This window comes from Ochotona curzoniae, unplaced genomic scaffold, assembly GCF_017591425.1.
Source record: "Ochotona curzoniae isolate NIBS_2020 unplaced genomic scaffold, NIBS_Ocur_1.0 contig_430, whole genome shotgun sequence".
Classification (NCBI taxonomy): domain Eukaryota; kingdom Metazoa; phylum Chordata; class Mammalia; order Lagomorpha; family Ochotonidae; genus Ochotona; species Ochotona curzoniae.
The window spans coordinates 21,484,811-21,556,899 of NW_024466219.1; positions in this window are offsets into that span (position 1 = coordinate 21,484,811).

Below are 72,089 nucleotides of genomic sequence, written 5' to 3' on the forward strand. Positions count from 1 at the left end.
GTGCCCTTAAAACAGATTTTATAAATATTTCAGGCAGGATTTTCTATTAGAGTCCATCTTGTAGAAACTTCTGCTGCTATCTGGGTAGCCAGTTTTTCAAGGATATCCTTCCTTTTAGTTGAAATCACAATCTCAGAAGTACCTCTACCTCACAAGTGCCTTCTAGACAGCGTGGTTGACCCAGGAGCCCACATTAAATCACTCTGTGTTCTAATGATGGAAGTGATCCTGGGAACAAAATGGCCCTAGGGAAATCAAGTTTTCTTCCCTGAATGTGCTTGGTTAGGGGTGGAGGGGTGGGGGTAGAGCAGCTGAAACCATACACAGGAAGGAACATTTTTGTGGTTGTTTCTTCAACCATGTGAGGCTGTGAGTTTATCAGACCTTATTGGCAGGATCTTCCTGGAACAGCAAGGACTGACCTTCTGGCTGGAGAGCTTTCCTGAAGGGGCAGGAAGACTGAAGGACAAGTGACACAGACGAAGACTATACACGTGTAAGAGACTGCTTTCACTTTCTCCAGGTTTGAGTTTGCCCCGAAGTTCGCATCCGAGGGGCACAGCAGGACATCCAGCTACGGCACCAAGGCAAATGAGAACAAAACAAAAAGTGATATCAAGGCTGGGTTATGAGAGCTGTGTGATGACAACTTTCTAACTTTCCTGCTCTCTTGCCCTCCTCCAATCACTCCCATTGGTCAGAAAGGACTTCTAGAGTGTCACCTGGCTGCATCTTTATCGCCCCCACACTCTATTTTTGACACTTCAGCTTCTCTTCTGACTCACACCTGTTCTCCCTTCATACCTCAACTCAAGGTGCATTAAGGGAGAAGCCTTGATTGACAATTCCCTCACCCCCAGCCCTGGTCTTTTGCTTATTAGTGTAGGCAGTATTCCATCTTGCTCCCTACTTTGAACTCCAGGCTCCTAGAAAATGGGGGCTTTGTTTTACTGAGGATGTATTTCTAGCATTTAACACCCAGAATGCAGTGGTTGATAAGGAACAGAGCAGATGCAATCAAATCTCCATTACAGAAAAAGGGAAAACTTGGAGAGGTTCCTAGGAATCCTGCTGCTGATCCTGCGCTGGCTGAGGGAGGCACTGAGCACCGTCTGGCAGCCCTGGTCCTGCTCTTTGGCGAATCACTATTATTTTCTCATCTTCAAAGTCAGATCATAGAAGGATACCTTTATAGAATCTTAACTTAGCAGCCTGCTTCCTGTTGGCAATGAGCAAGGGGCTTGGGTAGTGCCTTTTGTGTTCAACAGTCAAGAATATGTTTCTTTTAAAAACCAGGTTGACTTCAAATCTGTGTGTGCTGAGTCAATTCCATGGGCAAAGATCTTATCTAGACAGAGTCCTTGAGCCTGAGAATTCCCCCATCTGGCCTCTGTGTTCTGTCCCTGGCTCCAGCCCTCTGTTCAATGGCCTCTGCCTTGAGGCAATTTAAAACAATGGCTTGGCTGGGAGATCCCACCCATAATCTGATTTTTCCCAGCCAGCATCTTCACAATAAGCAGAGTGTCTCCTTTGTCTAAGGAAGAATGCTTAACAGGCGGTAGTGAGAGAGGCTGGGGATCAGGATGGGAGTTTGCCTCAGTCTTATCTCCTGCTCCATCTCCTGCCTCTGCTTTTATCTGGGAGGAGAGAATTCTGCTTTTTCAACCCTGAAAGGCTTCAAGTCATTGGACTCTCTGTCAATCGCTTCAGATCTCAGAGTGTAGACGGACAAACAGAAAGCATCTCCCTTAGCAAAGCTGCTATTTCTTCCCCTGTTTGCAGATAGGCCACTTACAGTCTCAGCTGCTCTCATTCATCTATCACCTGATTGAATGCTGCAAGAAGCAAAGGCAAGTCAATATTCCGATGTTCCCCTAGCGTTTAGCTTAATGTTGCATCTCTGGAAGCACAGGCTGATGTATCAGGATGTGACACAGGACAAGAATCAGCTGCTTCCCTAGGTGGATCCTGGATTCTCCCTGCCCTCACCCACCCTTTTCCAGCAGCCCGTCTGAGGAAAATCTGCTTTCTGTAACATCTCAATCCTGATATAAATTCTGTACCATTGGATAATGGTGCTTAGGACAACCCAAAGACATGTGGGAAAGGACAGAGGCCTTAAGCAATCCCACTCTGTTTAAAGTTAGATAGTTGGGTGGATGGAGAAACAGAATGAATACTAGCTAGGTAACCAGTAGCATTCTGCACCATTTTATTCAGTTTGTGTGCTCAAGGAGCAGTTACTGAGCATTTGTTTTAGGAAACACAGAACAGGTTCCTCCTTTTGAAAACTCAACTGGGAAGTCCCAGAAGAGGTAACTCTTCCTCCTCAATGAATGTACATTCTGTGAGGCCAAGGTTTTGGCTAGTTACTTCTCTGATCCCAGGGTGTGCCACATGGAAGCAATTCAAGAAATTTTTGTTGAATGAATGCAAGAGCCACTTGAGACGGATCTTTAAAGATGAGTAAGAATCCTCGCAGTGAAGAAGGCTAGTAGCACACAGCAGGCACAGGGCACAATGATGGCTTGGAAGTTTCACAGGAATGGTATGGCACATCTATCATTCCATCATGATGCCAGCAGGTCAGTGGGTAAAGTGCCAAAGAGTAAAATGTAACGATAAGGAGCTGAGCGTTAGTCAAGTTTCTAAGGTTGTCTTAGCTGAGGTATTTTGGAATCCTTTTGCCTCCTATCACTAAATTCATTCAGAAAGTTAATACTTAGAAGCACAGCTTTCGGGAGCTGCTACATTGTTAGCTATGTCAGGTTTATGTTTTAAAGAGCCCTGAGTTTAGTTCCAATATTTCATAAATCCTGGGTTTTCCCTTTCACATTCTCATTCCTAAATATACCTTCACATACATATTTTTAAAGGAGTGACATGTGACAGACACATTTTGAAAGCCCTAAGTGTTTGAACCTAATTTTATTCAGCTATATTTAGTTGTTACAGTCAAGTCCAGGGCTAGAGTATTATTCTTTGCTGTGTAACCCATCACAACAATCTAAGCAACTTAAACACCACACAAATGGTCTCAAAGCTTCTATAGGTCCTTAACTGGATCCTCTGTCCCCAAGATTCCTCACAGGGCAACCTACGAGGGGTCAGCAAGCTTTTGTGTCGTTTCAAGACTGGATAGGAGGAGGATCTGCTTCCAAGCTCACCTAGAGGTCACAACCCGTTACTGGCCTTGGGAAGCTTTCCAGTAAGGCTATTTGCTTTACCAAAACACACAAGGTGAGAAGACAGTAGTAGAGAGATTCAGCCCACAGGAGGAAAGTTAACGATTGTAAGTAATATCATCATGTAAGTGTCATCCTATCATTTTTGCTGTGTTCTGTTGGTTCAAATCATCGTTCATACGCAAGCTCAAAGGGAGGGGATCACACAGGGAACCCCAGGAGATGGATACCGTCGAGAGCCATGGTAAGCTGTATCTAACACAGCAGGTCTGCATCTTTTTTTTTTCTTTACAGATGACCTGATTTTTCTCTTTGGTAATCTGTTATAACTATTTTTGATCTGTGGTGTTCAGATATTCCAAAAGGAACTGTCTAGCTGTGTGTTTTTTTCATGATCATGACTGCCCTAGTTGCATCCTTATTCTAATTGAGCTCTAAAATTTTCTTCTATGACTTCTTTTGTTTTGAATCCCTTTTTAAGAAGAGACAGGGATTGGTCATGATGGATGGGTACATCCTTCCCATCACTCACTCATGTAATTAGCTATTGTTTCCCACCTGGTCTGTCAAGGGTTGTTCTACAATTATGATTTTCTTTTATATTCTGGATTTCTTTTTTTATTAATCATCTTATTACATAGTTTCTGCATTATTTGTTTCTCCCTTCAGAATTCTGAATTGCCACTTTTCATTTAATTATTTTTCATCTGAGTTCCACATTTTCTGAATATCAGCTGTCTTTATTTTCATTTGCTGAATATGTTTGCACAAAGTTGGATTTTGCTTTATATTCCTGCCTGAAAATTTTTTTTAGATCAATAAGTTAAACACACTTATGTCTAGTATGGCAAATGTATTTAATTTTTGTTTCAACACAGAATTCAATTTTTGCTTCTTAATTTATTTTAAATATTTCTGTTGTGTAACTTATTTGCTTTTTGCACATTATTCTGATAATATTTGATAAAGTTTGTATTTTACTGTAAAGGTTGCCTCTATAGTTTTCAACTTCAGGACTATCTTTAATCTTCTATTCAGTAATCCAGTATGAGCAATTACACAATACATTTCTTCTTCTCTATCACCTTTCCCCTCTCTGGCCTGCTGATTATTAATATTTATCTTTGTGCTATTAAATACTTTTGACTTCTCACTATTACAGAAATGTTATAGCTGGCTATTTCCATCAATGAAGCTAATTTGTCTTTCTTATTCTTGTGAGTTGAGTCATTTCAACATCAGCTGACCAATAAGGTTTGAGTTCTGATCTGCCATTGTGGTTCTTATTGCTGATGTCATCTTGGTTACAGATATGCTTGGTGTGCAAAGCGTGTCATATCACCATGGTTTCCTCACTGATCATTTGCTGGTTTGAACTTTTCTAATAGTTTCACCCAGAAGTGCTCATTGAAATAACACTCCCTGAATTCTTATAAACTGTCCCTGTAACTAAACACATGCAGCGTAATGGATTTAAAACTTCCGACTTACGCTTTCCCTTCTCAGACACCTTGTGAAGTATAACTTCCTTATCTTCCAATAGCACTAAGTATTGTTAAGGAGAAACAGGACATTATCCTTGCTGGTTTCCATTTAGCAATTTTGCTGACCATGGTCATCTCAATTTCATAGAAATCCACAACTTTCATAGAATAACTCAGTGTTGCCTGCCCTTGGTCAGTTTTCTCTGGCAATCATTTGTGTCCTTCAATATATGGAATTGAATTTTCTTTATTTCAGGAAGTTGCAACATTTTATCATTAAATATCTGTTATTGTCTTTGTTTTTGGATTTCTTTGGGGGGATATTGGATTTTTTAAAAATTTCTTCTGAATAGATCATATTTCCTTATGTTTTATTTTTATTTAAAAATTATTTCTTTTTATTTGACAGGCAGATTTACAGAGGCAGAGACCCAGAGATAGATTTTCCATCCACTGGTTCACTCCCCAAATGGGCACAGTGGGTGGAGCTGGGCCAGCCCAAGGCTAGGAGCCTGGAGCTTATTGCAAGTCTCCCACTTGCTAGGGTCCAACGATGAGATCTGGGCCATCTTTCACTGCTTTCCCAGGCACATTAGCAGGAAGTCCTTATCAGAAATGGAACATCTAGTACTTCAACTGGCACCTTTGCAGAATACTAATATTGCAGGCAGAGGCTTAACCTACTATGTTACAGTGCCAGCAACTTCTTAGCTCTTCAATACTTTAAAAAGATAGATTTATTTATTTACTTACTTATTTACTTATATTGGAAAGACAGATCTACAAAGAGAAGGAGAGACAGAAAGAAAGAACTTCCATCTGTTGATTCACTCCCTAAATCATTGCAACAACTGAAGATGAACTGATCTGAAGCCAGGAGCCAGGAGTTTCATCTAGGCCTCTCCTACAGGTGCAGGACCCCAAGGCTTTGGACCATCCTCTTCTGCTTTCCCAGGCTGGAAGCAGGGAGCTGGATGGGAAGTGGAGCAGCTGGGATATGAACAGGTACTCATATGGGATGTGGTGCTTGCAAGGTGAGGATTTAGTCACTGAGCAGTTGTGCCATACCTTGATTTTATCTGTTTTATACATGATCTTTTATTAAGTATTGTCCATTGTTTACCAAGATTTGCTGCTTTCATTCTTGGATATCTTTGTTTTGTGTGTTTTGTCAATTTCTGTTTCATGATTATGTTTTAATAGGTTGCCTGTTCCGAGGCCAGTAGCCGGTCTCAGTGGGTAGGGCAGGGAGTATGTGTGAATGCAAGTTACCTGGAGTAGTGGTTTTTCACAAACTACAGCTGACTCTGCTGCACAGAGAGACAGGTTACTTTCTGAGAATATGCTTTGTGTGTAAGGGCTTTCTCTAGTTCAATACCCTCTGCATCTCTGAACAATCAAATGTCCGTCTTCTACCACCAGAACTCTGTACCTGAAGCCATTACTTATGATCGAAAAGTAAGTATATTGATGAGTCACAGCATGCACACCTGAACTTCCACAAGTATGCTCTGACTGGTGTTTTCTGAGATCTACTGAGACTTTACTTCATTCTCTGTGTTTTGCTTTTTAGCTTCTGCCTCCCACCTGGCTTAAACTGCATCAAATAGACTGTACACACACTTCAAGATATATATGTTCTATATCTGTCCTGGAAACCAATAACACTGCATAGTGGCTAAAATCATATATTTTAAAGTCAAACTACTCTAATTTTAAATCTAATTCTCAATTTGTTAATAGATCATTTAATTTGTTGTGTCACCATAAGAAAAATACCTGTAATAGTTGTATCTACTACATAGTAAAAGGTCAAATGAGTTAGAAGGTGCAAATTTCTAAAAACAGTATTTGTAACATAGTAAGTGTTGTGGAGATGTGAGCAAGCAGTGTTGTTATTCTGGGCCAAAAGTAATTTGTTGAACTTCAAAATGTTTTCCTTGTAGCTTTTGGATAATTCTGGAAGAATATGTTAATCAATACAAGCTGTCTTCACACCAGTTGATTATCTATTCTTTGGATACTGTTAGTTTTCCTTGACCTCTATTGATCCCTGATTGAATGAAGGATCCAATTGATTAATGCAGATGGCTCCTGTGGATTTCCTCTGCCATTTCTGGCCTCTCTCTGTCCCATGACTCATATTGTGGGCTCCCCTTCAGAGTGTATTGTGAACTGTGGAAGTCTACGCTTTAACCATTTCTCTCAGAAATTGAATCCATTCTCTGACCAATGTCAAAACAAGGAGGGCCCTATTCTCGGGCATCAACTTCCACCCTGGGAACTCTCGGCCCTTCCAGGCAGATTGGCTTGATTTCTTTGGAGAGGATTTCCTGTACTCCAGCATTCAACCTGGAGATAAACGTTGAGCCGCTGCTGGGGGGTGGAGAAGGCCAACAGTGCAGCCATTCACAGGCTGTTTGCCAATCAGGCTCCTAAGTGAGGCTAGCGGCAGCTCTGTGTCGGGACTGGGTTGGGGAAGGAGGGCATCAGTCTGCGGGCTTCCCTGTGAGGAGTAGTAGAAGGACGATGTGGTTCATAGAGGAGTCAGTCAAATTAGGAAATGTGTTTCACATCATAGGCAAGGAAGGAAGAAAAGGACCGAGGCTGGGATGCTGAGATGAGGGGCAAGCTGAGAGGCAGGGCTGAGAAAGAGAAGACTTGAGGTCAAAACACGAACAACTGAGAAGCTGAAAGCAGTGTGTGTGACGGTTGGCAAAGTGGCTATAATTGTTACAAAAGTATCAAGTTATTTTTTCATTTTTATGAAGAAATAACTATGTCAGATGTGGGAAGGGATCAGAGGCAGGTCTGGTAAGTTTAGGCAGCCAGTAGACTGTGCAGCTGCATATCTACAAATGCTCCTGAGAGTCAAGATCATCTTTCTATTTGAGTGGCGTTTCAGGGTCTTTGCTGGTGCTCTCCACAGCCTGTTAAATGGGAAGATGGTTAAGGTCTAAGATATCCTTTGCTGATGGAGCCAAAAGCACAGTACCTTCCACTGCAGCGTTTGGTTCAGGCTTCCAGGTAAATGAGAAGCCAGGCAAAGGAGATAAGGCCTGGGTCTCTAGAGAATTCTAGTGGACACAGTTCAGACCCTGGCCATTTGAAAACGCACAGGAGCCTTTTAACAAAACAAGATGCCTTCGTCTAAGAGGCAAAGACAGGGTAATGTGTGGTTTTTCTTGAATTGTTCAAAACCAGCCTGGATACCAGTAAGGCAGTTGGATCAGAAAGATTAGTTCATCATCTGTTTTCATCATTGTTGGCATTTGTAAGAAGGAAAAACGCAATAAAGCAAGGAAGCATATTTGAGACTTGGAAATTCATTATTCATTCTCCCTGTGCATCCTCTGTTTTCTCTTTCCTATGAATCAATAAGGTACAGGGGGAGTCCCAGTGTGTGCAAATACTCCCCTTAAGTAATTAAATGCTCATAAATATGCAAACTTGTGTGAAAACCAAAAAGCTTTAATTCCTACCTCTCTCCAGTATTTCCTAGTATATCACGTATAGTACAAATTCTATGGAATACTTTGGAAAATCATCAATTCTGTAGTCTAACATGTTTGGGAAATGCTGTTATATATGTTTTCCTTGTCCAAATTTTGAAAACATATCAGTATGTTAAAAAAAATCTGAGAAACTCTGCAATATTGAAATCTGATAATTTCTTCAAGGAGAATTTTTCCCAAAGAGGATTTTTTTTCTATAAATACAGTCATATGCCATAAAACAGCATTTTCGGTAACAGTTGTATTAGTGGTGGACAGCATATCTAACGGCAATCCCATCTGATGATGTTGTCACAATTTGTGTCATAAACACATTCTATGATGTTAGTACAACAATGGCATCTCTTGGCAATGCATTTATCAGAATATAGTCCTATTATTAAGCAATGCAGGATGGTATGGGGCATTTCAAAAAGTTAATAGAAAATAGAATTAAAGGATGTTTATTGTGGTGCAAAAGTTAGAGTTCCATAGTTGTTTCAGAACACATATTTTCCATGAATTTTTAAGTCCCTGCAAATGCATGTAACTGAACATCCCATTGACTGCGCATCGGGAAGCTGTTTTACTCTAGAGCCCCCATTTGGATGACGCTGAGGCCACAGCTAGCATCTATGGACTTGTGGACTCATTAAGAAAACCTTTTCTGATGCCCTTGAATACAGCTTGCTCTAAATATTTGATCTCCGGCAAGCTCAGCCCTATGGCTGTTTACCATCGATATACGTGCCCTCAACTCTCCCTCTCCCCCTTAATTTTCTTTAAGAAGTAGGAGATCTCAACATAACCAGCCTCCTGTAATGAAGCAGAATCTCATCATAGAACACTTTACCATCATTTGACAGTTTTGAAAACCTGGCTTTCTGAACAACAGCAAAGAATGTAAACAACATTTATACATAATCCCCTTCTTCACACTTCTCCAACTCATAACTCCTATTTCTCTTTCAGCACTTAACACCTTCTATATTTTATTGTAACCATTAGGGTATACTTTTTCCTCTGTCAGTTGGTAAATTACTTAAGAGTAGAAACTCATATCTTTTTCATAGTTTTTTTCCTTGTAATAAAATTATACACTGGTTTTACATGATAGATTTTCAATAGAAGTATATACATATATTTTACTGATATTTAAAACATCTTTATAAACAGCCTTGAGAAATTTTTTAATTTTTTTAAAATGGGACTGGTGTTGTGATGTAGTGAGTTAAGCTGCCACCTGTGACGCTAGCATTTCATATGAGTGACATTTGGATCCTGGAAGCTCCACTTTCAATCTTGCTCCCTGTTAAGCCTCCCGGGAAGGCAACAGAAGATAATTCAAGGGCTTGGGACCCTGTCATCCACATGGGAGACCTGCACAAAGCTCCTGACCCCTGACTTTAGCCTGGTCCAGCCCTAGCTGTGATAGCCATGTGGGGAAGTGAACCAATGGATGGAAGATCTTTCTTTCCATCCCTCCCTCTCTTTCTAACTCTGCTTTTCAAACAAATACATATATCTTTGAAACAAAACTAATGGGCCCAGTGTTGTGGTATAGTGAGATAAGCATTGCCACCAGTTGAAGTCTCAGCTGTTGCACTTGTAATCCAACTGCCTGTTAACAGCCTAGGAAAAGCAATGGAAGATTGGACCTGTTCTGCACATCAGAAATACAGATAAAATTCTTGGTTCCTGACTTCAGCCTGGTCTAGCCCTGGCTGTCTCAGCCATCTGTGAACCAGCAGATGTACATATGGCAAGAAAGAAAGAAGAAAGAAAGAGGAAGAAAGAAGGAAAGAAAGAAGAAAGAGAGAGAGAGAAAGAAAGAAAGAGAGAAAGAAAAAAGAAAGAAAGAAACCGTAATTTTGAAACTGTAATTATTTTAGAGATAGAGGAAGAGATAGAGACAGAGAGAGTGCTCTCCTTGGCTGATTATTTCCCCAAAAGCCACAGTGCCCCAGACTGGACCAAGCTAAAGCCAGGAGCCAGAACACATTCCAGGTCTCCCATGAAGATGGCAGGATCCAAGTACTTGAGCCACCAACACTGCTTCCCGGGATCTGCCTTAGCACCTACTTGGATTCAGGAGCCAGATCTGGAAATCAAACCCAGGTATTCCATTATGGAATGCAGGCATCTTAGCTGGAATCTTAACCACTGGGTTAAAGCTTACTCCAAGGAAGGTTCTTTATGAAGATTTAAGTTATGGTGAACCTGAGGTAAACTATAAAATTGAGTCATTATTCTAAGACAAATTAATTCCAGCACGTATGATATAAGCCAAAGTTAAAGGAATCAGAGGGTTAGGAAAAAACTTTAAGAAATAACATTCTAAATACGTGAAATCTAGTATCTTCACATTCATAAAAATAAAAATCAGAAGTAACTTCTCGGTGCTAAACCCTCTTACTTGTGCTTGAGATTTGAGGAAGCCCAGCTAATCAAGGTCAAGTGTGGCATTTGAGATGGGCTAGTCAACGGCAACACAGCACTGGACTCAGAAGTTTGAGTTCTGAGTTCTAGCTCTTCCCTTGATGCAATTGCTAGAGACAAAGACAGGAAGGAGCTCACAGTGCAATGGTGGTCATTGCAAGGAAGCAGAAACGAAGGATTATGGGACTGTGGCTAAATGGGGAGAGAGGCTCATTGCTACTGGCCACCAAGGAACTGAATAGATGAGGCAATTTCTGAGATGGGTTTTGTGGGGTGAATAGGAGTTGTTGACAAGGGAAATGCAAGAGAAAAGTCATGTTTCAGGCAGAGGGAAGAGCCCGTGTGATGTTAAATTAGATTGAAATATATATACCAAGCTAATGAATTTGAGAAGTTCTTCAGTTGAGCAAAATGCTGACTTTGTATAAAAGAGATGGCAGAGGTGGTGTTGGCCAGAGAAGAAACTGGAAAAGTAGGTGAGGGCTGAAGTTTGAATGGTTCAGAAAAGAATTCAGGTGTCATCTTCTAGGTCATAGGTGCCACCAAGTGCTCTAAGAAAGGGATAGACACCATCAAATGTGGCCCTTGAAGGCGTTCAAAGTGATTTCTTTTGAGTTGTATTTTCTGATTGGCCACTTATTGCAAAAAGTAGGGTTCAGTAAATTACTATTGAATATTCAAGTGTGTTTTAAGATTTTTTTTTTAATTAGAAAGATTGATTGACTCCCCAAGTGGATGCCACGGCTGGAGCTGAGCCGATCTAAAGCCAGGACCCCAAAGTCTCCTCCAGGTCTCCTATGTGGGTGCAGGGTCCCAAGGCTTTGGGCTGTCCTCTATTGCTTTCCCAGGCCACAAGCAGGGAGCTAGATGGAAAGTGGGGTTGCTAGGATTAGAACCAATGCCCATATGAGATCCTAGCGAGTGCAAGGACAGGACTTTGGCCCTCAAGTATGTTTTAGAGAGAGATGTTTTCTCTGGGCTGGTATTTACATCTGGAACAATCATCTGTAAACCAGATTCTGTCTATATTTGAGCGTCTACCACAGAACATCCAACCTCCTTCCCCCAGGTTAGTGGTGATGGGGAGCAGCTTCCCAGGGACCCCACATTGCACCACTGTTTGCTCCATGCCCATTCCTCCCCACAGCCACCAGCCCCTCTGCAAGACCTGCGCAAAGCAGGGAGTGAGAGGCCCCAGCAGGAGTCGTCTGTCTATTCTGAGTCCAGCTCCTTCTGCTTTGCCTGTGTGCTCCCCAGGCAGCCCAGAGCCGCCGACCTTCAACAAGCTGAACAAATTATTTTCTGCTAATGAGCTTAATTACCTAGTTCTCTATTTAAGATGCACTTCAACATTTTGTAAAGGCCTCTGGAAACTCTTTGTTGTGCTAGCAGGTACTGATGGCAGAAGAAAAAAAAAAGTGATACTGCTGTGGCCCTCCGCGAGCCAGCAGCTGCTATGCCCAGAGAAGGAGGCTGAGCATCTGCCTCCTCACACTGTGGCCTTTATTTGGTGTCTGTAACAGGGGACAAAATAAAGATGATTACCTGCCCCTCCTACGGCAATCATGAGGCCAAGTCATTCCGTCTCTTTCAGTCTTAGTCCGGATCCCTTTTGGTTACTTAAGGTCCTGCTTGACCACATTCATCCTTCAAGGGCCTTTCCAAATCTATATTCCCAGCATTGTAAGAGGCTGACAGAGTGGAAGAGGCCTTAGTCACTGGGAAGCAATGACTAGCTCTCTATTTCTCCAGTGGAAAGCCAAAGGCCTGAAGAAGCTGCTGGTCTCCAAAGCCCCAGGGAAACTGAGGCTCCAGGGGTAACCCCATGCTCCTATCCTCCTGTATCTACTATTAGCTGGTAACCCTCTTTTCCAATCTCAAAACCTGCTCAATCAGTCTCTACTTTTTCGATACCTTGTCTTCCCCCATCATGGGCTGGGCTTCGGAGACATGCTTACAAGTCACCTGGAGAGCCTGCTAAAATGCAGCCTGTCAATCCCGCAGTTCTGGGTGGGGCCTGAGATCCTGTTTTATGACATATGGCAGATGTCAGGAGTGGAGTTCCCTAGAAGAGGGCCATTGTAGACCTCAGTATGTGCACATCAGTGTTGGGTCAGGACCGCAGGACTTCGCTAGTTGGAACCGCAGTGGCAGGTGACTGATCAGCCCACAGACAGCCTGCTCCTTTATGAAGCCAACCCTGACCACACATGCATCCTTCAAAGGGTCAGCCCACCCCGGGTGATGCTGAGGCCCAGGACTCAGCGGGTTCTAATTCAAGGCCACTTTCATGAGCACGTTCCTGGGGCTCACACCTTGCCTTCAGCTCGGTGAATGCTAAGCATTACTGTTTGCTCACTGAGGTGGGAGGAGGGCTACAGAAGCCGATCATCCCAGGAGGCCGGAATAAAGTGTCCTCATCCTGTCTCTGATGTGACAGAGGAGCGGGAGGAGGGCAGTTGAGGAAACTGTGAGCTGCAGGGCTGGTGAAATGAGGGCATTAAGTTTAGAGCCAATTTCCCTAGAAGGAGTATTGGGGGAGACTGGTCTACATCCTAGGCTTCATTTTCATTCTCTCTTCTTGATTTTGTGTTTTTAGTTTCTCTCATAATATCTTACTTTTCCCATAATTGCACTTCAGCTACTTACATTTCTTCCCTCAAACCTTTTGTCTGGTGAGTCATGAATCCATAGAAGAGCTGAGAAATGCTATTGAGTGAGAAGTGGCACACTGCAGGGAGAAACCTAAACTGAAGTATCGGTGAAATAGTGATGTGAGTGTCCGACATTCCATAGTACATAGAGAATGAAGATGGTGGGAGTTCTGATTTCTTAATATGTTGCTCAGGCTGGTGCGATGTGGGCAGTAAGGAGAATGTGTTGGTTAAAGTCACATGAAATTATCTCCTCCTTCCATTGTAAATGTATGATCTACATGGCCACAGGCCACCAAGGAGCTGATTCTAGGAACCCGGCCAAAGCCAGTCAATTAAGCCAAGTGGGGAGTGTTTAGGAACTAGAGACGCCATCTATCATGAGAATTGAAGCATTCAACAGAGAACAGTCTGGAGCCAGCTCATCACAAATTTTTCTTGACGTTGGGAAAATTGGCTTAGAGAGTGTAAAAGGAAAAAAAAAATTCCAAAGGTTCTTGATTGGAATGCTAGCACCTATCTTACAACTTGATTACAGCAAGAAAGAAGAAAGTAACTCAAATAAATTCATGTTTTCAGCTGTCTAGCACAGCAATAAAGTACAAAAGTGTCAGAGAACTTGTTACAGGTACACAGAATTCAGAGATGGGTTCATAGTTACCGTAACGCTCTTGGGTTTTGTGCTGCTAAAACAAAATACCTGAGACTAGATAATTTATAAAGGACAGAAATTTATTTATTACATTTCTGGAAGCTGGGGAGTCCAAAATGGGGGAGTGACATCTTATAAGGGCTTTCTTGCTGTATCACATCATTGTGGAAAACAAAAGAGCAAGAGAGAATTTGGGGAGGGATAGAGTTACATGACCTAATCAACTCTTAAAGGGCCTACCCTCCAGAACCATTGCATAGGAGTTTTATTTTCCAATATATAAGACACTTTGAGAAACACATTTAAATCACTTCCCTGACACATAGAAAGGCTTAACCTGAAATGGCAGAAGTCTTTTATGCCTTTTTTTATGTCTATAGTTGCACCTCCTTATATCAGAACCCTTTTACGAAAGAAAACTTCGGAAACCACTACTTGAATGTAAGTTGTGTGAATTAATGCCGTGTGACATTGCTGACTAATGCTATGCAGGTGACCTGACTTCTCTGCTCCTCTGTTGCCACCACTAAGAAAGAATATTTCCCGTCAAAGAACATGAACCTCCAGTACAGCTCCAAAGCATTGACATCAATGAATTAAGTTAACACTTGGGTTTCAGGAGAGAAATTCTAGGATGCTTTTGAGCAAGCAGCAAAAGTGGCAATGGCATTTTACCCATGGTAGCAGGGCAAACAAGAATAGGGATGATGATTATACATGGACTGAAAAAGCAAACTCTATCTCAGTTCCTTCCTGCTCTGCTGGATCTGTGCATAAGCAGGAAGCAGAGGAATGGAGGGGAAGCATGGTCACAGCTTTGGGAGGCAGACATTAAAACCCAACTTGGTCTCCTGTGCCTCCTTTTCCTTTTCATCTCATCTCTCAAATGACTCATCTACCCCAAGTCCAGCCTCATCCACATTGCCATCTGCCAGGGCATCTCAGTGTCTGCCTGTTCCCTCTCCTTCCACCGCACTTCAACCAGGGTTCTGATAAGGCTGAAAGAGGTCCAAATTTAATATCAGTAAAGCTTCTAAATCTATGAATCCAGGGTTATTTCTAAGAGTTCATTCCCATTGTCTCTGGCCCATGACTTCACTCTCTAATGAGAGAAGATTCTTTACTATGCCCGTTTCCTCTCTTTTGACTTTTCTGTGCATATTGTCATCTTAAGAGTCAGGACCAAATATAGTGCTTGTCTGGGAGACTGGGGTTTGCATGTAACCTGAGCAGAAAGAGCTGGTTCTATATGGTCTGCCCTAATGCTCACCAGGAAACTACATGAAGGCTTGCATAGAAGGCCTAAAGGCAAGAAAGCCTTTCCACTTCCTCAGGGAATCTGGCATGGACATGGCTGACTGGTCTTGCTACATTTCAGATCTTTTCACCAAGGCATGACAATCCCAATCTCTGTTTCAAACCTCCTGGAGACATTGGTTTCTCCTGTTTGGGAAGATTGGCATGTTTCACCCTGCATCTCACTCTACTCTGAGTTTCAGAATGGCTTGCCGCAATATAATGTTCAAGTCCAACGTTATAATGCCAGGAGACTGGGCTGACTGGATCACTTTTCCCTTTCACTGCAGCCCCTAGAGTCTTCTCTCTTCCCTCGACTACTGCACTATCTCTTGACCTACAGTTCAGCATGGGAGTTATTTCTTGCCTTCAGTGTGTTTGTGTTTCTGTTGATTTCAAGTTTGTAAATTTTGTTACTCTTACTAGACCGTAGGTTTTCCTAGGGAACCAAGCCCACATGGGGACCCAAAACAGCAGCAGTAAGGCAGTGGGATGTGTCTGTCCTACTTGCTGGCAGTAGACCTTCAGAAGTCAAGCCATGTGATACTTCTGCACTCTTGGCTATTTCCAGTAAGGAAGGGGGAAAACTGTGTCCTTTAAAAACTCTCCACAGTTCTTGAGCCCTGTAAGGATTTGCTAAGCTGTTTGAGTGTGTGTTGGTGGAAAGTACTCTGTTTCCAGAGGGCAGACAACTCAGAGCTAGTGCTTTAAGCTAATGAAATTCAGACCTCAGTTCAGTAGCAAAGAACTTGCTCATGGCTGTATGAGCTTACCAGGGCTTTTCTAGCAGAGGACGCAGGATGCATGGAGTGAACAATGGAAACATGTTTGTTCACAGTTCTAAAGGATGGAAATACAGATTACAGTGTCAGTAGGGTCATTTCTTTTCTTTCTTTCTTTTTAAGATTTATTTATTTTTATTGGAAAGACAGATCACATTTCAGGATAGAAGGAAAAACAGGGATAAAGATCTTCCATCCACTGGTTCATTCCCCAAATAGCTGCAATGGCTGGAGTTGAGCTGATCTAAAGCCAAGAGCCAGGAGATTCTTTGAAGTCTCCTATTTGGGTGCAGCATAGCAAGGCTTTGGGCCATCCTCCTCTGCTTTACTAGGCCATAATCTGGGAGCTGGACTGGAAGTGGAGCAGTCAGAAGATGAACTGGTGTCCATGTGGGACCCTGGCACTTGCCAGGTGAGGATTAGCAGCTGAGCCATTGTGCTGGACTCAGTAGGATTTTTTTTAGCCCTTTTTCTTTGGTTTGTGCATGACTGACTTCTTTTTGTCTTCTGGTTTTATAAGGGTACCTGTCTCGGGGGTCTTTTGTCCAACAAGCCCCGAGACCACCAAGGGATGAGGTAACAGTGCTCTGAAACACTGCAAGAGAAACACTGGAGATGAACTGGTGGTGAAGAATGTCCGTTTATTTGAGAGAAGTCACAAGCTTATATAGGAGAATTGGGCAGGCAGAAGGGCAGCCCTGACAGTACTTCCAGTCAACAACATTATGACTGGCTAACAGATATGTCTATCTCTCTGGACCTTCCAATGAAGTTAAAAGTCAGGAAGCACAGTAAGCACAGGAAATTGTATCTCGGGGTCAACTCCTTACCTCATGAAAAACAGGATGAATGTAACATTTCACTTCGTAGAGTTGTTTATAAAGGAAGTCTTAATAGAGTAGGAAAGAGAGACTGGGGTGCAGCCCATCACTCTTGTTGCATCTTCAGTGAACAGGCCATGTTGGAGTCTATTAGCCAAGGGCACAGTGTGCCATGTGCCTATGGTCTCCCATATGGGGTAGGCAGAAGGATATCCAAGGGTGATTTCCAACATACCTAACCTTGTCAAATGAAGTCTCATTCTATACCTCTTTAGACACTGTCTCCAAATGTAGTCATGCTCTGAGGAACTTGGATGCAGCTTATGATTTGGGGGGAATGCAATTAAGCCCCAAATCTTTGTACAAGACCTGAATTTGCTCAATTAAATTTGACTCGGTTTTAAGTGTCTATGTTATCCGGATGCTGGAGACACAGCAGTAAACACATACACACAAACCTAAATTTCTGTGGAGTCTAGCTTTTGGTGTGCAGTGAGACAGTGAATGGAGCCAAGAGGAAAAATATACGGCAATATTAATGAATAATATGTATGAATAATCATAAAGGCCTTTGAGGAAATTAAAGCAGAATCAGGGACAAAGAAAATCCTCTTAAGCCATCCCTTGGCTCCAGGCAGGACTAAGTGAAAATCACCTGTGGAGGAACAGCAGCAGGCATCAGGGGACCTATGAGACTCTGCTTTGACTACAGTCACACGTATGACCTTCCCCTCCGGACCCACGTCACTTGTTTCATCAGTGCAAGCTGAAGCTGCAAGGAGCTCTGTGAGTAAGGCTCACATCAAGTGAGGACCAGTGGTGTGGACAGTGCAAAGCATCCTTCCACCTGTGGCCTGGGGGATGGAACATAGTCATCTCCTAGCTGCAAACCCCAGGATTCTTACCAAGTGCTTATGCTGACTGACAGCTGATTGTATGCCAGGTGTTGTCCTTTTCTGATTTTATTCATCCTCCCAGTGGTCACATTATTCAGAGAAGGAAATCAAGGCTCAGACACTTTGTGCGGCTTCCCGAAATTCATCTGATGGATCTGAGTCCTAGCATCTCTGCACTGTGCTAAGCGGTCCAGGGAAGGGCAGGCCACTCTTAGAGTGGGAACTGGGGCAGAGAGAGGGATGGGGAGGGAACAAAAGGAGAAGGAAGAATCCCTATACCTACAAAACTGTATTATGAAAAAAATAATAATAACAATAGAAAAGGAAAGTTAGTGTCCGACTTTCTAACATTTTGGTCCTCAATTAAAGCTGCCAGTTTTACACCTTAGCAAAGGAGTAATAAATCTTGTTTCCATAAGTGGCTGCCAGCATTAAAACATGTAAACTTTTTTAACATAAAGTTTCCCAACAATTGTAACTCATTATTTCAATCCAAGGCATGAACTACTGCAGTCTGTCCACAGTGAGGGGAGCACAAACCCAGCATCAGATTCTTTGACAGTGATATGAAATATTTGATAACAGTTTCCAGGACTTGTTAACTGGCTGTTCTAATTACATTGAAGTATTCCTGAATGCACTTGTTGCAGGTGCAATCTTAGCACCTGCAACATCCTGGCATCTCCAAGGCCACTCAACAAACACTGAAAACTTAATCCCTAATGTATGCAGCATGTTGAACTGATGGTCAGTGTCTAGGTCATATATTATTTCATTCTTTATAATCATAACGAACTACCTGAGGATAAGTAATGTATACAGAAAAGGTTTAGCTAGGGCCTGGCATGATAGCTCATTGGCCAAATTTTCACCTTACAAGTGCCAGGATGCCAGCATCATGTCCCAGCTGCTTCAGTTACCATTCAGCTCCATGAATATGGCCTGGGAAAGCAAAGCAGGATGGCCCAAAGCCTTGGGACTCTGCACCCATGTTGGAGACCCAGAAGAAACTCTTGATTCCTAGCTTGGATGAAATCAGCTCCAGCCACTGCAGCGATTTGGGGAGTGAATCAGTGGATGGAAAATCATTTTCTTTGTCTCTCTTCTCTGTAATCTGTTCTGTATTTCCAACAAAAAAGGTTTAATTATCTCAGTTTTGATGGCCAAAACCTCAGTATCTCATAGCCCCAATGTGTCTGGCTCTGGTGAAGGCCTCATGATATACAGAGTCATAATGAAAACATTTGCAAGAAGGATTATACAGTGAGACAGAAAAACCAAAGATGGGTGGTGACCAGGCTCATTCTCTTGTAACAAGAGAATGCTCCTTGCTCCTGGGGACTCCTCAAGGCTCCATGAAAGCTATTTGAAGCCCTTTCTTCAGTCACTGCTCAATGGGCCCCACTTCGTAATGGCTTTGCACCTCTTGCATTGCCCCCATGGGGATCATGTTTCCTTATGAATCTTTGGGGACCAGATGAAAGCACAGTCAAACCATAGCATGTCATGAGGGTAGAGCCTAACAAAAGGCTTAGGCAGGGATTGAGATTACAAATGCAGCATCTTTTTTTATCTCACTCTCTGAGCTTCTGACCCCAGAAGATGCACCTAGACCTTGGAGTTCACCTTCCCTGGAACTGTGAGCTCAGTACATTTCTGTTCATTATCAATTACCTGGTCTGTGGTATTGTATGATGGTGAAATAAAATTAACCCAATAAAAGGCATTGGGGTTCTCTTCAGGAACTCTTGGTCAGTGTCTTACTTTTCTGCCATAGGCACTGTTCCCACTACAACAATCGAGAGCCTTCCAATCCTTTGTCTAAAGTCAGTTTATGCTAAGTGTGATGATTACAACTCAACATTGGGTAGAATGAGGGGTTGGAATGAGGGTGTGGAAAAACAGGAAGTGGGAGAGAAAGATATTCATCTTCCAGCCTCTGATTCACTCTCCCTGTGCCCACAACTGCCTGGGCTTGGCCAGGCTGAAACCAGGAGCCCCGAACCTTTTCTGGAACTCTCATGTGGGTGGGAATGATCCATGTACTTGATCTATCACCTACTGCCTCCCAGGGTGCATATTAGCAGGAAGCTGCATTAGGAGTGGAACCTAGAAGCTACTCTGGGACTTATACCCAGGGATTCTAATATGGGATGTGGACATCCCCGGCAGTGTCTTTATGGTTGGGTGAAATCTCCACATGATTTTCCAAAGTCAGGTGGCACTGACTGCCATAACGAGGAGATACCTGCCTCTGGCCCCGATGCTAAGTTACTTAAGAGCAGGATTTCTCTCTCCTGATTGTGTTGCCATCTTTAAGAAACTAAACTTCTGTCTAATTCTGAAATCTGTGTACATCTCATTTGTGCAAAAGGCTCTCCTTTTATCCTTCTGTTCAATTAATTAAAACATCAATAGCCTAGCCACTTAGGAATGCTAAAGTGTTTTTTTATCATGTTTCCTATCCATGATGTGTTGGTTTGTCTATGTCTGTATTTATCCATTTTTTTGTTTACCTATCTAGACTGTGATTTGGATATGCATTATTGTGTGCCTTGGTAAGTAATATTCTATTCTTGTCTTACATGGAACAATATTAAAATTAATGTAGTTTCTGAGAACATATGCAAATTAACCTATCAGACACACCTTAGTCAATAGCACAGAATGTTAGAACCACTAGGTTATGCTACATTACAAATGTTCTCTACGGCTTACCACAAGTTGTTCCCTGATCTCAGCAGCGACCCAGAGCAAACCATATTTCTTTGAACTTAAGTTTCCACCATTTTAACCCAAGCCTGGTTAACAGACAGGTGAAGGACAGCTGGAGAACTGTCTGGCTTTCCTATGCGTTGGCTTAATGTTGGAAACACATTGCTTCCACCCACAGCTCATGAACCAGACCCTGTTAGGTGGTCCTACCTGGCAGCAACAGGACCGAGAAGGCACATCCTTAGAATTTGTATTTGCACAACTGAGCATCAACTGTGGCTATGGTTGACTCTTTGAATCTCACATATGCTCACAAATCTGTATGGTTTTTTTAGGCAAATCCAACTGGCCCTTGGTATCCACTGGGAATTGGACACAGAACCCCACAGATACAAAAGTCCAAAGATGCTCAAATTCATTCTAGAGGTAGGGTTTTGTTTTGTTTTGTTTCAGCAGTTAAGTTGCCATTTGGAGTGCCCACATTCCTTATTAAGAGTCTGGTTGAAATCTCACTTACTCCTCTCCTGACCCAACTTTCTGCTAAGGCACACCTAATGCCTATTGTCACAGCATTCACATTTCAGGCTCTCGCCTTCAGTTGGGTCATGCCCTCACTGTTGCAGGCATTTAGGGGAATTTATCAATAGATGCAAGATCTCTTTTTCATGTTTCTCACTCTTTCAAATAAAATGAAAATAAATGTTTAAATGGCATTGTATTTTCATGTAACTTACATACATCCTCCTGTATACTTCAGATCATTTATAGAGCAATACCTGGTTTAAGTCAAGTGATATATAAATACATAAATAGAAATATTTGGTATACTATAATGTTTAGAAGAATGACAAGAAAATAATTCTGTATATGTTCAATATGTATGTATGCATTGAACATATTGTTGATTTTTGATCTGTGGTTGAAAATGTTTTCTGAGTTGAGAACATGAGAAGGAAGTCACGAATGTACACGTTGAAGGAGTAAGGGGAACAAAGTGTTAAACATCAGTTCCAAGGACAGGTATTTTGAACAGCATCTTGGGGACTCATTTTGGGAGAACCAGGTTAGATGCTTGGCTACCAGCTTTAGCCCATCCCAGCTCTGGTCGTTATAGACATTTGGAGCATGAACAGATGAATGGAGGATGTCTACCTGCTTTTTAAATAAAACCAATCAATTCCTTTAAAACAAAAATCCCAGTTTAGACTACTTGGATTCCCGTTTGCAGGTGTAAGGGCATAAGCAGTGAGAAGCAAGTCAAGCAAGATGATGGAAGAATTCCCTAGAAGTTTCAGGTAAGTAATAGACATTTTCAACCGGATTGAAACTCCAGGTCTGTGAAGAACTGGGAGCTGAAAAGCCACAAGAGTGATTTATTGACAGGGAGATATTGCCAACATTAAAGTAATTACCCACGGTTGGGGTGGGTTCACACAACCAGAGAAGGGGACAGGCCGAAATGCACGTGCATTTCACAGAGGAAAGACATGAAAGAAAAGAAAAGGCACCCATTCTATCCCTCACTTTCAAGCATCCCATAAAAAACTAGCATGAAGTTGCTATTTAGGACAAGAAAGGTGAAAAGAAACAGCTAGTGATTTTCAGCAAAAAACAAAACAAAACAAACAAACAAAAACTTTGCAGGGAGAAAGGGAGAGTTAGTCCTGAAGGAAGGAATAGAGAAGAGAGCGGTAATTGTTTTCCAAGTGCAAGTGATAATATGCCTATCTAAGAGTGATGCCTGACCTTCAGGCAACACGTGTATCGGGCTCAAGAGAAGGGAGACAAAAGGAAGAAAGTCACAGGGGAAAAGGAGCCAGGACGCTGTGTCTGTATGCAGAGTGGAAGCCATTGTGGACACCTGAAGAGATAATGGAGGAAGTGGAGAGCCTGAGAGGAAAGCTGATAAGCCTTGTGCAGGGAGGAGTTAGCCGCAGGGGACAGGGGGAGAAAAATCTCTGGAAAGAAAGTCTTTAGCAGAGATCATGGATCTGCACAGAAATTCTTTGAAGACTCCAAGTATTTTGGAAGTCTTGGTATTCACCCAATCCCAGCAACCAATACTAGAGGATAGTTATATGTAAGTAGTCACGGTGTATTGCGTCAAACACAGCTCGAGGTAGGAGAAGTATTTGCCTCAATGAGCTGATGATGACACAAATAAGAGTAATCACAAACTGTGCTGGGTGCTAATCTAAAAGATTTACATGTCACAGTAATTCATTGCACTTGCATGCCAGTCCCATGAGCCATGACATCTTCAGCTTTCTGTGCCTCCGTTTATTCATCCACGTGCGGGCAGAAGAGTACCCAGGGCACAGTACTCTAAAAGGCAAAGTGATGTAAGAACTGAAGTCAGCATTTGTGGGCAAGGCCAGTCCCACCTCTCTGGGAGGAAGGAAGGGACAGAGACTTGGAAGAAATGGGTGGAAGGGAGGAGGAGAGATGACAATTGAATCTAGATGTGTACATCTCTGCCCTGTTAGTTCTCTGTGGCAATCCTGTTGCCTCTTTGGATCCAAAAGGTACAGTGCACAGTGGTGTCATAGGACTGACTTATATTTGCCCAGGAAGAACTAGAATTTGGGTTTCTTGATCCTTAGAATGCCGGAAGATTTTATCTATAGAGCCTATTGAGCCATAGTTCCCAGGAAAGTGAGCACATTTGAAAACAGAGGACATGTGGTAGGCATTTAGTCTACTGGTTAAGACACCTCTGAAGATGTCTTTGTTCCATATTGGAATGCCTATGTTCAATAGCCAACTCCAGCTCCTCAGTGCAGAGTCTTGCCGGTGCACAGCACACTGAGGGGAACAACAGTGGTGGCTCAGGTGGTTGGGTTCCTGCCACCTGAGTAGGAGACCTGCATTGGATTTCCTAGTCCCCACCACTGCAGCACTTGGGGAGTAGAGTAAGGGATGACAGCATTTGCTCTGTCTTCTTCCCTCTTGTTCTCACAAAAATAAAAACATTTTTAGGTAGAGAGCAAAGGTCAGTGTAAGCTTGGAGGAGAAGAATCGTGCTGCCAGTGCTTAGTGAGAGGTAAAATTTTAAAGGCAGTGGATTGCCAGAGAAGCCAAAAGACATTTCAGTAGCAGAGGTTCTTACATTTGATGGCTTGAAATTGTACAATATTTCCCTCTTGCAACATCTAACCAGTGTCTTTAACTTGAGCAGGCTACTTTGGCCTCCTGGGTTCAGCACGCCATCTGCTCTCCTCCTATCACACCTTCCGCTTAGGACTGGAATAACGAGAGGAGATCAAGAACTAAACCTAGGCTTCCAATGGCACCATTGTTCTCTGTGTCCTGATGCAAAAATAGCTTCCTTGAGCTTGAATTCATCAGGATTCTGTGATTTGCCAAGGCTTTGTTGTGTCAAAGGACTGGGAGGAGAGAGGACTTCCTGGAAATCTGTTTGTCTCTGAAATCTTGGTAGATTCGCAGAATCCTCTGAGCCACACAGACATGGGCAGATGAGTCCAGGCTGCAGCTTCCAGGTGATGAATTCTTTAAGCCCAGCCTGTTGAGCCTCTCCTTTATAGCAGGACCCATTGCACCCAGGACCAGTTACGAGATTGTTTCACACTCAGTCTTAGAGAACTCTTTCAGTTCATAGTTGTCTACAAGTCTTCATCACCTGTTTGGGAGAAATGGATATTAGATTTCCCACTCCTAACTGGAATGCCTTCGGAGGCCAAGAACTCTGAAGTCATCAACCCCCCTTTGGATCTATCACATGGGATGGAAGAAGCCCAAACCCTTCCTTGCAGGATCCAAGGTCATCGGAACAGTAAGCTTCCTTCAGGACTAGGGAGAGGAACTTTCTCTGGTCCTCACTTACTTTCAACTTTGGATCCCAACCCTATCTTGCAATGACCATCAGAGTCGCTCCGGAGCCCCCCACACCAAAACACACACACACACATTGGAATAGACAGAGAACAACAAGGAAAGCTTGGAACCAGACAGGAAACGGACCATCATCAGAGAGCTGGATCTGAAATGGATGAAATGGAGCAGCCAGGACATGAGCTGGCCCTAAGGAACACCAACTCTTGTAGGCAGAGGATTGATCTGATATGCCACTGCCTCGGCCCCATATATTTTTTTTTATTTATTTTTAAGAACACTCCATCATCAATTCCATTATGTTTGTATTAACTTAAGGGAATAGAATAATATAGATGGGAATTTGATTTTTTTCTGCTAAATCCTGTTTTGTGGGCTTTCCCTTAAATTTTAGCCTTTGGAAAAAACATTTAATCACTGACTAATATTAAGATCCACCCGTTGAAGCCATTGTGCATAATTGAAAATTCAAATAGCCTTCTCTACAATAATAACTTAGCAGCATCGAAGGCTCTGGTTGAGATGCTTGCTCTTGGCCTTCACTGAGCATGTGGAGAGAAATTGTGTTTAGCAGGACTCCGTGGATTATTAAGTAGCCTTATCTGATTTCCACATCTCTCTGTAAATAAGTCAAGGCTCACAACAACCCTGTGCAAGTGCTGGAAAATGCTCGAGGCCTTAAAATAGCAAACCGCTTTGAAGAAACCCATCTTCCTAATGGAAAAGAAGAGCACAGCTCTCTTGTGAAAGTAGCTGTATGCACCACTGGCAAGGAGACAAGATGGAAGAAGGAGCTGGTCAGATGACCTCAGCCTGCTGCTCTGCTCAGTGAGGCTTTAGGGCTGTTCTTTTCTCATCATCTGGGTGCATTCCATGTGAAATGGCCTTGTTAGTTGTCAGGTAGACTTGATCTCCATTCAAGCCAGTTGTGTGTCCAAGTGATTAAATGTCTTCATGAGAGTGCCTACCGGTGGATTATATTTACAAGACGTTCCATGTTCTAGCCTAGCTTTTACTTACATAGTACACTCCTCTTCCGAAAAAATAAATAAATAAATAAATAAATAAATAAATAAATAAATAAATAAATAAATAAAGGCTTGGAATGCATTCTATGAGATAGTGAAGCCAAAGTAGGTTGCTTGATGAAGTTTTTCACTCTATACATGCTTGAATTCTCCCCTACTGGTGCTGCACAGCAGTGACATGTCGTATGCGATCATGCTAAAAGACCAAATTCTAGGATTTATGCAGAAAAAGGCTCAAAATATTGGCAGCCAAATTCACTGATTGAAGCACATCAAATTAATTTTTTCAATTAATGGGGCATACACAAGTCTCCCATTTTCTGAAGTCAGCACTTAATATTTGAGCTCTGGAGCTATTTTGTCCTTGCACCTTGGCATTGGCAGCACACAGGTCATGGTTATGAAGTTATTTCATTCCCCCTGCCTGTGGCATCAACTGCCCCACTATCCATGCAGAGTGCTTCTAAGCTCAGACTACCTCGGGTAACTGCTGATGATACAACCTGCTCTGGGACAAGTCAACTGCCACGAGTGGCTCAGTCTAAGCTGCCTGGTGGCAAGGTGAAAGGAAGAGGCCTGGACAGCTCCCACATGCTGCTATTGCCACAGGTGGGCAAGGCACACTGATGTGCTTTATTGGCTCTGCTTCTCTTACTAAATTCTAAAAAAAACAGCTAATCACACTGAGATGGGGATCAGGCCAGTCAAACAAAGAAACTCTAAGGTTGGCCTGCAATGTGAAAACTGTCAATTATCCTATTTTATGTTCTACCTACATTTCTAGTAGTGGGGCCCTCATTTCCATTAGACCAATTTGGTACAATGCTGTCTGTTCTAATCCTTTTACCATCTTATCTGAAAAAGAGAAATGAGTGCAAATGAAGGGGGGTGCCTGGGGGAGGAAAGGGAAAGAGGAAACGTGGATGGGAAGGGAAGGAAACAGAAAGGAAGACAATCATTTGGTGGGGTAATTTTTAATTCTTGACTTTATTATTTGTTAAAAGTGAATGTAACATTAGAATAAAAGCCAGTTTTGTGCAAAGAGGGTGACTGTAGGCAAGAGTGACCTGTTTTTAAAACACCTTGATTCTCATATTTTGAGAATCTTCATCTGTGAAAAGAAAATCACAGATTCCGTGCAATTTCTTGATGGAGCATTAAGCATAGTTTATGGAGGAGATGGCTCAGAGTGCTCAGAATCAGAGCTGGGAGCTGGCCTTAATGTCCCAGTCTCTAAAAGGGGTTCCAGGAGCAGGCATGTCACACAGCAGGGATATTAACTCTTTCCTGCAGAAGATAAAACTGCAAGGGCACATCAAAATGTTTGAAAACATTTGGCATTAGATTTCTGCTGCTGCACAACAAATAGACACAAATGTCTAGCTTGAAACAGGATCATGGTCTCCATTTTTGTAGGTCCGAGCTACTGTAACTGGTACCTGTGGTCGGGGTCTCATGAGCCTATTAATAAGGGGTCTTAATCTACTTTCTGCTACTCTAACTGAAAAATCACAGACTGAGCAATTACTGATGAAGAGAGTGTTATTCTGCTCATTGTTCTGAACAATGAGAAGTTCAAGATCAGTGGTTATAACCAGTCAGAGTCTTCTTGAAAATCTTAAGAACTCAGCTTTGTGGAGAGACAGGCCATTGCAACTCGGGTCTGTTCTCTTCTTATCAAAGCCATAGTCCTACCGTGTCTCATATCAGAGTGCTTGAGCTCAAATTCTGGCTTTGTTTTGACTTCCAGCTTCCTTCTAATGTGGGCCTTGGAAAGCAGTGATGATGACTCAAGTAACTGGGCTCCTGTCCACAGGGGATACCTGGGTTGTAGTCATGGCTTCCAGCTTTGGCTTGGCCCTCCCTTGACCTGTGCAAAGTGGTCCAAGTGGATAAGCAGTTGAAAGGGCTGTCTTTCTATCAAAGAAATCAATTTTAGAAAAAAGAAGAATCATTAGTAAAAATTAACATAGACTCCTCTTTTAGAAAGTTCAGTAGATAAAACTGAAGAAATGTCACAGGAGGGATTTTTTAATAAATAAGAGAAAATATAGTAAATATCAGATTGCAATTCAAGAATCTTAATCATCTGATTAATTAGAGGTGATGAGATAGAGAATAGTGACAATAAAACAGAACTTATGAAAGAAGTAATATAAGGAAAATGTACATATTCTGCAAATGAAAAAGTACCCAAATTGGACCTAATGAGTGAGAAGATGCAAGAAACCTGAGAGCCCTAAGGTTATGGGAAAGGAAACCTGACAGCAATAAACAAATAAATAAATAATTTAATTAAAGAAAATCAGAAATAATCATTGATATAACACTTCAGGAAACTTGAATACTAGAATACAGTGGAACAATGCCTTATGAATTTGGAGGCTAAAGGGCTAGTGATATGCAACAGTGGGTTAAGCCCTGGCCTGCCATGCTGGCATCCTGTGTCTGAATGCTAGTTCAGGTCTTCCACTTTGGATCCAGCTCTCTGCTAATGTGCATGAAAGCAGGAGAACGTCCTAAGCACTTGGATCCCTGCCACCCACGTGGGAGACCTGAATGGAGTTCTAGGCTCAGCCCAACCTTGGCCCTGCAGCGGTTTGGGGAGTAGACCAGGAGATGGAAGCTTTCCTTCTCCTTGTCTCTGCATCCCTTTTCCTTTCAAAGAAATAAAATATAAACCTTTTTCTTTTTAAATGCTGTGTTTGTTTTTAAAACCTCAAAGGCTAAATATTTTGAACCTAGATTTCTTACATTCAGCCCATTCTTCAGTGAAGTGCTGGAAATAGAGTGCTTTTAGATATGCAAGGATTCAAAAGTATTGTCTTTATGCTCTTTCATAGCTGATAAATATAAAAGAATAAACTCTGTAAATAAAAGTCAGTAAACTAAAGACGGGGAAAATGTGGAATCTAAGAAAAAATGTGTGAGTGCCTCTGGATGGCAGCTACAAACAGACTTAGAAAACAACTAGTCTAGGCTGGAGCAAATGAGGAAGCCAGGGATAAGTTTCTAGAAATAGAGGTAGCTAATGGACTAGAGATGATAATGACGGAGAGCTAGAGGACACTTGAGAAAATTACGGCAGTGAAATATAGAAAGGAAAAATGATTTCACAATCGTTTCTAAGAAGATTTCCCTTTGAGAATCACTGGGACAGATTTCCAACCTCAACACATTCAGACCATGATATCAGACCTGCATCTCTGAAGTATTTCATCATTCACAAAAGTGCTCTGCAAAAGTAACATTGCATATGGGGAAAATATGGCCTGACCAGCAACTTGAAACTGATGGAATTTTTAAACTGAAAAAAATACTAATCCTAAGAAAAATGTCAGCTAGCACAGCTAATTCTTTGTTGGCATTTGCAGCTCCTAAAGTCATAGGTTTTCTTTGGATGTAGGGTTCTGTTGCCTTCTTCGATATGTTTGTCTGTGAAGACATTCACCATGAAGAGGCCAGGCCATCGTGTTAGAATGTAGTGTTTGGGGAGTCTCTTCAGTGACACAAACACAGACACATGCACACATTTCTATGACATGTATATATATATATATGCACACACATATATAATATTCGTGTCTAAAATATGCATTATGTGCATTATACTTTTAAGGCATATTAAACACAGGAATCATATTTTGAATTGGTATACAATACTTGCATGTGCTTTTCAGAGTACAACATGTTCTGATAGATGTCTACTTTGTAAAGGTTTAAATCAAATCATTGAACATATTGCTCATCCAAGACATCACTTGTGTACATGTGCGGCAAAAAGATTTAAAATCTAGTCTTTAAGCCATCTTGAAATATGCAATGTCTTCTGAAAAGTGAAAGGCACCAGGGCAAGGACTTGGCATCAGCAAACAAATCTGTACTTTCCAATTCCCTCCATCACTTACTATTGAAGCTACTAAACCTTCTTAAACAGATGAAAGGCATCACTACAGCATTTTTGTTTTTTTAAGGTCTTCCTATGTTAAGGATTTCTCCCTAATTGTGAGAAACTGTGAACTTCATTGTTTCAAATACTCATGCACTAGGAAAAATAGCATCTGTAAGCCAATACAACTTCTGTGTCCTGACATGGTCCCCTGTTTTACCCAGTGCATATGCAGCAGAACACAGTGTGCCTGGCTCTGCAGAGAACAGAACAGACATGAGCATAATGGTATAAACATTGTTTACTGCTTTTCAACTGTTGGAGTCAACCTGCTGACAAGAGCAATGTCTGTAGCCTTCTCTCCAGTGTTAATATCTCAGACCACGAATTCTGAAGATAGTACCTCTGGAAAACAAGATAGGAAGAAGCCCATGCCCCTGATGCAAAGCTGGGGGAACTGGGAACAGCAACAGGCTCATTTTGGAAAGGATGGTTGGAAGGAAAGGAACATGAGTCAGCCAAATCCTCATCATTAGAGATTATACCTAAAGTTGATATTTCCAATGAAATAGGCAGAAATGTGCTATCTGGACATATGACAATGGCCATCAGAACCCCTGGAGGGAGGCATCAGTTCAAGTTGGTTTTGTTGGAGATGCCAACCTAGAGCAAAGTCTTCAGGGCCATGCAGGTGGTCTGAAGAACTCGGCTATTTTTAGCAAGCTCTTCTGGTTTTCCTGAATCAAATGCAGATATGACCACACAAAAAACAAAAATAAAAAGAAATTAGTTTCCAAGAAGCTCACTTTTGTCTTGCCACTCCAGCTCTTTGAGATACTAATTTTAAAAAGACTACATCATTGAAAAAAAAACCACAGATGATTTTGTTGGCCTATGAGGTGAAGACTTATGGCTCTGGTCAATTGATATGGAATGAGAAGGAGATGGTGTGCAACTTACTTGATTTAGAATCTGTGTTTTGGAGACCATTGCTCAGGATTTATGTGCAATGAAACATTCCTTAAGAAATGCCCTTTTCAAAAGTACACTTAATTAATTCATTAAACACCTAAGTGCATGCACACACACACACGGAAAGAACAAAGAAAGGCAGAGAGAATTGTTAAACTGGTTCCTTTCCCACATGCCTAAAATAGTTGAGATGGAGTTGAGACTGAAGTTAGGAATTGTGAACCTAATCCGGGGTTCTCATGTAGGTGGTGGGAACCAAGTGACTTGAGCCATGTCAACTGCTCCAGTTCTACATTGATTGGGAACTGGAGTCAAGAGATGTTCTCTGAAGTATCTGTCTATCTCCAGCAAAGATTCCCAAATAGACATGCCTCTGAAGTGAAAACTAGAGTGTGTGTTGGGCAAAGCCACCTTCTAATTACTGATTCTGGTTGCTCTTTCCAAGTATTGTCCTACCTTTTTTTTTATTCTTTTATATCTTTACATTTTTGAATATTTTTCTAAAGATTTATTTATTTGAAAGGCAGTACAATAGAGAGAGAGAGAGAGAGAAAAGCATCTTCCATTTGCTGGTTCACTCCTCAGGTGGCTGCAACAGCATGGTCTGGATCAGGTCAAGACAGGACCAGAATTCCAACCAAGATTCCCATGTGGATGGCAGGAGCCAAAAAAACAAGGCGCGATGATCAGATCAGGGTAATTGGTTTATTTCTCACCTGACGCTTGTCGTTTTTTTTTTTTTTTGCAAGAAATAAGAAAATCCTTTCTACTTACTATTTTGAAATAGTCAATTAATTGTTGTCAGCTACAGTCATCTCACTGAGCTCTAAAACAGAAGTTATTCCTCCTGTCCGACCACATGCCTCTACCCACTAAATACCCTTGTTTCGTTCTCTACGCTCTTTCCCAGCCTCCAGCAACCACTATTACATTTTCTGTCTCTAGGCATTGGCAATTTTAACTCCCCAGGTAAGCAAAACCATGCAATAGTTGTCTTTCTGTGCCTCACTGATTATACTTAATAACAAGTGTTCCCAGTTCCATCTGTATTGTCACAAATGACAGCCTTTTGTTTTGGTACCTGAGTTTATCTATGAAATGGGAGTGAGGTTGACTCACCTCCACTACTCTTGCTAGTTCTAACTTCCAGATTCTACATTCACCACAGCTAAAGACTATTCATGAAAAGACCTAGTTCCCATCGGGAAAAAGGGACAGAAGTTCAGCAAGGGCAAGGTGAGAGGCAATGTCTTCTGATCAGTATTTCTTAGGCCCAAGGTACTCTGGGAGAAAGCCACTCTTCTCCACACAGGTTTCTCTTTCCAGCTGTTGGTCAATGTGGAGGCTTTAAAAGAGCACAGAGATAAACAGGTCTTCATAATAACTCAGTGTCCCCCAAAGTGCTCAGGGGTCTGTGGGGAGCAGGCTCTATGCTGACGGCATGGACACCCAGGACTCTGTGTGATGTTGGCGTAAAGCGCTTCAAGGTGTCTTGTACTGCCCCATTGGCCACTGGGAGACTGGGCAGCTCTATCTAAACCCAGACATGCTGGCTGTGGGGCTCCTGCCTACACAGACACCACCACAGAGATTTTTCAACTAATAAGATCCTCTGGTGTTTGTAGCACTAAGCAGGTAAGGTCATCAGAACTCCTCTTACAATACAATCCACCCCCTCCCCTCATTCTGTTGGAGTAAAAATAGGTCGGAGAAGCTGATTTTATTTCCCATTTAAGTTAATTCAATGGAAGGCAGGGTTTTTCCTTTGTGTGCATGTGCAAGGGACAGGAAGGCCTGGGGGAAGGAGTTTTGAGATGATGCTCCGGGTCCCTTGGCTAAAGAAGAAAAATGTCGGGCTTGAAATGCTTTCCTCTGGGGGCTGTTTGTGGAATCAAAACGCCTCTCTGGTTTGCAGTTCTGAAACCCACTACTGTGACTGAAAAAAAGCCACTTTCAATTTAGAGGGGAAAAAGGCTCTAGCTCCTGGAGTCCCGACTCGGCTGAGGAAAATGCCGCTGGATGGTGTGAATGCCGCAGATTTGGATTTCAAACACTGCCATTGATCTCAGCACCGATTGGGGCTGTCACTGATCTCGGCTGAATGCCATAGTCCCACCTCTGTCCCCCAGGGAAACAGGATTGATTGCAGGACGTCCCTGGGAGGCGTGGATGGAAGAGCAAGGACAAAGGAGGCCAGTCCCAGGATGAGGGAAGGACCCCAACATGCTCTTCCAATAAGCCACAATCCTGCAAATCAAAGTCTTGTCCTTAGTGACTCCCGTCCTCCCATACATTGTCAACACTTTCCTCCTGGGAAGGCTCTGTGCTTTGAAGGATGCTCAGGTTAAATCTCTATTTACACCACCACCAGGAGAGGGGCATGCGGATAAATGATTAATCCTCCTTCTCTCTTGGTCTACGAAGACCCACTCTGGGACCTCATTCTGTCTAATGCTTCTAAGTGATTGACTAACGATTTGTTACTTCATTTTGCAGAGACTTATATTGAGTGCCTACTGTGTGCAGGATCCTTCAATTGCCTCAGTGAACAAGACAGTCAAGAGATCTTGGCCCTGATGAAGATTCTCTTCTAAGGGGGGAAACAGATAATAAGGGATAGAAATCATAAATAAGCCAACACTCATCTGTTGTATGGTAAACAAGTACAGTTGGGGAAAAGCAAGTTGGAAGGGCAGTGTGGGATGCTCAGTTAGTGGTTGGAGCAAGTCATTTGGGAAAGGAATTCTTGGGCAGAGGCTGCAGTAAGGCCAAAGATTCAGTTCTCTGTGAGAGATTCCTAGTGAGACCCTCCAGGCAGAGGAGTTTGCAACAGGCAATGGCTTCGTCATGGGGGGTACCCTTTGGATGGCCAGAGGCCAGTGTGATTATGCAGGTGTTCAGTGGCTGCTCAGGGGACTTCATATAGAGGCTGTGAGAAGTTAATTGCTGAAAGATATCCTAGATCAGTGTAAGATCTTTGGCATTTTTTTCTCCCTGAGAAACATGGAAGAGGCTGGAGAATTTTAGCCAAAAGAATGGCATGATCCAACAGATCTGTGAAAAATCATTCTCTTTGGTATGTGACAAGAGAGAGGGAGCAAGGCAGAGTGGGGAGATGGATAAGGGGAGGAGAGATGTCAAAGGTAGAGGTGGAAGAAGTAGTAAGTGGCCTGTTCCCGTATATAGTTTGGAAATGGAGCAAAGCTGATAGAGGATGACAGTGGGCTGGAGATAATCAGAGGGTTTGAGTTCCTTTACACTGTTCTGGAGAGATGTCGGAGTTTTGACTCAGAAATTTGGAAATCATTTGTATAAACACGATAGTTGGATGTCATGAGACTGATGAGTGGAGATGGAGGAGAGAATAGGACCATGGGATCCTCCAACAGTGAGAATTTTGGGGAGGGGAAGAAGAAGCAGCAGAAGAGTGAGAAAGGGCAAATGTGTGAAGTAGGGGGTTGTGGGGTTCTTAGAGCCATTTAAAGAATGTGTTATATTCAACTGCTGCAAGCGACTTAAGATGTTATCTCTTCCTTCCTTACTCTCTCTCTTTCTCTCTCTCTCTCCATTCTTTCCTTCCATGTCTCTCCCCCTTCCTTCCATCCTTCCTTCCTTTCTTCCTTCCTTCCTTCCTTCCTTCCTTCCTTCCTTCCTTTTTTTTTTTTTTAAAACAATACAGATGTCTTTGATGAACTGCACATGAGCAGTTTGGGAAGAATGGTAGAGGAAAATGTTCAGCTGGGTTGGTCTAGGGAAAAATGAGAAGATAGAAATCAGTAACAACTTGGAAATCTCACTTCCCAAGAGATCAGAGTTGGGTGCCAATTAGCAGAAGAAATAAGGCCATGATAATTTTCTGTTTTGTTTGTTTGGCTCAGTTTGGTTTGGCTTTATCAGAGGGAAAATATAGCAGCAATCAACACAGTGCTAAGCTATCTTATTGCCTTCAAGAATTTGGTAGCTCCGTTTGGGGGTAGAAATCATCTAGAAAGGAAAGTAGGGGCACTGGAGACATATTCAATTAAAATGGCCCATAGAGTGCAGTGGCCATTAGGGCTGGTGTAAATATTATTGGCACCACAGGATTTCATAATACAGAGTGGGGCTGGCATTTGTCACATTCAGTGGATGACATTGATTAATTAGTGCCTGCATGCCTAGGAAGGCACAGAAAGCACTTGATCAGAGTATGAACAGTAGGAGAGCTTTCATGGTTCTCTCTACATTTTCATTACTCAAGTGGTAAAATATTAATAATTCTCCAGCTCTTAGCTGAGCAACTACTGTGTGTGAAGAGCCATGAGGCTCATAGAGATGGTGAAACTGCCCTCTACTCTCATCTTCTAGAAGATTATCAATGATATTGGAAGTGATCACAGACAGGCAATCATGGATAGGTGGGACCTAGGAGGGAGGAATTGCCTTCCCCTGTCTTTCCTGCTCACCTCAAGTTCTAGCCAGACCATCAGTTTCACCTCTCTCACCCTCAGCTAACCCAACAGAGGCATCGCAGGAAACACCACACAATTTTTAGAACTTAAATAGGAGAAAATCTGTAATGGAATCCGCTCTCAGTGTTTTTACATTAGAAGTCATTGTTCAGGATATTTGTAGAGCTGGTAAGTCAACTACAAATATCTTTCATTTCCCAGTTCCTTCTCTTGAGTATCTACACTTACAAAGTAAAAACAATCCTCATATGTGGAAAGGTCACTTATTTCAATTGGTTTCTGAAATGAATCTCAGGATTTCTGGTGAAAATTAATTTGCTGCTATTCTGGAATCAGAAGAAAGTTCAAACCAAATAACAGTGCTGCTCTCCAAACGCTGGATGAGACAATTTTAGAGGAAGGCTTCTTTTCCTAATGACCTTATCACGGTTCTCTACTGCATGTCCTAGACACAGGAAAAGACACATCTCTATTCAGATTGTTGTTGAGCACCTGACTAAACAGGACTGTCTCCTCTTTCTTTCTGATTAGCACATGTACTACCAATCTTCTGGACTTTGGGCTCTGTGTACACCTCACATAGACAGCTACCTTACTTATTGTTCAGAGAATAAATCGAAATCTCCAGGTTAGGCAGTTCACAGATTTTTTTCAAAGGTTTTTTTCCCCTCTGGAATAAATGTAAACATTATAGCATCCTCTGCTTCCTGGGATATGGTAGAGAATTAACTGATGCATGTCTTACAACCCACTAATTCCTGTGCCAAGTGTTTGGGATGCAATCACAAACCCCTCACGTCACTGATGCACTAGCTAGGACTTGAGTGTTTGAAGTGATTTCAATAGTTCTATGCAAGGAGTAGATAGGAGAACAAAGCAGACTAGGGTCACTTCCACCTCTACCGTGGTAGGAAGAGGACTCTTGAGATGTGGAAAATGAATAGATTGCCAGGTCTAGAATAGGGGGGAGATGGTTTGTTGACTGAGAGAATAAGAATTTCAAGTAGAGGAAGCAGTGGCCAAAGATTGGGCATAAATTTCCGAGTGTGGGGCCCGGCGCGGTGGTGCAGTGGTTAAGGTCCTCGCCTTGCACTCCCGGGATCCCATATGGGCGCCGGTTCTATCCCGGCAGCCCTGCTTCCCTTCCAGCTCCCTGCCTGTGGCCCGGGAGAGCAGTCGAGGACGGCCCAAAGCTTTGGGAACCTGCACCCGCGTGGGAGACCTGGAAGAGGCTCCTGGCTTCAGATGGGCATAGTATCGGCCGTTGCGCTCACTTGGGGAGTGGATCATCGGACGGAAGATCTTCCTCTCTGTCTCTCCTCTCTGTATATCTGCCTTTCCAATAAAAAAATAATAAAAATAAAAATGTTTAAAAAAATTTCTGAGTGTGTACCCTAGCATGCAGTTGGTTGTCTATCGGATATTTACTTATACATTAGTTTTACTGTAGATTAGAAGCTGTGGCAAAAACAAATCCAAGTTGTATTTGAGACCTCCTTCAATGCTCACAACCAACAAGCAACTAAAGGGTGCCAAGAACCCCATCTGCTCCAGAAGCATGGTCAGCTGCCTCACCTCCTGTCTCTTTCCTACTTTGCACAGCATTTCTGAAATGGTGTCTACTGTGGCAGCACTGTCAATTCCTCTTTTAACTGTCACATTCTACATTCTGAGGATAACTTCAGAAAAGAATTCTGCTTCTGCCTTCAAACTTGCAGTTAGAATCATAACAGTGTTATGAGACAAACGAATGCCACAGGCTGGGGAGATGAGCAACTGTGTGTCTGCTGCTGGAGGGTCATGGGGCAAGTGGATGGGGGAACATCCCCACCATCACTGTTGATTGTTTACCAAACTTCAAAATTCTCTCTGGAGCTGCAATGACAAAGCCTATCTTATTGTCCTAGACATAAAACACTGAGTAAGACACATGTCAAATGAAAATAGCCTTTTTAGTTCATAGTTGACATTTGAAAAAAAAAAAAAAGACAATTAGACTCTGCTAAGTCCAAGTTCCTGTTTTCTAGTGTGGGTTTACTTTGATTGGAGTTTAGGGACAAGGTCCCAGTGATTATTGTATAGCAAACATGAGCGGTGACTGAAGGGAGCTGCAGCATAGCCAGCTAATACTTGGCAGCCTTTCCAGCCCAAAGGAACAGTGTTTTCTACTTTCACATCTCCCAAATCTTATGCTCCATACAGTGGGAAGTTTTCAAATAGCCATTTTAATTTTTATCAGTAGTTCAAGGGCCAATCTTTGTTTTCAGCTCTTTACTGGCACTATTTCTCCATCTGTTGACTCATCTTCTTGATTGACATTTCTATCTCTGTTCTTGCTTGGCAAGTAGTCTACAGTTTAATGCAAGCTGGAGAGGATGCGGGGAGGCTCTTATCGCAGTCCAGGAGTGATGATGGGGATCCATCCCAGAGCATTGGGTCTGGGACTGGGTATATGGGTTAAAAAAGGGAATGTCAAGGTGACTTCTGGGTTACCATTCTGGAGATGAGGTGGATGCCAAGGCCCACAGCAGGAGAACAGCTTTCATGTGAATCTTTTAGATTGAAAATACAACCAGATCACCTGGGTCGATGTTCAATAGGGAACTGTAGAGAAAGCTCTAGAGTTCAGCAGAGGGAGTGCCAGTTATTGTCAAATACAATATTCCATTTGTACTTGTATTCATATTCAACAGGTCCAGCCTATTAGCAACCTCCCCCACCCCAAATTTACAATGCCCCATTAGTCACCAAGGAAACACGTTCATTTTGATACTGCTTTCTTCCAAAGGTAGTATTGAGAAAACAATATAAGAATGCCATAAAAAAAAAACTGAGAGTTTCAGACTGCAGGAAAACTATAGTAAATGGAAGCATGGAATACTAACAAATCAATAAATAATAATTCATATCAGTACCTTGTTTTTCCAGTTGACTCTCTGGTGAACTGGGTGTCCTGAACTCTTGGACAAAGTCAATTTTATTGTGTTACTGTGATGAAGTTTCTGCATAGACCATAGATTATCAGTGTGCATCTGGCCTAAAGTGGTCATGGGAGTATAATGGGTTCACACCAGAGTCATTTGAGGGAAAATCACATTGTCCTGGCACTCAGAGAGTTTGGGAACAAGACGCTGCCTGCACAGAGTATGTGCCGAGTTGATGGTACAGTTGCTTGGAGCGGTGCTTCTCTGTGACCCAGTGGCTGCAGCATATCAGGAAGCTGAAGAGCTGGAAACACCACTGTTGATCCCTTTCCTGAGCCAGAGCACGCTGACAGCTGAGAAACCATGCTTCGCTTGTCTTTTCAGCCAAACCACGATTTGGTCCATTCTGTCACTCCTATCTCCCAATTAGACTCCCAGAGTCTCTCTACCACCTGCCGCACTGCAAGACAAATCCAGCTGCCATGATGTGCCATGGGCTGAACTTGCTCAGTGTGGAGGTAACAGCACTGATGAGAAACCAAGGGAAAGCAGAATTAACTGCTATGGAGTGAGAGAGAGAGGGCTGCCTTCTCCCAGACAGCCCAGAGTGTGTGAAGCTTCAACACCAATCCCTATTGTCAGAGCTGTTAGTACAGGGCACACTTTTTCAAGGTTCTGGAGACTTAATCTTTGAAGTAGGCATGTGAAATCCCATCAAAGGGAGTTTGTTTGGGGGTTGAATGAGAAGGTGTGAGGACATCGCGTTACATAGAACCCAATATTTATATTTAATGAGTGTTTGAAGCATAAAGTTATCCCCATGATTTGGTGAATACAGAGAAGCAGTTGATACCTCAGACCTATATTCAATTCTCAGGTCTACCCTTCACCAAGTGTGTAAAACATGTGACAAGTCATTTGCCTTCTCAGAGCACTAGTTTTTACTATCTGAAACTGGATTGTTCTTATCTATTCTTTGGGATTATTGTAAATTTTAAGGTGAGATAATGTAGGCAAAAAACTTTAATTTACAGTAGCAGAAGTACTGTTGTTGGACATACCTGGACACAGGGCTCTTTTTAAATTTCCTAAGAAAAATAGAGTTTGATGGGTCAAAGGGAAGTCTTGATTGGACCATATCCAGATTTCTACACAGCAGTGAATCTAAGGTATGTGTTAACCTATGCAGAATCCAGCAAATATTTTCTGTAAGGGAGCAGGGAATAAAATATTTCAGACTTTGAGGTCCTTGCAATGTGTGTTTCTATTACTCAACTTTGCTATTATGGGGCTGAAAGTAGCCAGAGATAATATCCTTTTTTTAAAAAAAGTTGTGATTGTGTTCCAATAAAGCATTATTACAAATCAGGTCATCTATGGAATTTTGCCTTTGGTTGTTTGTGTGGAGATCATCCCTGTCCCTCTGCGTGGGGGTGGTAAGAAAACTGCTGTGGGAATCACTGAGGACAGCTACCAAAAGCCTTTCTGTCCAAATAAGAACCCCGAGGCAAGAGTCCTATTGGATTGCTCTGCATTCCACCTTGCAATGGTCACACCCACTTTCTGTGTCCTGTGTCTTTTGCAGGCACTTTCTTACTGGGCAGCCGCATCTGCTGTATTGTCTCAAGTTAATCCTTCTGGGATTGCCTGACTCTTCAGAGAAGCATTGTTGAGCTCTTAAAGCACAATGTTCGGGCCCCTCTCTCAGGGCTACCAGTTGTGGAAGGCATTCTTCTAGGAATATGTTCCTGTCCCATCCTGACCTCTACCATTCAGAGCATTACTCAATGCCAACCAAGTCCCAGGGACTTATTATCTGGGGACTGTCTATGAGAAAGGACCCAGAGGCAATTTTTACAGATTAAGAAAGATCAGAATCTTAGTAATTCTTAGTGTTTTCTAAATTCACTCTCATTTGACTATGGTTCACCATGACCATGGTTATGTAAAATCAGGTTAAAGATACAGACACTTAGGTGGATGTTTGAGGCAGTGCCACTTGGGATATCCACATTCCATATAAGAGTGCTTGGTTTGAGTCCCAGCTCATCTACTCCTGACTTATGTTCCTACTAATGTGCAGGGTGGGAGCTGATGGATGATGAATCCGGTAACTGGGCTCCTCCACCCATGTGAGAGACCTGCTCGATGGAGTCTGGGGCTCCTGGCATGGGCATGGCTTAGCCCTAACTGTTGTAGACCTTTGGAGAGTAAAGCCATACATGAAAGATTTCTCTCTCTTTCTCTGTCTCTTTTTCCTTTTGAATAAAATAAGTTAAAATGTAAAAGCATAGAAGCAGAGGCTGAGAGTTTGAATTAACCCTGAAGCTTGCATAACAAGGTAACCGGAAGGGAGCTCTCCAGCTAGTGCTAAGTCGCACGTGGATGTGACCTTTGTTCTGGATTCCACTGACCCTCAGTGATTCAGCCTCCCAGGCCCATCCTTCATCCAAGTGACCTCTTGGCACAGCCTCGCTGTCAAATCCTTACCCACCACATGGGAGCCAACGGTCCCTAGGACCCAGGGATTTTCCCCAAGGTGTTTTAGTTCTCTGACTATTGTCAGTGGGCAAAATGCCAGTGCTCAGGGCTCCATCTTTGCCTCATATGCCCTCTACCAGACCCCTTCCTTCTCTCTCACCTAGCACCAAGCCAACACATTCCCAATAAACTCGGTGTTTTTCCATTCCAGTGAACGCAGCCTTTACTTTGATTTGGGTGCAAGCAGCTGCAGGTGCCTCAAGTCATCATGTGCTCCCTCTCCCCTCGCTGCTGCAATGTCATCCATGTTTACTTGCTGCTCTGGACTTCAGATTCTGTCAGCTTGCCAATAGCTGGGGCCGCCAGGCACCACAGCTGACAGGCAAATCTGCGGTGCCGAATCCTTCTTCTGGAAAAAAGGGCTAAAGAGGTTAATACACTCAAGTCAGGATAAACACACCAGCTGTTAGAGTTTCTAATATTTAATATCATTATCAAATAAATAACTCAGGAAGAAATCACACGCACGCATTGCTGAAAAACCCAGGGCCTGCTGTTTCTGTGACAGTGGTTAAAGAGAATATTAATACATTATCTTAAAAGCCGCTGTAGTGGAGTAATGGCTGGGACACAATTAAGGACCATTTGCATAGCTCCTGCTGCAGGCCCTCTCTGGGCAGACTCCGACTCCAGGTCAGCCTAGAGAGAACTGGGGTACAGAGGAGAGAAGAATGAGCCAACGACTGCAGGCTCACCTCCTGATCGGGTAGGATCCAAGGCATTTTTGCTTTAAATGGTAGTTCTCCTTGTATTAATAAAAATACGCTGCCTCTCTACCACCAGAACCTGAGCTATACTTGTTTTGCTTTGTTCAAAGAAAACCCGTATTCCAAGTTCATGTTAGTGACCAGTGATGTGGCAAATGAATCATTGAACTGACTAGTAAATGATGTTTTGGCGCTGTTTACTGTTGAACATACTTTGTGCATAGACCTTAACTAGACAGTAATCAACATCTAATTTTTCCTTGTGGTTCTTGCCTTTACATTCCCTAAACACGAACGCTTAAACTTGGCAGGGCCAGAATGTTAACAGCCTGTTAAGTGTGTCAGGAAATTGTAGGCCCACGTTTTCTCTTTTTTGCCCCAGCTTCCTGACTGCTGTTCACCTGGGCCAAAGGACAAAAAATGATGATCATCACATTTGGAGGAGGGGGATGAATATGCGCTAATTTTTTTTAAGGCTTCAACAAAATACTTTCCAGGTCACAAAGCACTGAACCAAATGAGCCCCATATCTGGTTTATGTTATATATTAGAAGGGAAACTGGTATCAGTGACTGTGTTAAGGTACCATGAGCAGTTTTTGAGATCAAACCTTCATTTTTCAAGGGGCCAGGGTTGAGCTATTTCCCTTCTCATCAAGCACAAACCTGGCATCCTGTTTGTCTGTCCAGATGTATTTTTGTTTGGGTTTTTACACTGTTTGAGATCAAGTCATAAATTTCGGCTCTGTGGATGGACAGAGGAATGACAATTTATGAAGTCTGAGGATGCATGTTGTTTAGCTCAAAAGCACAGCCAGATGAATTTGGGTGAGAGGAAATGCCGCACTGCATGGCCACAGCAGCCAATATCTGGGGCACTTGCTCTTCTAAAAACTTTTTGAAAATCAGAGCAGGAGGAGATAGTTTCAATAATCTCATTTTCAGAGCTATCTGGGTGTAATGGGATCAGATGTAAGGAATCCTAATAGTGTATGTGGGACCTTGTTCTAACAAGCAATTGTCCTGCTGACATGACATCCATGCAGAGCGTACTGTGATGGCTGAATTACTCACATCCTTTCCACTTAATGCTGGGAATAGCGGACATGGCTTCTGGCCGTGCCTCTGCCTCCTAGCCCTTGTTGAACTTCTTGCCAGCTAAGGACCTTCTTTGCCCATCAGGCATCTTCCAGATCCCTGTTCTTTTTCTTTTTGAAGATTTATTTATTTTTATTGGAAAGGCAGATTTACAGAGAGAAGGAGAGAAAGAAGAACAAAACTTCCATCTGCTGCTTGGGGGTTGATTCCCCCAAACGGCCACAGGGACTGAAGCTGAGGAAGCCAAAATCAGCAGCCAAGAGCTTCTCAGGATCTCCCACGTGGGTGCAGGGTGCGAAGGCTTTGACCCAACCCCTGCTGCTTTCCCAGGCCATAAGCAGGGAACCGTATGGGAAGTGGAGAAGCCAGGACATGAACTGGCACCCACGTGGAATACCAGCACTTGGAAGTGGAAGATTGGCCAGCTGAGCCAACACTCCGACTCTGTCTGGGTTCTTTAAACACATTTTTCAACCATGTAGAGAGTATGCAGACATGGTAGGATATTGTGAGGCAAAACAGATTCTGCACTGCTTGGTTCACTCATGTCCCTTATCAGAATGCATGGGATCAATCCTACCTCTACTGCTGATGCAGCTGCCTGCTAACGTGCATCTTGGGAGTATGAGGGCCAGAGGAGAAGATAAAGGCTCAAGTACTTTGGTCTCTGCCACCATGTGGGAAACATGGGCAGGGCTCTTGGCTCCTGGCTTTAGCCAGACCCAGCCCCAGCTCGAATAGATTCAGTAAATGAGCAGATAAATGGTCTCTCTGTCTCTGTCAGCCTCTCTCCCTCATTGTCTTTCAGATACACACATACAAACACACCTGCATACACACACACACATATATATTTTAAAAAAACAAACTATACAGCCATGCTGCAGGAGTGAAGGCAAGGAGGTTGTGTCTCCCCAGATCCTAGGAAAATCAAGTGGAAGAACGTGACATCTCTGAGAAACTCAGGGGAGAGTGAGGTTTTTACAGAATGCATCCTTTTCCTAAATCAGGAGACTTGCCTGAAGTTTAGAGCTTTAATGGCTTTTTTTCCTGTGTCTACTCACATACATCTGGAACTGAAGTGAAGCCAAAATTATTGTTAAAGGCGTGAGTTTGAGAAAAACTAAAGAAATCAACAAGATTGGTAGGAAGAACAAGAGTCGGGGAAAAGGGGAGGAGACAACCAGGGGAGAAAGAAGGGAAAGGTCCAGCAGGGAGACGGGGAGAAGGAGGGAGACCTGGAAGGGACCAGGAGGAAAGCCAAACCCATCAGCCCCTAGCTGTGGTACCACGGGAGGGGCTCTTGTGTCTTCACGCAACGGCCCCTCAACCAGACTTGATCGTCAGCCTCTTGCCCACCACAAGTCCCTGTTTTCATTCTGAATCTCAACACAGAGTTGAGTGGACTCTGCCCGCTGCTTCATCTCCTTCCTGCCCAGGGCTAACTTTGCATTGCTGATCCCCAGGAGGGAGGAACCACTTCTTTGTAGTTTCCCCACCATCCTGGCCATCTGAGATTCTTACAAACATTTGTTACATAAATAAGTGAAAATGTGAGAACTGAGCAATAACTGGAGATGGATCAGATGTTAGGAGAGATTCAATAAATCTTTCATGATAGACAAATTTAATGTCAACCAGATGTCATCTTAAACATTTGCTAATAACAACATACATACTTTAAAAAGGTATAAGAATAAGGTAAATGGGGCCTGGTACAGTAGCCTGGTGGCAGAGGTCCTCACCTTGTGTGAATCAGAATCCCATGTAAGTGCCAGTTCTGGTCCCAGTGGCCCCGCTTCCCCTCTGGCTCCCTGCTTGTCTCCTGGTAGGGCGGTCGAGGATGGCACGGGTCTTGGGACCCTGCACTCAAGCGGGGGACCCAGAGGTCGGGGAGGCTCCTGGTTTCTGGCTTCGGATCGGCTCAGCATTGGTGGTTGCGGCCACTTAAGGGGTGGATCAGCAGATGGAGGATCTTTCCCTCTGATTTTACTTCTCTCTGTATGTCTGACTTTCTAATAGAGATAAATAAGCCTTAAAAAAAAAAAAGTAAGTCAAATGGCATTGATGGTCATTTGTAAGATTTTTGTGGGGGAGGGGGTAACAGATGTTTACCATGTCCCTCTAAAAGTAGAAAATCCCTTTAATTGATGCTGAAATGTAAAATGTGTCACATTACTAACCAGGCTGTGTTGAAGTCCACTAGGGTTCTTTTATTGAAATAAAGATTAATTTTATTTTTTATTGAAAGGCAGAGAGAGAGAGAGATATCTCTGATTTGCTGATTCATTTCTCAAATGGCTACAATGGCTCTTTGAGTCTGAAGCCAGGAGCCAGGAGCTTCTTCTGACCTCCTATGTGGGCACAGGGGCCCAAGCACTTGGTCCATCCTCCACTGTTTCCCAGGCCTCAAGCACAGAGCTAAACGGAAAGTGGAGCAACTGGGACCCAAACCAGTTCTCATAAGGGATGCCATCTCGGCAGGCAGAGACTTAGCATACTGCTATGCCAAGGCGCCAAGTTTTAGCAGGTTTTTTTTTTTTAATGCATTCTCAAGTATTTAAGCAAGCCTAACTAAGTAGGGAACTAGACAGTCTGAGGGCTTTGACCCAAGAGTTTCTATTATCTGACAATTTCTGAGGATTCCATGGAACCCATCAGGTCAGCTCTGAAAAGAGGAACCAAATTAACATGTTTCTATCCCTTCATTTTGATCAAACTTTCACTTACTTCTACTCTAACCACCTGGCTCAATTTCAGGAGACCATTGGAAGGTGAATAAGAAAGTGACTTTCTCTTTGCTGGCTGGGGAGATAGGAGCCCAGCAAGCTGCAGGTCTCCCTCATTTCCCCAGTCTGCATCGGCCACGCAGGGTGTATCCTGAGCAAGATGAGCTCCATTACTAATGGATCCGGTCCTTGATTCCCACTTCCAGAATATCAAAAGGGGATGCCTGTTTGATTATGTTCAAGGCAATAGTAAGAGGATGGTGGATATTTGAGTCAGTGCTTGAGACACCTGCATCCCATACTGGGGTGCCTGGGTTTGAATTTCAGCTCCACTTCTGATGCTAATGTCTCGCTGATATGTGTTCTGGGAGGCATTAGGCAATGGCTCAAGTGATTGGGTCACTGCCATTCGTATGGACTGCTGGCTCCTGGCTTCAGCCTAACCCTGCCCCGGCTGATGTGGGGGTCTGGGGAATGAAGCAGCAGATGAAGATCTCTGTCTCTCTGCTTTTCAAGTAAAACAAAACTAGATAAATACATATTTTTAAAAAATGAAAAAGAATTAAAGAAAAAGATTGAAATTAGATACCAAGAACTCCAGTTGCTCGGATGAATTTAAAAGACTGGAATAGACTAGGAATAGTCTTGGTGAGCTTGCTGCAATGGTTTTCCTCCGTAGATTACAGACATCGTTGGCTCCTTAGTGCCGAATCTCACTTCTTGCTTCCCAACCTCAGGCAGCTGAAGGGCAAGTTGGCCCTATAGTCTTCACGGCAGGTCCCTAGCCTCCCTCCAGTTGAAGTCCCATGCTTTATTTATGGAATTTTTTTTTTTTCATCGTAGACATTTTGCTCTCCTTGCTGCAGAAGGTGGTTTCCCCAAACTGCTGTGAATGTTCCTTCTCCATATATTTTATTCATACGGATCCGTTATGGGCCCATCTCTTCCTGAAAGAGCTGAAATCTGCCCTTGAGGCATCAGATGGAGTAGTCAGATTGTCAAATGTGTCTCCTAATTGAAGTGAACATTGGCACAATATTTGTCGACTGGAAATAAACAGCCCCAGCGAAGTAGCAGGTTTATCACCTTCATGTGCTTGTTCAGGGCTTGCTGAGAGTTGAAGAAAACATGCAGAGTGAGAAGCTATTTCTCTAGGAAATGCAAACTTTGGCTGAATGAGAGACTGGGATCTTTCTTCGATTTCACACCTCCTAGAGTCAAGAGCGCCTGGCCTGGGGCAATTAATTGGCAGGCCCAGGCAGCAAGATTTGCAAGGGTGCTTTGAAAAGTTTATGGAAAATGCATGTTATCGAAAAATTGTGTGTGGCTTTCCAAAATTTCTTTAAGTCAAAACAAATTTCTCTTTGGATTTGATTTCCCGTTTTTTGTTTGTTTGTTTGTTGCTTTGTACTTTCAGGTTTTATATCTTTCCTTCTCTTGCCTCTTTCCCTCTGGAGGCCTCCACTTAAACACCCAAGGGTCCAGGGTCAGCCTGTTTTCTGTGTTTTTATCAGGAGCTTTTTGGATAAGTCTCAGCTTTCAGAATTTGGGGAACAAAACAGCAAATGTGACATCTGTCACTTCTGTAACTTTTACTGGGCTCACACCCCATTTCATTCTCCTGCCCACATATTCCTCAGCCTGTGAGATAGTTCCACTTGGATGTTCTACCAGCACTTCAAAAATCTGAAAACAATTGTTACATTTTTAAACATGTTCCCCTCCCTATTTCCCCATTTCTTTTGCCTCTCCCATCTTCATATCCTAAATATTTTCTTCTTACCACATCCTGGCTCCTCTGCTAGCCAGGTCCACCAACCCTTGCTTTGAAAGCACTCTTGGTTCCCCCATTTTTAGAATCCCGTCTGCAGGATTCTAACTTAGCCCTTGTCACCTGGCACCTCTATGGGGATGGGCCTTCTGAGTTCACATCTCTGATACCTCCAATTTGGAATATTATTACTTTATCAATCTTTTTAAAGCTTTCTCCAAGTAACAACTCTGATCAAAACTCTTCAGTATATCCTGATAGTTAATCCTGCCATTGAAGGGTTTTTTTATAATCTAGCCAAATCCCCTTTCTGGGACATATCTGCTTACTGCTGAAGGCAGATTGACATCTTCCCTATCTTTGACCCTGTTATGGTATCTTCAAAACCTCTTAATCCTACTTTCACCCCTCTCTGCTGCTCCTTTTTTGGAGGATGTTTCCCCTCCTTTTGTAGCCAAGTCTTACCAAGGCTAGAAACTCATGTCCAAGTCCTAGCTGAGTCTGTAAAAAGGAGTTTGTGAGCTAAAATATTTGTATCCAATCATCAATATCAAGGGTACTGCAAAAAGTTCATAGGAAATAGATTTTAAAAACTCCTTTATTTAGGTGCAAAGAGATGAAAAGCCATGCATAGTTTCCTTTTTTCATAACATGTATTTTCCAGGAACTTTTGGAAGGCCCTTATGTTTATCGAGTCTCTGCCCTGTGCCAGTTACTGTCTTAAGAACTGAGGAAGCCGGGATCCCTGCCCCAGTGGTGCTTATGTGAAAGAAGGGGAGAAGCAACCCCAAATGAATGAGCTACTTCCAGACAGCAACAAATGCCACTAGATCTTCTTAGCTATCTTGTTCATGGAAGAGAATCCCTGAGTTTCAGAGAAGCCAAACACCTTCGTAAAGATTGACAAGTTGTTGATTGATGGTGCTGGAGCACAGATCATGTCGCCTGTGTTGTTTTCATTATGTTCATTACTTAATTCTTTAGACAAAACATTGAATACCTCAAGGTTAAGTTAGAATTCTGTAAATCTGTCCTGACATTCAGAACATAAGTAGGCGTGATTCAAGCAGGAAATGAGAGCTGAAAAGAGCAGAGAGCAGAGGCAGTGGGGGCTGTCGATGCACCTGTGAGCTGAGCCATTTCCTTACCTGAGCCAGCATCTCTCACTAGAACCACACATACATCCACGTCTCTTGGACCACTAGGGAGATTAGGAGTTAAAAAAGGGCATCATGGAGCAGGACCAGCTTTTCTTTTCCACTGAATTTCCTTTTCAAGTGGCAAATTCTATCACATGGACAGTGAGGATGACCCAGGGGGGCACTCAGTGTCTAACTGGTTTCTTAATCTTGGCGGTGATGAGTAAGAGTAAGATGAATCCAGGAGAGACCGAGGCTGAGCAGAGTCCAGATGATCTGTCTAAAACAATATATCTAAAAGCAATAGATTGGTCAGGAAATGAATTCCTTTTACTCTCCCCTCCTCTTTCGTCTACTACTCTCTTTTGGAAGTGAAGATGGAGGGAGAAGGGGCAAAGTAGAGGAAGGAAGGGGGATGTTTCCTAAGTTCCTATTTATAGAAACACAAGGCTGAACAATAAACCACCCTGAAGGAAAAGGAACGCATCTCAATTGCATTTGCAATAGTCTCCGTTATATCTAAATAAATTTTCTTTTCACACACCAGCTTTTAATGGGCTGTATATTGAGGATTATGGTTTGGCTAACAAAACCTGTAGAGAGGAATGGCACCCCAACTCTGATCTCCCTTTAAATTATTTTTCATTTAATGTCAATCCTATACCATGGTATAAAACTTTATTGAATAGCTCATTTGAGCAGAGAATACTTTTGAAAGAATATTAGTAAACTCTTTCAATGGAGTCAAAACACCAAAATGGAAAATTCAAGTTTTGAAGAGAGCCATTAAGTGTGATTAAACCTTTAAAAAGGAGAGAACAACGCCTGCAGAACTCTATTTAGCCATTTCATATCTTTAATTGTCCAAAGATTTACTTTAAAAGCACAGACATGAAAGGATGCTGAATGTTTCAGTATTTAGAAGGGGGGAGAGGGAAGATAAGCCCTGTTCACCAGCAAATGGAGCTCAGCCCACAAGTAGGCACAACAAAAGCGGCAGGGACCTGCTTCCTTCCACAATATATATAGAGAGAGGGAAATAAAAAGGCAGCCATTCTTGACTTAGCTTTGAGGAGCACAATGGGCATGATTAGGGATCCAGAGTGGGAGCGCATTTAAGTAGCTGTACCATCCACCAGTTAGCTGGTAATTAGGATGAAAACGGCAGGGAAGGAAGCTGAGATGAGAGAGATGGTGAAACAGGGGACACAGAGTTAGAGGAAAAGGACGGGAAGGGTGGCTTTTAGAGTTTGGTGGGGATGAAATCCCTTTTGGAACCGATTTCATCTTGTGCTCTCCTAAACACACACCTTAGGGATGCCGACTCAGCTGATGACAGGCTGAGAGTTAGGGATCTGTTTTTAAAACACTTCCAAGGTAATGTTGCTGCTGCTGCTGCTGCTTGGAGCAGGTTAAATGATTGCGGGAGAAAGAGAAAAGAGTTTGGCAATGGAATGGGATAAAGCAGCACCGTCTCGGGGAGGAGGAGAGGGAAGGAGAGAGAAGGGGATTCCCAAATACTGGTGTCTGGAGCTGAGGGAGTCAATGAAAGGAAAGTGGCACCAAGATGTGGAGTTGATTTGAAAAGGAAGAAATGAAGGATAATAAAACGCTCCAAACCATGAAGAGGTGGCAGGAAAAGGGCAGGCACTCCATGAAAAGCACAGTTGTGAATAGAATATTTTGAAGTGTCCAAAATGGAAACCAACCAAGCAAGTTGGTAGGATGCTTTGAAGGATGCGGATATTTTTAAAAAGCTCATGAAAAATGAAATTTGAAGGTAAGTTTTTTTGTGTGTCAAAAGTTTTTAAACTCACGTGCAGCTGTTTTCATAGCGCACTTTTTTGGTGAACTGTTTGGAGAACTCTAACACTAACAGAGCAGATCTTTTTTTTTTTTTAAGATTTACTTATTTTTATTGCAAATTCAGATATACACAGAGGAGGAGAGACAGAGAAATGATCTTCCGTCCGATGATCCACTCCCCAAGTGACCACAATGGGTGGGTGCTGTGCCGATCCGAAGCCAGGAGCCAGGAGCTTCCTTCAAGTCTCCCTCGCGGGTACAGAATCCCAAGGCTTTGGGCCATCCTCAACTGCTTTCCCAGGCCACAAGCAGGAAGCTGGATGGGAAGTTCAGCTGCCGGGATTAGAACTGGTGCCCATATGGGATCCTGGCACATTCCAGGTAAGGACTTTAGCTACTAGGCCACCACGCTGGGCCCAACAGAGCAAGTCTTAATGAAGAACCAAAACACTTGAAGTTGTCTAAAAGGCGATGTTAACGTGCTTTGAGTGTAGAGATCTGTGGTTTCCAGCTCAGCTCTGCTGCTTCCAGGGAACCTCAGAGGCTGCTTGCTTGAGTGGGAAGGAGGTCAGCAGTCAGTGTCCCAGCACAACCACAGCATCTTTATGTTGAGTACAAGTTCCTTTGAACACAGAACCCTTGCTAGGGTGTGTTTTAGAATTCCTGCTCTTGACCATTTCTTCCCATCTTACAGATGGGAAAACTTGCCCAAGGTCATTCATAGTCTTTGTAGCAATCCAGATGTAAGCTTTGAACTCCTTGTTCCCACTTCAGTGAGTGCCTGAACTCCAGAACACCCAGCCAAACGTATCAAGCAGGTGTTTTACAAGACTTTGGGCATGTGTCACTGGAATATATTTAGGGGGATTACAATCTAAGTGGGGGCATATTTGAATGCTGGTGACAGCAAGAAACTCCTCTTTGGTTGCTGTTCAATGTTATTCTGAAGTAGAAGTGGTCTACCAAGTGAATGGAAGAAATCAAAATTCTTAGATCAGGGGATATGAGAATCACACACTTGTGAAGTACTTCAGAGTCACCTATTACATTACTCAACATAGAGCGGTCCCTTTCATTCTTAGAGCAATCAATAAGAAAGACAGAAGCTAGCATCATCTAGCCACAGGGATGACTGAGGCCTAGAGGGGTTAACTCAATTACCACAAGGGCAGACAACTCAAGGCTGAGTGACTTCATAGCTCACACTCTGCTTGCTTAATTATGTTGCTCACCCAATACTGGCATGCTTTTGTATTTGTGCCGTTCTGAAGGACCAGACTCCCTTAATTTGTGTGGCAACGATTCCACTGTATGCAGTAGCCATGGGATGCTATATATGGTCAGTTCCAAAATCCTGGAAGATTCACACAAGATTTGTTATGTTCCTAGAACACTTGACTTGCAAGGAATTTTACCCAGGGTCCTTGGAATAGGCACATCACTGTGTAAAGCTCTTCACTGCCTTCCACCTTTGTTCACACCTACTGGGCTTCTGTGAACAACACAGTGCCAACTAGAAAGTCAAGAGAATAATTTGAAAGTGGAGAATATTTATTTGATTTTGGGACATTCTATTGCCATTCTTTGTCTTCATGAATATAGTTGTTACATTATTCTAGTACAAATGAGCCCATGTGAGGGGATCTTCAAAAAGATTGTGGGAAGTTCATTTTCTGAAAAAGCTGTGCATGGATTTTGAAAAGTGTTTTTTTAGTAAGTTTTTCTTTTAATTCCATGATCTTTTTTGAGGAACCCTCAGACACTGCTTCTCAGTCCCTCTTATTAACCGCGCTAGGGCCTTGGTCCGAGCGACGTGTGTCTTTTTCTCAGTGTTTCTCTTGTTTTTTTTTTTTTTTTTTCTGCTACTCCCACTCTGATTTTCTGCTTTCCTCTCCTCAACAAATCCAATGCCTGTTCCAGGTTTCTGGGAATCCTGGAAATAAAGCCACTGTCGGGTCCTGGCTGAACTGAGTTGGTTTCCTTATCCAGGAGCGGATGGATTGTGTTATCCGGCGGCTTCTGGTCCTGGGCCCGTCTCATGCCAGATGATAAAATCTAAGTAGAGAAGTGGAAGGGAAGGATCAGAGGATTACAACAATGGGTCAAAATTCAGGGCAAGATAAAGGGTGACTGAAGAGTTTGGTAATCATGCCAGTAGGAGAAGAAGTGAGCAGGCTGTGCCTTTGCACAGGAATAGGAGGTGAAGTGCTTCACCACCTATCAATAGCCAGGTAGAATCATGATGATGAGAATTAGAATGGTTCCAAGCAATGCCTCTCGAGAAGAGTGAATTTATTGCTTGCTTTGTTCTTTGCTAAGTCCTGAACTTGGTCCAGTGGTATTATAATACATCCTCCGTAAAGGCTGTTTCATTTAAAGGAAGATATGTAAAATCACAATAACAGCAACTTATATTCACACAGTCCTTCAAATAGACAAAGCACCTTTATTTCACTTATACCCACAAAAGCAAAGAAATGTTCCCGGTAGAATGCTAGGAAGCTGACATTTGACAACACCGAGTTTTGCTGAAGTTTATGTTATAAAGCGTCCATGGGAGCAATTAATATAAACACTTGGCAATGATAAGCATTTGAAGAAAGGCCAACTCTGCTGATGGGAGGTGCCGGTGTTGCTGAAGAGGGCAGCGTGGATGAGGGTGAATGTTTGAAAGATGGAAAGGGAAGATATTGGGGGAAGGGTGACTTTCTTGATGAGAAAACATGATCAGTTCCACATACTCTAATAAAGGTAAATTGTAATTTATAGTACTTCTTTGTGGTTCAATTTCCTTGGTAATTATTATATTAGAGTGACACTTCTATTGAATTATATGTTTCAATTACTATTAAAAAATCGAAGTCCTTAAGTTGGAGGAAATTATGAATGCGGATTCTGGAGAGCTGTACTTCTGACATGCCAAGGATAGTATCGTTTATCTCCTTAGCACTCGGAAGCCCATTATGCAGCACGGCCAAGGAGGGAGCCGCTGCCTGCACAATAGAGTCCAATGTTATCAAAGCACTTCTGGTGCATTCGACCATCTCCACGCTGTGTTGTGGTAACCCCAAGTGACCGAACGCCTTTCTTTGCACAGGACACAATGGCAAACAGAAACATTAACTCTCACAATGTTGTAAGAATCTAACTGCATTATTCCCTGACCTCCAGCAAGGGAATGTGTCCCTCGCGGTACAAAAAATGAAAAGTTTTCAAAGCAGTGGGAAACGTAAACGTGTACACTTCACTTGCAGAAAAGCTTTTCGGAGATGTATGTCTTTGGCCCTTTGGAGCGAGAGAATGGGAAGACTTTGTACAGAGGTGACCACAGAGATTTCCTTCTCCCCATGCCTGCCTTGCCTTCCTGGAAAGATGGAGCGGCTTCTGCTCACTGGCTGGTGGTGGCAGCGAGGAGAATGATGGGACAGCTGCTCTGCAAGCACTGAGCCAGGACAGAGGGGCAAGAAGGCTCTGCCTTGTGTCCCTATGCCCCTGAGGCCAGGCCCGAGGAAATCTTCTTGATGGGTGGATATTTACTAGAAGTCAATAGTGCAGTGGGCTTTGGTTCGATGCTAATGAGGCCAAGGTTATCCAAGGGCCAACTGCTTTCCTTCTGTTCTCTCTGCTGTAAACCGCCTCCCAGCCCCAGCCAGGCCTCTCACAAATAGAGGAAAGGGGTAATGAAACGAGGAGGAGGCTTCTCCCAGACAGATGGCTCCCCAGCTGTGTTTGCCTGTGGGTAACTTTTGCTGCCACCACTCTACTTCCTCTCTAAAGACTGTATCCTCCAAAGCCTTTCCCTGTCACTGCCCCAGTGGGACAGTTCCTCATCCATACGTCCTGTCCTCAGGATTGCCCCCCAAGTGACAGGGGAGGTTGGCAGGCAGAAGGTATAGACTGCAGCCACCTGATTGACTTTGAACACTGCTGGATGTGCCTTGAAACACCACTCAAGTCTTTCCAAGGTGACCCCTCTCTCTTATATGTGGGAGTTCCCAGCCTCAGAAGGCCAATGGCACTTTATTTCATGATATGTGAAATAAGATTGTTAACCCTTCTCTTGTCACTTTGCAGGGTTCAGTGGAAGCCCAAAACCACGGAAGCAGGTATCGTCATTTGGCAAGTGTAAAATACATGCAGGTGAGGGTGCCGACCACACTCACGTCTCCGCTGATACCCAGCACTCTGATCCAAGGACTGCTCTCCACTGATCTGGTTCCTGGGAGAAATACACTCCATCTCTAGATTTATACAGCAATTTTATAACCTCATGTTTTGGGTAGCAGTGACAACAGTCTTTAATTCTTCCCCCTTTTTCCTTGGCACACTCCATCTGTTTCAACTTCCCCTCTTCTGTGCGGGTAGATGTGTGTCCCAATAGGATCAGACAGGAGTCTCCAAAGAAACTTTTCCAATGGCTTGTGTACGAGTATATGCACCCAAGTGTGATTATACGCTTTATATTCATGTATATGTTCTTTGGGAGAATTGATTGGCAAATCCACAATCTGTCAGGAAGGCTGGCAATAGTCGGGAGCTCCTCTGCCATCCTGTCAGCCACATTTTCTTCTCTAGGAATCTGGATCTTTGGTCTTCAAACCTTTGACTGACTGGACAGGGCTCATCCAAGGATGAAATGTGACCTTCTAAAAGGACCATTGACTATTAATGTGAATCACAAAAAAACACCTTCACTGCAGGCTATCTTGATGAAATCACTGGAAAACAGTAGCTAGCCCAGTTGACTTATAAAACTGAGCATCACCCCAAGTTTGCATGGGGGATTCTGTGCATCCATTCCCCTGAGGAAAGCATTTCTGAGCAGATTACTCAGTGCTGCTAGGGACTGTGCATGACTTTTCATTTTTCTCTCACTTTCACGTTCTTCACTTGCATCTCCACTTGCAAATGTCTTAGCCTTCTAATCCCTTGTCCCTGTGTGTGTGTTCCAGGCTGGAGGGTGGTGGGGAGAGATGTGGCAGGATATTTTCATCTAGGAATGAGCTGCATCCTACCAGTATGTTGTCATAGTGAAAACCATGATTATTAGTGTTATATAGATGTGGCCATGTCCCATGCTGACAGGACGGTCCTTTGCTACTGGAGAGGGGAGTTCGGGGTTGGAGAGACTTCAGTCACTTGGTTTGCGGTCCTCCATGGACACGGTTTTAATGCAGTTTCAGAATCCAGACTCAATCCCTTCCTTCACATTATCTTCAGTCATCATTGTCTAAAATCAGAGCTGCTAAAAGGCATCAACGAAAATCCCGGTCGGCCTGACCCTAATCCTATCTAATGGCAAAAGAGATATATGAACAGAAAACTAGGAACCCAGGGTAAACATAGACATGTGATTCAGTGGAACCCTGGAAGATCTTTTCGTAAGTAAGAAAATTTACATATATTGTACATGGTATGGTGTAGTCCAAAGAATACAGGCATTAAAGAGTCATTTATGTGAGCTGTGGAATACTGTATTATGTGTTTCTTTACAGCCTTTTCTCTTTTACTTTTTACTAGGAAAAATGTTAAAGCTAGTTTGTATTTTCTCAGAATACATTAGCTGACAACCACAGAAGCCTGTCCCCAAGTTTCTAGAAAGTTATGAGCAGCAGAGGAAGAATTTGGAATTAAACACATTCATGCCACAAAGGCAAGGATATTTCACAAGTTTGTGGAAAATGAAGTTTACAAACAAATTTACTTTGATGCAAAACTTTTTGAAATTGATACATAGAGGGCTTAAAAGTTCATAAATTGAATATCATAAAAAATCACTCATGAATTTCAATAAATTTTGTACCAAAATAAAAATCTTAAAAATATTTAGTCATTTTTATTGAAAAGGTAGGTATACATAGGGAAGGAGATACAAAGAGAAAGGTCTTTTATCTGCTGATTCACTCCCCAAGTGGCTGCAATGACCAGTGCTAAGCCAATCCGAAGCCAGGAGCCAGAAGCTTCTTCTGGATCTCCCACATGAGTGCATGGTTCCAAGGTTTTGGGCGATCCTTGACTGCTTTCTCAGGCCTCAGGCAGAGAACTGGAAGGGAAGTGGAGCATCCAGGACACGAATTGGCATCTATATGGCATGTGTAAGGTGAGGACTTCAGCCACTAGGCTACCCTGCCAGGCCCCAAATAAACATATTTTAATTCTAATTCTTTTGTGAACTTTTTGAGTCCCTTCACATAGAGCGATCAATTACTTTAAGGCAACCTGTGTTGGGCATGGAAGGTGGTGGTACTTGAGGCTCGCATGCCTGTTAGAAGTAAAGATGCAAAACATGTAGAAATGCTGCTTCAGACTGGGCTTCTGGGACAGTGGTTAAGACATTGCCTGGGACAGCCACATGCCCAATCAGAGTGCCTTGCTTCAGGTACTGGTTCTACGTCCAGTTTCCACATTCTGTTATTGTGTGTGCTGGGGGGCAGCAGGGGATGGCTCAAGTGTTTGGGACCCTTGCCGTCCACCTGGGAGGTCCTCATTGAGTTTCTGTCTTGCAGCTTTGGCCTAACCTGACCTTGAGTGTTTTGGGTATTTTGGAGAGCAAACCAGTGGGTAAAGATCTCTTGTCTGTCTCTGTTTCTCCATTTCTCTGCCTTTCAAATTAACTAGTGCATTGATTAAAAAAAAAAAAAAAACCTACTGCTTCTTAAAGAAGGGAGGGCTGTTGGACAAAGGCTAGAGGACTACTGCTCTGGTTAGGGTGGTCAGAGAAGGTGTCTGGCAGAATATGGAGAGCTGAAAGAAGGCAGTCAGGATGTGAGCATGGGACATTGGAGAACATTCGTGATATGATGCTCTTTCAAAATGAAAGGGCAGGCTCTTTAGCAGTAGGCAATACACATCATATTTTCCCTATCAAATGAAACTCAATTACATTTGTCTATATGTAATAAATATAGTCATACACATTAACATACATATTTACATAGTGTGCATCTATAAATTATAGACCTCTCACAAACAAAATATGTCCTAGGACTAACATGAGTTGTGGCTGGAGAATGAGATACAATCATTCTATATTACATTTTGATCATGGGTTAATCTTTCATGAGCACATCTTAGTCTCGCAAATAAATAAGTTATCAATTGAGAAGGGAGCATTTTCTATATAAATAAATAATGTAACAGCTGTATGAAACAACTGCTTGTTACATACCAAGTATGTTTCCAGTGTTACAAGTAAATTGTCTAGCTTCATTGTCACAACCACACTTTTGGGACAGGAGCTCTTGTTAATGCGATCTTCATTCCAAAGTTCAGTAAACTGAGATGCCCAGTGGTCAGTTGCCCAGGGCTGCTCAGTGAGGAGGAACTGGAGCCGTTTGTTGCCTGGCCAACTGCACATGAATCCCACACATAACTCTGAACCAGAGCTGAACCCTTGCAAAGCTAGTGTAGTCTCATAGTCTTCATGTTTAGTTGATTTTCCAAGATGGAAAGTAGAAGGTATTATCAATAAATTACCAAGAGACTTGCGTCAATAAACATTGATATGGCAAAGGTCAAATAGAACCAGTTTAAAAGTCTGATCTGTCTGAGGCTGTTTTATTCTAGACCAGGTGGTACACAGAGTTTGTTAGTAACTTCAACTACTCTGGCAAGTTATGATAAATCAAACTCAACCTGTGGTGCCTAGTCTTGTACGCGTGAGCATCATCCCCTTTCTTGTACTCAGATGCACCATCTCCTCTCTTCACACCCTGCTTCTCCACTTCCACATACATTCCGTTTCACAAGATTTGTTTCCTTTCAGCAGACTCTGAAGATTCAATCAAAATGCCAGAGGGAGATTTTGTGTTTTCCTTTTAAAATCTATACAGCTCTAACTAGATGATCTGATTCATTTTCTCTTTTTTCATTTCTCTTTCGGTTGCTTAGGTAACAGGTAAACACAAAGTTTCTAATTGTCCATGAACAAAAGGGGCACAAGACCCGTACATGTTAGGGAGGCATACAAACTGCAGTGAGCAGCAATGAGCGATCAGTGAAGCTGAACTTAGAACAAAGCAGGTCTTGGACAGGTCCCTCTGCTGCGGCTTGGGGTCTTTGGACCAAGCGTCACATGATCCTGAGGGAAGGGTATCATGCAGCAGATCCAGTCTTTGGCATGTCATGCTCACAGCCAAAGCATCCATGCCAGGCTACCCGCACTCACCCCATGAACACTTTGTGCCTTTGTGAAGTGTTTCTGCAGCTCTAGACACTTCCTCAAGCACTCCAATATTTGGTTTTGGTGTTTGATGACCTCTGTTCTTTTCTTTAGCCGTCAGTCACTAGGATTTCAGAGGCCTTGTTCTAAGTATCTGAGAAGTTCTAAGAATTTTGAGAAAGTGTGTAGGGAAGAGGGAGTGGGGATATGATCAGTTGTGATGAAAAACATAAATACCCTCCATTTCAGAAGCACAAGGAAAGAGTCAGATGTTGAGATGAGAGCTTAGAGATGTGGTTGAGCACTTGGTACCATAAGGAGGCATAGTAATGAAACACCAAGAACAAAACAGGAGCCTGTAATGAGAAGCCCCAAAGGACCCCCTTAAATCTTTAATCAACTCAGTGTGTGAATGTCTCATGTCTCAGAGGAGGTATCCCACCCCCTGCCTGTTGAACATCGACACGTAAGTTAAGGCAAGCAAGGGTGCATGTCATATCGCGTTTGCCTTCGCATAGCCATGAATTCGAAAATTCCTGGTACTTTTCCTTCTTTCTTTTGCAATGCTCTATGACCTTCACCTTCCCACACCACTGACTTGTTCTTTTGCTATCTGTGTGTTTTAAAAGCTTGGTTAATGTTTGAGAATGAATCACAAAACAAGAATCAGAGTTGAGTGTGGCATCGTGGTCATGATGCTGGGGAAGGAGTCATAAAACTAGTGTGTGTCCATGTGCAGATCTAGCATGATTATTTGGACCTTGAGAACCAATTAGTTAAAGTTGAAATCTTGGTATACTACACTAACTAGCAAGCTCAGTCAAAAGGGATGAACTATTGGCCATGTAAAGATGTGCAGATAACTTGAGCCTTTGATGGAATAACCTACACATTTTTAAAGAATGAAGGTATCTCTTCCTCTTTGTAGTAAAGTGTTGAATGGCTGTGTCCTTAGTATGATTCCTTTGCTACTGTGAGTGTGAGTTTATGTGCATATGAATGTCTAGGAATAGGTGGGTAAAAGCTACAAGGAAGAAATAACACACTCCCTCTTTCAAGAAGTTCAGAGACACATTGAAGCACAAAACTCCCCTCTAAAATTACCAACTAGTCTTAATTATCATTGAGAATGATAGGATTCGGTTTAGGGTAGAATAAATAACTCTTCAGTAGGAAAAATGCAAAGCAGAAAAGAATTGAACAAAATAGTCTTAGAAATGCTCCTCTAGGATAAAGTAAGAGGGAAAAAAAGTACAAGATTTTATCTGGAGTTGCTGTAAGTTTGATTCACAGGTAAGCATTTAAATGCAGAAGTTTGCAAGTGAACAAGTAAATTTTCCTTTCTTTTTTTTTAAAACTTTTTTTATTTTTGACAATTTTGACATAATTAGGGTAAAAAGGTTCAAGCACTACAGGAAGATGGGTAAGACGATTAGTTCCATATTGTTTCCTTAATATATCTGACGTAAATGGAGATTTTAATGGAGAAGCCCCATCCAGTCTCCCACCCACCCAAGGTCCCAGATGTGGGGCATGCTCTGAGGGTCTTGCTCAAGTGGTTCTGATAATTCAACAGTTCCGAACTGCTGCCACTCTCACCTGCGGTTGTTGGAGATTCCACTGATCGACATAGTCCATCATAGCGTCTCCATTTGCCCAATATTTTCATTGCCAACATTTAGCTGAGGTGGTTGATTGACTTGTTCTGTCCTCTGTCATTTGATGGTTAGCATTCTGAATCCGAAAGCTCAATTGGGGGGATCCCCAAAGAAACTTTGTCTGAGGTGTTCCCAGACCAGATTCTTGTATGTGCTAGCAAGTACAGGGCCCAGTACAGTCCATTGCCCCAATCAGCTGCTGGTTGCCGTTGCTGGGTTGGTTCTGTTTCCATCCCTGTCTTCCACTGGAACCAATGGGTGTTTGCTGTCCAGCCTGGTTCTGCCCAGCACACACCCAGCCCCCACATAAACCAGTGGGAGCTGCAGCCTACCCGGAGCCACAATAACCCTCACCAGCCCCGCCCCCTGCCCTGGTTTGCCAGTATGTGTGGCAGACTAATCCAGTCTGTCCCACATCCCATTCTACTCTCATACATGTCAATGGGTATTAAAACCTTGTTCCCTCTAACCAGCTCCACTATACAGCCCACACAGATGCTGTTGGATGTCTGTCTAGCCACCCTAGCCCCTGTCCTGGTTTTTGTGCCCTCCCATGGGGGTGGCAACCCAAGAGGGAGGAGCCCACTATTTCCCTCCCAGGCCACTCCCACACCCACACCGGATTATGCACTCTCCAGGTGGTTCTGTGATTTAACTTGACAGAACTAGCCCCCATTGCCAGCTACTGCCAGCTGATGTTGTGGCTAAGCCCCAACAACCCTCACCCACTCTAATTGTAGATTGCACCAGCAGGAACAATCAGCCCAGCCTGGCTTTTCCCTGATCTGGTCCACATGAGGGCCACTGGTGTCATAGCCCTGCCTAGTCTGGTCTGCCCCCATCCCAACTCACGCTCTCCAGTGGGAGTAGTTGTTCAGCTAGGGAACCCCCTCATGTTCCCCCTGCTGGCTCTGCCCCTCCCTTCCTGGTTCTCACGTGTGCTGGTTGGGTGCTGTGGTCTCATCTGGCTCAGGCTACCCCACCTTGGCATGCCACTGGGCTTTAGGCCAGTGCCCAGCGCAGTCCGGCCCTCCCCCCTTGGCTTTGCATGAGCTGGTGAACGTTGCAGTCTGGCCCACCCCACGCACCCCCCTCAGGATGCACACTCAAGTGCCACTGCCCCAGCTAGTCCAGACAACCGTTGGTTCTCCAATCTATGGTCAATGTCAGGCTCCCCGTTCACACCTAGCTTATTCTACCGTGACTCCATCTCTTAAAGTAACCTGTGCGGCTAGAATTTCCATAGGTTTTGGCTCACACATCCCCACAGTATCTTCCCCCGGGTATGGCTTTCTAGCGTGTTTGTTAATCTCATGGCCCTGCTTAATGTGACCGGTCTCCGCTGGGTCAGTTCTATTTCCAGCCCTGTCATCCACACGAACCAATGGGTATTGTGGTCCAGCCCAAGCTTACCTACTTCATACTTGGTCCTCACACAAACCAGTGGGAGTTGCAGCCCAGCTGGGGTGACTACCTATAACCACTACCAGACCTGCTCCCTTCCCTAGTTCCCATGCATGTGAGTATGTACTGCAGGCTTGTTCAGTCTGTCCCTCCTCCCATTAAGCTCTGGTACTTGTCAGTGGGCATTGAAGCCTAGTTAGACCCAATCAGCCCACTACCCAGCCCCCACACATACTGGCAGGCGTGCTTCTGTTTGGCAACCCTGCTCCTGTCCTGGTTTCTGTGCTCTCCAGTGGGAGTAGTTACCCACAAGGGAGGTACCCGCTGTCTCCCTACTAGGCCACTCCAACTTCTGGATTGCACACTGTCCAAGTGATTCTGGCATTTAACTTAACAGAATTTCCCCGGTGCCAGTCTCTGCCATCTGATGATGTGGTAAAGCCCTACCAACACTTGCCCACTCTAAATTTGCTTGCACCGTTTGGAACAGTCAGCCCAATCAGGCCCTTCCCTGATCTAGCTCACCTGAGGCCTGTAGGTATATCCCTCATCTGTTTCAGCCTTTGCCTTCAATGCTGTGGCATAGTATCCCTGCCTCCTGTAGACCAGATGTTGTAAGAGCCTGGGTTGGAATGACATGTGCTCCATCCTGATTTCTATTCTTTTTATTTTGAGTTGAAATTTGTTTGGCCCTGCCCAGTCCGCCCCCTTCCAGTTGCAGCTCGGCCTACTCCACATCCTGTTTCAGGATGCTCCTTTGGGTGTTGCTGCCTTGACCTGCCCAGAATGCCATTGGTTCCTTTACCCATAAGTGATGGCAGGTGCCATGGTCACTCCTAGCTTAGTCCCTCGCCACCCCAGCTGTGAGCTAACCTGCAGGACTTATATTTCCATAATTCCCCCATAGAGCTTTCTCCCAGACCAAATTCTGTCGCATGTTGGTAAGTGTCTTGACCTGCACAATGTGGCCAGTACACTGTTCCACCACCCAGTCAAGTGATGGTGCCCAGCTAGACAGGCCCCGGCCCATAGCTTTGGTGTGGACCGGTGTGTGGCAGTCAGTGAACTCTATGCTAATAGCCATTGTCAGGATTCCTAATTTGGCTGGTGTTTCAGTCTGACTCAAATAGATCTTACGGGCACTCCCCTCCAAACCTTCAGGTGTTAGTCCCTAAAGTTTCATGTCCCTGTTCCTGGGAATCACCAGGAATTCATGTCTCACCTACACTAAAGCTGGCCTTATTCATGGCAGCTATTTCATATCATAAAAAACCCAGAGCTCGCCGCTGGGCGGCCAGCAGGCAGAGCCTGGTATCATTTGGTGCACAGGACACCCTAAGCCAAGGACTCAGCCACTGCCTTGGTGGTGGTGGCTTTGGCCTGAGTCCCCAGTCAGATTCTGCCTGACAGGGGCACCACCTACCCATTTTCCTTTCTTCTTTTAAAGATTTGTTTGTTTTTGTTGGAAAGGCAGATTTATAGAGAAAAGGAAGACAGAGATGAAGATCTTCCATCCACTACTTCACTTTCCAAGTTGCTACAATAGCAAGAGCTACAATTTGAAGCCAGAAGCCAGGAGCTTCTTCTGGGTTTCCAGTGCAGGTGCAGGGTACTAAGGACTTAGGCCATCCTCCACTACTTTCCCAGGCTATAATCATGGAGATTGATGGGAAGTGGAGCAGTCAGGAAACGAACCAGCACTCATATGGGATTCCGGCAACTCTAAGGAGAGGACTTAACCTATGAGTCATGGCCCATTGACCTAAAAAAAACAAATTTATTTTTAATGCATTTGGGCAAGAAACAACAAACCCAAGTTCTACTCATGTACCACCAAATAGTACCAGGGATATCACAAATCTAAAATCCTTCACCTATAAAAGTTCTGTGTAAAGTTCTATTGCCATAAACTTAGGGGAAAGCCCATTCCTTGATGTAATTTGAGTAATATTTACTAATAAACCATGTACACAATTGCATTGGAGGAATTGTGATTCTGTTGTATAACCATGATGTGGGCCAAAAATCTTCCTCTTCTTGTAGAACATCTTAAGAGTTTAATCCAGTCTTTCCACCATTTCAGTTTCACAAAGACTATTACAGAACCATTAATTGGAAAAGAAGAGGACTAGAGTTTTCACTCAAGAGGTAGTAATTGGCAACTGAAGGTAAGGTGTTCAGAGGAAGAAGAACCTGGGGAATGAGACTGAGAGATAGAAGTCAGACTAGAATGGAAAGGTAAGATATGGAAACTAAATATGGAGAAAGAGGAGGTGATGGTTAAAAGGCACAAGATACAGGCAGGTACAGGTCAGTTGTGACCTGAATCTTTCTGTTATGACACATGAAGATCATTGGTGGATTTTGCCAGAGCACATTAAATAGAGAAGACAGAAGACAGATGATTATGGATCAAGTAAAAGCCTGGGAATGAGAAAAAGGGAAATAAGAGTGTAGATCTCCGAGTAGAGAGGTTGATAGGGAGAGTTTGGTTTCCAAACTAGGAAGATAGGGCCATTGGAGCTGGAATAAAGAATAATGAGCAAAAATTTCCTCCAAGATTTGGTCCAGAAGGCAGGTTTATGGATCAATTTCGACCAAAGGAGGAATGACACAGAAAAGTTTATGGAATATTGACGAAAATTCTAGGGGACCCATGGTACTAATTCACTTTCTTTCCCATGAAATTAGAAGCAATCTTTTCTGTTAGGGAGATGACAGGAGAAACTAATGAAAGATGTGAGAAATTGCCAATGTGTGTACCAGTTTGTGCTGGACACTCAAAGTCAGCAGTGGATCTTGAAGCAAGGTTGATTTACTGTAAGTTAAACATGCTGGTGCGGCTCAAGAATGAGAGGCAGATGGTTGAGTTAATTCTTAGTCAAGGTGTGGGTATGCAGGTGCAGCTATGTGAGCTTGGCAAAGGAATCACAGTTACAGTTGGGTGTGAAAGAAGTAGTCCCTTGGTCTGATAGATAATTCATTGTTGAGGGCTCAGAGCTTTGGCTAAGTGAGAAATGATCCATTTTTGTGCAGTTTTTGTGTTTGTCATCTTATTCTATTTATTTAAGTTAGAGCAACTGCTGAGAAAAATCCTCATGCCAATTTACTTTTCAGACCCACTCCTGTTTGAGAAGTGTCATAGCACAGTCTTCCAGGGTCTATCAGGGTTAGGGTGAGCACACTGGCGATGTGGGTCACGATGAGTGAGATTCTAATTAAGGGGCTTAATACAACAAAGGTTTGCTTTTTGTCCATGAGAAATCTGCTGGGACTGGATGACTCTTACAGGTAACTCACTTTTCACTCAGACAGAACTTGGCTTTTGTCATTGGGTTCTATTATCTCAACACACGACCACTGAAGGGATACAAAAATGAGATAGGCATAGTAGCATTTAGGACCTTAAAGCAAAAATGAGGAAACAATGGGAAATAAAGGACAGCCTGTTGATATTCTGGGAGCATCAATCACCTTTGTTATACTGGGCCAAGCATCAGCTAGCCCAAGACCTGCGCTTAGCATCTTTCAGGCAACTTGACTCTTCTTGAGGAGCATGTACTCCTCAGGCTACAGTGGGGTTAATACCAAGGAATCAATCATTAAGTTGAAAAGATTGGAATGCCTTTCCTACACGTCAGCAACCTAGTCTCAAAGCTTAGCAGCACAGTGCATGATTGAGTGTAGGTTGCACTGTCTTCTGATCACGGGTTCAACAGAGACTTGCTCTCGCTGCCACTACCCGGAATTGTGAGAGAGGGTTGGCCTGCCTGGAGAAACACAAAAATGGATAATTCAAAGGATGGTTTCCATTGGATTGCATCACTTCCCTAGCATTTTAAAGTTTAAAAATGTGTAAGTGGAACCATCACAAATGAGAGAACATCTAAATACCATTACTTGGGACTGATAGTGTTCACATAGTCCTGAAGCAAGAAGTTGAAAAACAAACTGCATGTCAAGCTCAAATTGGATATCATATTAGAAAACAAGGGTAAAAATCACGAAAAAGGAAGAAGAGGAGCAGCAAAGAGAGAGCTATATGAACACAAAAGCAGCAAGACCATTTAGTTAAACTCTAATTTGCTATACTCATCCCCTCCTCTTGCACCCCCAATTTGGGTATACTAGTATCTATTCACAAGAAATGGAACCTCATGTAAGGGTATGATGTGTCAGCAACTGGCCTAGACATCAGCCCTGGAGACCACAGCATACACAAATGAGAATGAAGTTGCCACAATAAATGGTGTGAACCAAGCTACCAACCTGGCTGTTTGGCTCTTCTGCAGCTTCCTTCCCCAGCTCACTCTAACACATCTTTTCAAAAGGGTTGGATATTTATAATTATTATTCAAAATGCTTTTCAAGGCCATGAGACTTACTGGGCCTTTTCCACAACCAACACTACTCTTTTGGGGGAACGTGTTGTTCTTTTTTCATTTGCTCACTCAGTCCTGAATAACTTTTCAGAGGGCTCTAGACACCGCAGTGTGACAGCTACACCAAGGCGCATCGGATGCAATGGAATTGCTCTACAAGCAACCTTGCCAAAGGCCCTTTTCGATGCACAAAGCTGGCTCTATCTTTGTATATTGAGGGAGCTAAATCAATGTTAAATGCTTGGCTCTTTTCACAGGACAATGACCAGGACCTAAGCTGCGTCCTTCCTTTTTGATTGACACTTGAAACGCAGCGCGGGAATCAGCCAGAGGCGCTGCTACAAGCCGAACCCTCTGCTGGGATAACCACTGGTGACATCTGCAGAAAGGCCGACAAAAGGCAGTTGAAAGCTGTGTTTGTTGCTTTCCCCCCTCAGATCTCCTCGCTTTCATGGAGCTCCTTAGTTGCTTTAATATTATGATTCAGCACCTGGCTTTTTTGAACCTTGCTTTAAACTTCAAAAGGCGAGGTGGTATTAACAAACATGAAACGAAAAAGTGGCGGTAGTTTGATTTACTGTTGTCGTCTTATCAAGGGTTTTTTTTGTCACCAGCTGCCACTTTCTGTCATCTTTGGAACCATTATCATTTCTCTAAAATCTAAAAGACTCCACTTAATAACAGCTTTGAATACAGGCGGGATCAGTAGCATGCACAGTTCTGCGGATGACAGGACCATCAAATGAAAAGAAAGATGTTGCCACAAAAAAAAAAAAAAAAAAGAATTACCCAAACCACACAAATAAGAGCTGTAGTACTTTCTAGTGACCTTGATTTCAGAATTAAACAAATCAAATTCAATTCTATTGTTCCTTTTGAATTGCATTTTAGAGTTTCCTTGGGAAGTTTCTTTTTGTGGTTATGAGTGGAGGGGAGGGACTAATCCCTAGGCAAAGCAAGGCATTGCTACTCCAGATAGAAGAGAGAGCCTGTGCTATCATACAATGTCTGAGACGACCTCTTGCTCATGCCACTGCTCAGCTAATTACCAACTCACTTGCACCGACTTTCTAATACTTTAAGCACCCACTTGATGCTGACAGCCAGATGCACACAGCAAACTCTCGCTGAGGAGGAGGTCGCTCCTTGTTCTACTCCTTTCTAAAGACTTGCAGTTCCGAGCTTTCCTACTGAAGCCAGAGTTCTCAAGGGGATTTGTTCTCTGGATCTGTTAAAGTTTGGACCAGCAGGTTGGGCTTATTGATTAAACCTGCAATCTGCCTAGACACGCACACACAAGATGCTGCTCAGAGCCACGAGAGACCTGAAAGGGTGCTCGGTCCAGGGAATCTGTCTCCCCGACCATGTTGGTCCACAAGATTGACACCCCTCTTGAGTTCCTCCCCATATTTGCAGAATTCCAATTCAGAGGGTCTACTGAGAGCACCTGTGTTTGAAAGGTCTCCCAATGTTTTTAAATTCCAAAGAGGATTGAGATTGACCTTTGCAGGTAAAGCTTCTAAGAATCAGAAAACTTAAGTCTTAGAATGTGTCTAAGATTGTGCAGTCAGCACACGGCTGAGCTGCTTAGAGACCAAGGGACTGGAACTTAGAAGAAAGCCTACATCTCCATGGCAGAGCCAGATGTGGAGGCTGGGGAGCGAGCTTCAGCATCCGGTGGGCCAAGTATCAGTTTCTGAAGTTGTGTCACACAGGAACACAAATTCCAGCTTGTGCCTCACCTTGCATCCTCCGTGTTTCCCCATGCTACATCAGTGTAACTCATCATCAAATTTCTGATACCAATGACGCATTTCTCTCATTCTTTTTCTTCTTCCCTTTCGTCCGAGGGCATTGAGATATTAATGTGGAAGAAAAATAAGAACTGTTCACTTTTGGTAAATTTTGTGGAAGTGAAAATGTTGTCAAAAGATGAAGCTGCTCATTCAGCTGTGCAAGGTGTTTTATTTGTAGTTTAATCTGATGTGCCCCCCGCAAACCAGCCAAACACATTGGATCAGCTGTGTCTCTCTTTAGAATCTAATACCCCAAAGTTGACATTCTGAGACTATGAGAGTTCTAGAGAATCGGGGACATGGGTCAATGTGCAGGAGAGCACCCTTTGAGCTGCTGGGGGATCTGACCTTAAAAGAAAATGTTTAGACCGTGACAACACTAGAATACAAACAAAAATCAACCAAAGACCAAATCATGAGATCTCCAGCCATGAAGAAGATCAGAACTAGCTTGATAATATCAAACAATAGAACAACAACAAATAATTTTACCTGCATGCCAACTCTAAAGAAGGGTTAGTGGGGGCCTGGATTCTGGGCTCCCTCATAAACGATCAAGAATGATTAGCAGGGTGCCACAGCATTGTGGTGCCACAGCCTAAGCCACCACCACCAATAAGAACATCTTGTGCTCCCTCTGCTTTGAATCCTGCTCCACTTCCTATTCCGCTCTCAACTAAGGAGACCTGGAAGGGGTTCCAGGCCTCTGACGTTGACCTGCCCCAGCTCTAGCTGTTGTAGTCATTTTGAGGGTGAATAAGAGGTTGGAAGATTCTTCTCTATCTTTTTCTTTCTCTGTGTCATTCTGCCTTTCAAAAACTAAAATAAATCCTTTTGAATTGATTAGCAATATCTGTTATGACTTGCAGAGTTTCACGACTAGAGAGATTAAATGAATTTTGGAATCTTCCATAGATTGGTAGTCTAGTTCTATCACTTCCTAGCTATGTGACCACGGACAAATTAGTGTTCTCCATGTAAAATGGGCATGATTGCAAAAACTCAAACTGTGCTCTGATGATTGAATGACATGCTAACTAGAAAGCCATAATCAAATTGCAGAGCATATAACAGGTGCTCTGTATAATTTAAATTCTCTTCATTAGGGTTACTGTAGAGGGACTAAATCTACTTCACTGAAATTAAGACTCCATAGACCAGGCAAAGAAAAAAACCGAGATCATTGTCTAGGAAATGAGCTCAAACAATTTTGATCCAAGAAAGTATTTCTATTCTACTGCACTTTAATGTGTCAATTAAAAGAAAAAGAGGGAAAGAGGGAGGGAGGAAAAGCAGAAAGATTTAGCGATGTTATCAGAAACGGCAAAGGCAACAAGGATTGGTAGGAGAGATTAAGACTTGGAAAAGTATCATAAGTCTGGAAATATATAAGAAGGTATATTTTCAGAAGTTAATTTTTTTACTGTTACACCATTCTGCCTTCAATAAAATTATTTTATTTTATGCAAAATGATTATTTTACTTAGCACCAGCAGCATTTCATAGCTTTTCCTTTTTTTTTTTTTTTTTTTTACAAAAAAAGCTTTATTCATTTTTATTTGAAAGGCAGATTTACAGGAAACAGCAAAGGAAATATCTTCCATCTCCTGGTTTACTCCGCAAATGGCCACAACAGTTGGAGCTGAGTTGATCTGAAGCCAACAACCAAGAGTCTATTCTGGGTCTCTCCCATGGGTGCAGGGGCCCAAGCACTTGGGCCAACCTTCAGTATTTTCACAGGCCATAGCAGGCAGTTGTAAGTGGAATAGCCATGCTATGAACCGGCATGTTTATGGGATGCTGGCACTTGAAGGTGGAGTGTTAGCCTATTGAGCCATGGCACTGGCACCAGTTGTTCTCTTTTACTAATACATGTTTATTTATATCTAGGCTTCCCACTATCAACAAAGCATGAAAACCAAGACCAGCTTATGACAGTCAGTAGAGTCCTTCAAATAGGGCCCAGAAGGAGGAGGCACCATTCCCTGCTTTGCCACACAATATCCAAGTGGCCTTTGGCAAAGTCACATAGCAATTCTGAGACTGTAAAGCAGGAATATGTAACTGTAAGTTGATAACCTGAAAGGGCTATGTGGAGGACAGCAATGAGATCGTACATATGAAGCATCTTTGCCAGCGATAGGTTCTGATTCATGTGTGACTGAATGATTACAGTCTTTGCACAGATGGATTCACCTTCCTAATATGATTTGAAGGAAAGAATATTCCTCATTGTGTTAATTATCCTTTTTCCCACAGCCTTCAAGAACATCTCCCCTGATTTTTTTTTTTTTGCATAGCTAAATTATCATCCCCAGACATCCTTTTAAAGATGTCTACAGTTGTAGAAGAAGTAAAGCATCTACTTGGAAGGTAGTCTCTAGATTTCCTGAGAGTACAGAAGGAATGTGGAGGTTGGATAAGGGGAGAAAGAGAATGGTAATGAGAAGAATTAAGAAATACATCAACAAGACCTCCAGCCCTAACTCTCTTCCTTACTGGCTGCAAAACTTTGGAGAAGTTACTGGGTCTCTGTTGGTTTATGTTCCCTCATCTGTATTTTCATAAGTATTATTGAATGTCTACTCTGTCAGGTTTTGTGCTAGGAATGACACGGACATTCCTTGCCATTTTGAGACTTACTTCTTACCAAGGAAGATGAAACATAAACAGAAAAATATAAGCAAATAAGTAATAATAAGAAATAGTAGATGCAGAATAAAAAGAAAATGAGAAACAGCATAGGGTAGACAAAGGAAACTTTCAGATGTTCATATTTCTCTTAAGAGATGAAGTGAGTCAGGAGAAAGTCTGAGAGAGAAGTACTTAAGGGAAAAAGAATATCTGTTCAGTGTGGGGATGAGGGAAGAGAGCAGCCAAAGATGATTCTGGGAGTCTGGTTGGAAGCAAGGTAAATGATAAAGATGGGATGTATTCAGAGGATGGGGGCAAGAGCTCTATTTTAGACATAGTACATGTGTACACTGTTTTATGTTTAAAAAAATCAACCAGTGATGATAATAACAATAATTGTATGCAATAATGCATTGAAAGGGACTATATAAGCTCTGATATGGAGCAAATACTCAATAAATTAGACTTACATGAAATACAGAGAAAAAACATCAATCAAGTTGTAGGGTGGATCTGGTCCATGTTCAGTCAAGAAACTAGACAAGGGAGTAGAAACAGAATCCCAGTAGTAGGGGCCAAGTTAGAAGTAAGAGGGCACTGGAGACATGGTCTCAACCTTCACAATTCTTCAGGCAGTTCACCATGTGTGCTCTGGTATAAAAAGATGAGCTATGCATAAGGAGCCACCTTATTAAATAGTCCATTTCATTTAGTTATGTCCTTTGTTGACCCCAAAGCATACCGAGGTTATGGAGGCATTTGACAGACCTGGGTTGTGGAAATGATCATTTGTGGTCCCCAGAGTTTTAACGCTGAAGATACAGTCTAAGGAAAAATGTGCATGTTTTAAGCAATGATAAAATGCATCCTACCCAAAGACAAATGATTTTTGTTCTGTGATAAAGTAAATGAATGCCAAAGATTTGTTTCTCTACAAGGTATGGGAACTGATGTTAGAAGCTATTGCTTATCATTCACTTAGAAGAATATCAGAAGACACTATATTCTTAGTCTACTGGTAATATCTATTAAACTTGACCTTTTTCCCATCTATTTTCTTGTAAGTCTGAAATTTGTGGCACTTCATCAGGCCAAATGATATCCAATACTCACGGGAGGGTAATTCTGCCCACTCATCTGACTCATATGGTCCATAAAGACTTTGTCTAACATTCTTAAGTCCTCTTTCCAGAGCAATCTGCTAAGCAACCCACTGAGTTTTGGGATGTAGGTAATCTGGCCATATGGACAACCAAGCTACATGGATGTCTAATGTGGAGTGGATAGTCCCAAACTTCTCTACTATCTGTGTGAGATGTAATGATTAATTCCTCCATTACACACCAAGTTCCCTTGCCGGGGAACATTCCCTTGCTGAATGTTTTTCAAGCAACGTTATGGATATACAGGGAAAGAACATATCAGAGCCAGATAGCACATCTATAGAAGTCTGTAGAAGACTAGGATCCAAGACAAGCACATGCTCCTTTCAGACAGTCACTTGGTTTTAACCACAGACTCTTGGAGAACAGTGAAGGAGAAGTGGGGTGAAATAATGATCAGGAGTGGGAGTCAATCAAACTAGTTTACTGGAGAGGAGAAACATTTGAACTTAGTCAATAGCGATGATGTTTTTTTTTTTCCTCTAGTCACACACACCAATTATTATGTCTGCTTCTTTCCGAACTGTAAGAGCGATAAAGGACCAAGGCTGTGTTCATAGTGTTCACGACGCTATGTAGTTCCTTAAAATAGTGTCTGACACTTCTACTTTGACTTGAAATATATGCTGAGCTAATCAAGATGTTCACACGTGTAGACAAGGTCTCTGAAAGTGTTTAATGTTATCCAATTCTCGAAAAGTAGCCTGAGCTGCTTCATGTACTGCCTGGGTATTATGAGTTGTGCCAACATCTGTAATTCAGGCGATTAGTCTCAACTGGTAGCTATGTCACCACGTAAGCACAAAAGCCCATGTGAAGGCCTAGCCATCCCTTCCTAATCTCAGACAAATGTGATCACAAAGTCACAGAAGTTTTGGGGAACAATTCTAACCCAGGGGATGGGATAAAAAAGCATCCATTAAAATGATAAGATATCTGCCAAGTCTGTTCGATAGTGCAATGTGACTGATTGCTTTGTGAGTCTTATATCTACTACAATAGTCACAAAAAAGCAGTGACAAGAAAAATGAGAAAGCAATTCGTGATCATGTCACAAATTTGTCTAATGCCATCCACATATTAGCAGCTGATTCCATTCCCTATTGGCAACTTTTGAACAAGTCAAACCTTCAGATATGTTTTTGTTACTTGTGACTGTTAAGTGAAAGTGTTGTCCACTAGGCCAGAAAACAAAAGCGTTTTGTCTCAAAACAACAACTTGCACTTCCTGTAATGGAGGAGGAACTTTCGAGTATAGATAACCCAAAGCATAAATGACCAAGAGGCTCTGATAGGGGCTCCTTCTTCAGAGAATCAGCCTAGTCATGTTTCCTTGGGATAGAAAGTAACCTAGAGAAGCACAGTATCTGGGAAGTGGTAAACCGACTCAAAATACCAATGACACCACAGACAATTGGCGTATAATGAATGGATTCTCAAGGACCCCAAGTGATGGCTCACTGGCTAAAGTCCCCACCTTGCACTCACCAGGATCTCATACGGGTGCTAGTTTGTATTCCTGATGTTTGTCTTCCCATCCAGCTCTCTGTTTGTGGCCTGGGAAAGC